A 72,089-nucleotide genomic window follows, 5' to 3' on the forward strand; every position below is an offset into this window, starting at 1 on the left:
ATAGATGGCGGGAGTACTTCGACAAGCTGTTCAATGGGGAGAATGAGAGTTCTACCATTGAACTGAATGACTCCTTTGATGAGACCAGCATGCGTTTTGTGCGGCGCATCCAGGAGTCTGAGGTGAAGGAGGCTTTAAAAAGGATGAAAGGAGGCAAGGCGATGGGCCCTGATTGTATCCCCATTGAGGTGTGGAAAGGTCTCGGGGACATAGCGATAGTATGGCTAACCAAGCTTTTCAACCTCATTTTTCGGGCAAACAAGATGCCAGAAGAATGGAGACGGAGTATATTAGTACCAATCTTCAAGAACAAGGGGGATGTTCAGAGTTGTACTAATTACCGTGGAATTAAGCTGATGAGCCATACAATGAAGCTATGGGAGAGAGTCATTGAGCACCGCTTAAGAAGAATGACAAGCGTGACCAAAAATCAGTTTGGTTTCATGCCTGGGAGGTCGACCATGGAAGCCATTTTCTTGGTACGACAACTTATGGAGAGATATAGGGAGCATAAGAAGGACTTGCATATGGTGTTCATTGACTTGGAGAAGGCCTATGATAAGATACCGCGGAATGTCATGTGGTGGGCCTTGGAGAAACACAAAGTCCCAGCAAAGTACATTACCCTCATCAAGGACATGTACAATAATGTTGTGACAAGTGTTCGAACAAGTGATGTCGACACCGATGACTTCCCGATTAAGATAGGACTGCATCAGGGGTCAGCTTTGAGCCCTTATCTTTTTGCATTGGTGATGGATGAGGTCACAAGGGGTATACAAGGAGATATCCCATGGTGTATGCTCTTTGCGAATGATGTGGTGCTAGTTGACGATAGTCGGACGGGGGTAAATAGGAAGTTAGAGTTATGGAGACAAACCTTGGAATCGAAAGGGTTTAGGCTTAGTAGAACTAAAATCGAGTACATGATGTGCGGTTTCAGTACTACTAGCTGTGAGGAGGAGGAGGTTAGCCTTGATGGCCAGGTGGTACCTCGGAAGGACACCTTTCGGTATTTGGGGTCAATGTTGCAGGAGGATGGGGGTATTGATGAAGATGTGAACCATCGAATCAAAGCCGGATGGATGAAGTGGCGCCAAGCTTCTGGCATTCTCTGTGACAAGAGAGTGCCACAAAAGCTAAAAGGCAAGTTCTACAGGATGGCGGTTCGACCCGCAATGTTGTATGGCACGGAGTGTTGGCCGACTAAAAGGCGACATGTTCAACAGTTAGGTGTGGCGGAGATGCGTATGTTGAGATGGATGTGTGGCCACACGAGGAAGGATCGAGTCCGGAATGATGATATACGAGATAGAGTTGGGGTAGCACCAATTGAGGAGAAGCTTGTCCAACATCGTTTGAGATGGTTTGGGCATATTCAGCGCAGGCCTCCAGAAGCTCCAGTGCATAGCGGACGGCTAAAGCGTGCGGAGAATGTCAAGAGAGGGCGGGGTCGACCGATTTTGACATGGGAGGAGTCCGTTAAGAGAGACCTGAAGGATTGGAGTATCGACAAAGAGCTAGCTATGGACAGGGGTGCGTGGAAGCTTGCTATCCATGTGCCAGAGCCATGAGTTGGTTGCTAGATCTTATGGGTTTCACCTCTAGCCTACCCCAACTTGTTTGGGACTAAAGGCTTTGTTGTTGTTATCGTGGTATCCTTTCATGATACATTCCTTGCCATTGCATTGATAACCACCATAGCCTTACTTTTGTGTTGCTTACCCATCAAGACTAGCCTTTGAGTATTGCCGGCAACGTTACTTGTGCACATTAGTGATCATACATCCCATAGCATACATACAATATCATCGTGGTGCATATCTTGGTATCATCTTTTGTGTCACAAAGTTGTCATCGCATACACAATTGCTATCTTGGTTCGTGAAGTTTTGAATGAGAAAAGAGCTCAAAAGAGAAAGAGCCAAACAAGCTTTTAAGCAAAAGGGAAAGATAAGCAAAGAGCTTATAAGCAAGAACCATAGCATCATACTACATTAAGATTGTCATACTCGATCATCTTGGATCATATCACCAGAACCATACACATAGCATACTTGGGGTAGAAGTCGTTGCATTTTTGCTTAGTAGGTTGTGCACAAGTTTCGTATCCGCCTATTGTGCAATCGTGCTGGCGTATCTCTAGTGTTGTGCAACAAGAGCATTTTCGTGGTCTCCACATTTTGGCTCATTCCTTGGTTGCACAGCCCCACTTATCTATTTGCGTGTGTGTTTCCGTGTACCATATCATGCTATTGGTCTACTTGTTGCATTTGCAAATTTGTGAATCTTTTCCAACTTTATGAGGCTCACTAACAATTGCATCAAATTGTGTGCCACCATCCTAACCGAGCTCCACCATAAGCTTTTACTTGTGTAGGTGTGAGAACCGACAAGAATTGGTACCAATTGTGATATTTCCTTGTTCCACATTTGAGTGATCATTGATCCATCTTCAACATCGGTCAAGGTACATTTGGTATAAGTTCTTATCTTTCTCCCACTTACATTTTTGCTTGAAATGATGGATAGGCCAAGTTCTTCTACCAACCCACTCTTCATCGAGCAAGACAAAGACATGTCATCCTTTGTCACCAAGAGCCACCTCTTCGATGCACAAAGAGCTTTTCACCAAGAACAACAAGCAATGAGCGACCGCATCGACAATCTCGCCACCGACTTGCGACTCTTCGAGCAACCAACAAGAGACTACTTCGACAACAAGCTCGACGCTCACAAACAAGAGAATGATGCAAGGATGGACGAGATTCGTGCCTTGTTGGTGAACCGCCATTCTACCACTTCGTCCTACTCAAGACAGAGCCGCTCGAGTCGACACTCCGACGACAGCTTCTCCGGCTCAAGTACACCGACATCAAACACTTTACGTCGAGCGGCACGCCAAGACCATTAAGCAACTCACAATCCTCTTCACGACACTCATCCACAAGAGCAATTCGACAAGCAACCACATCGTCATCGCCAACACCAAGCTCCTCTTGCACAAGCTCAAGAACGACAACGTCAACGTCACCAAGAGGAAGAGCGAGCTCGACAACATCAAGACGAACAAAACGCCAAGGCTCAACGTCTTCAACAACAACAACGTGAACCACAAGCACTTTAGGCGCAACGTGCCCTTCAAGAATCAAGTCGAGCCATTGCCAACCGCAACCGAGATAGGCACAATCAAGAGGAAGCACTACGTGAAGAACTTCAAGAGCGAAACTACCAAGCAAGAGTGCAGCGTCAAGTTCCTCAAGCTCCACCACAAGCTTGACAAGCTCCTCCACAACCTCAAGTTCAACAAGAGCAAAATGAGGTTGACAATCCTCCACGTCAAGGGCGTCATCATTACCCTCGACCCAATCACGATGAAGAGCAACGCTACGGCAAGCTCAAGTTCACCATGCCCAAGTTCCATGGAAGCAATGATCCCGAAGAGTACCTTTCATGGGCATTGAAGGTCGACAAGATCTTTCGTTTCCACAACTATGAGGAAGAGAAGAAGATCGCTATGGCATCCCTTGAGTTCCAAGACTATGTGCTCATATGGTGGGAACAAGTCATTGAGCGCCGAGAAGCAAGAGGTGAACCACCAATCCCCACATGGGAGGAAATGAAAGATGTCATGCGCGCATGCTTTGTGCCAACCTACTACAACCGCGACCTCTTCAAGAAACTCCAACTCCTCAAGCAAGGAACAAAGAGCGTTGAAGAATACTACAAGGAAATGGAGATTGCCATGATAAGAGCCAATGTCACGGAAGATGATGAGCAAACTATGACCCGTTTCTTGAATGGCCTCAATCATCCCATCAAGAAGATTGCCGACTTCCAACCATACTCAAACCTCACTGAGCTCGTGCATCAAGCTACCAAAGCGGAACGCCAAGTGCAAGATGACTTCAAGTACGCCAAGTACTCTTCGAAGAGCTACGGCTTCTCCAACACCCAAGCTTCAACGACTCCACCAACTTCTACCTCAACCAAGCCATCTACAAGCAACGGCGACAAGTCGAGTTACAAGAAAACTTCGACAACCTCAAGTCGTATTCCTACTACAAGCAACTTCAAGCCGCGAGCTTCATAATCTACTCCAACCGATGAGACCATCAAGACAAGTTCCATCAAGTGTTTCACATGCGGTGGTCGAGGCCACAAGTCATTTGAGTGTACCAACAAGCGCACCATGATCCTCAATGACAACGGAACCTATGACTCCATGAGTGAAGAGGAGACGGAATCCCTTGAGCAAGTGGCCATGCACCGGCGCGTGAACAAAGATGAAGATGATCAAGTCTTTTGTGATGAGGATTCGAGCCCCGCTCTCGTTGTCTCCAAGGTCTTGACTCTTCAACATCAAAAAACAAAGACCAAAGATGCCACATCTTCCACACCAAGGCCAGCATCAATGGAAGGTTCGTCAAGGTCATCATTGATGGAGGAACTTGTCACAACTTGGCAAGTGAAGAACTATGCTCCAAGCTCCAATTGGTCACTATGAAGCACCTGCACCCCTACAAGGTTCAATGGCTAAGCGATTCCGGTACTATACAAGTTGAGCATACGGTCAAAGTTTCCTTCAAAATTGGAGCATATGAAGACACTTTGGAGTGTGATGTCGTCCCGATGTCCGTTTGCCACCTCCTTCTTGGTCGACCATGGCAATTTGACCGAGGCGTCATCCACAATGGGCGTACCAATCACTATAGCTTCAAGATGAAAGGAAAGGAGTACGTGCTACGACCTATGTCCCCAAGTCAAGTGATCGTTGACAAGCAAGCAACCCATCATGGAGAAAAGAGTGAGAGAGTGACCCACCCAAAAGAGAGTGAGCACCACAAGCCAAAATCGAGTGCCTCCACGATGAGCGACAAGAAAAACTTAGTCCTATTTGCCACCAAAAGTGAGATGAGAGAAGTGTGTGAGAACCCATCAAGTGTTATGCACTATGTCCTTGTGTGCAAGGATGAGGCACCAAAAACTAACACATACGATCTACCTTTAGTGTTGTCTTCTATTTTGCAGGAATTCCAAGATGTTTTCCCCGACGAGCTACCTCCGGGTCTACCTCCACTACGAGGCATTGAACACTGAATCGACCTCATCCCTGGAGCACCTCTACCTAACAAGGCTCCCTACCGCGTCAACCCCTAGGAAACTAAGGAGATCCAACGGCAAGTACAACAACTCATCGATAACGGTCAAGTACGTGAAAGCTTGAGCCCTTGTGCCATTCTGGTCATACTTGTTCCAAAGAAAGACGGTACTTATCGCATGGTTTCTGATTGCCATCCCATCAATGTTATCACCGTTAGATATCGTTATCCTATTCCACGCTTAGATGATATGCTTGATGAGCTTAGCGGCGCCACCATTTTCTCTAAGATTGATCTTAAGAGTGGCTACTATCAAATACGCATCCAAGAAGGTGATGAATGGAAACCGCATTTAAGACCAAATTTGGCTTATATGAATGGCTAGTTATGCCAAAGGGTTTATCCGAAGCACCGAGTACTTTCATGCGAGTCTTGCACTTTGTTCTTCGTCCCTATATTGGTGTATTTGTTGTGGTCTATTTTGATGATATTCTTGTCTTTAGCAAATCTGTCAAAGATCATGTCACCCATCTTCGAACCGTGTTGCAAACCCTTAGGAAAGAGCGCCTTTATGCTAATATGGGCAAATGCCTTTTTGGTGTTGATAAGCTTGTTTTCTTGGGTTTTGTTGTGTCTTCTAAGGGTGTTCATGTAGATGAATCTAAGATCAATGCTATTAAAACTTGGCCCCAACCAACTAACTTGCAACAAGTGCGTAGTTTTCTTGGTTTAGCCGGTTTCTATCGTCGCTTTGTGAAGGATTTTAGCACCATTGATTCACCTTTTCAATCATTGAGTAAGAAAAATGCGCCATTTGTTTGGGGACCATCCCAAGATACCGCATTTAATGAGCTTAACAATTTACTTACTCATGCTCCCGTTCTTGCATTGCCCAACTTTGACAAACCCTTTGAGATTCATTGTGATGCTAGTGGTAATGGCATAGGAGGTGTGTTAACGCAAGAGAAGCGCCCCATGGCATACTTCCGTGAAAAACTTCCCAAAGCGCAACTCAATTACCCCATCTATGACAAAGAGCTATATGCTTTAGTGCGAGTTTTGCGTGAATGGGAACATTATCTTCGCCCTCACGAATTTATCGCCCATATCGATCATGAAACGCTTAAGTACTTAAAAGAACAAACTAAGTTGAACAAGTGTCATGCAAAATGGAGTGAGTTCAATGGCAGTGGCATCCGCGCGCTCCGCGTCGAGTTGAGCCTCCACCTCCCGGTTCTCCTTTAGGATTGCCAGGTTGAACCACTGGTCTGCCTGCACCATGGGGGACCTGGACGCCGGCACGAAGTCAACGTCCATCGTCTCATACGCATCGGGGGCCTTCTACGTTGCGACCTCCGCCATGAGCATTGGATCGGCTTCCTCCTCCTCAGAGCTTGGCTCTAGAGAACTCCGGGATTGGACGGCCGCAAAGCGAGCTTGGGAACAGATGTCTGTGGTGCCGACCGCCGCCGTGATTTTTGCGCGACGGTTTGGTGCCAGCATCTTGTAGTACGTGATCGTGCGGCGCACCATGATTTTCCGACGAACTAGGGGACGACTGTTGCGGGCTAGGGGATTGAAAGGTGGGAGAGTGGGCCGGAGAGGAGGCGTGGTTTTGGGGCAGTGGTGACCGGCCGGCAAGTAGCTGGCGTAGGCCGAGCAACGAAGGTTCCGGTGCAGGCGGCTGGAGCCTGGAGAGTTGTGGGATGGAATAGAACCAAAGTTTCAGAGTTTCACGTGGTAGACGTTCGGACCTCCCCACCATTCCCGTCGATGATGAGGCGGTGACTTCATAAATTTCAAGATTATATGCCGGCTCAATTTCTCGAAGGTGCTCATATGGGTAGTGTGTGTGTGCTCATAGGGGTAAGGTGAATCCCGTTATCGTTGTGACGGAAGAGGGACATGGGTTGTGAGTAGGCGAGCCAACCATGAGTTTGAAAATCGTAGCCCATTATCATCACCTGCCGCAAGCTGCGCGGAGCAGATGGCACCCTGGACGGGAGAGTGATCACGGAGGGGAGGGAGGTCAGATGAAGGTGTTTGTGGAATGGCTGGGTGCCATCGGAGGAGGAATGGCAGCGGGTGTGGGTGGTACGAGGGAAGGGAGGGGAGGGAGGGAAGGTGGAGGATCCATCAAGCTTCGCAAAAACCAACTTTGAACGGTGTTCTGCAGCCAATTTCCATCAGTTCAATACATCCACAAAAAGATGCACCCGCGGCATTGACAAGAGATTAAAAAAGAACTTATATAAAATTAAAGAAGACCAAGGCAAGAACAATAGCAGCAGTCCTGGTTGCTAAGGCGTCGTACAACATAACAAATGCAGACCAGTGCAAAGGGAAAAAATAGTATTAACCACAACAGTATAATTTCACAGACTGCAGCAGCTGTCGTTGCCAGGGTACGGAAAGATGCTTTCCAGAACAACCCGCAGGGTATGTAGAAGGGACAATTTGGACAAAAATGGAAACAAGGCCGGGGAACTAGTGAGAAGAAGAAAATGGCAATAATAATACAAACAATGACTATGAAGGCATCTCGGCTAGGCGAACTGAGCGTGGAAGTAAAAACTCAGCAAAGATGGGAAAATGTGATGATGGATAAACACCATCTATATTGTCATTTATGACTTCGCATAATGCAGGAACCAGTGGGCGCCCTCTAAACAGTATCCAGTCAATATGCAAGTCCTGGGTTTGTCTGTCCCAGCAGAGACAAAGAGCTCTGAATACTAATTTTAGGAATTCTACCGCACCTTGTTTTTCCCCTGCATCACAGCAATCTTCCGTGTAAGATATCTAGAAATAATACGGCTACTTGAGAAGTGAAAATATTGGCAGGTGTAAACTGCAACAGAAATCAACCAGGTTACTGTTTATAATAAATTGATCTCGGAATATTCACCCACTGAAAAATAGGTGATGCAGAAAACCCATCATTGCACAGATAAAATGCATGCATAGTAGTGAGAGATGTTGCTTTTGGAAATATAACTAAATGTTCTATCTACAATATAATGATACAAATATATAAACTTCAAACAGCACATCCATTACAGCCCCTCCCTTTTATCTTTTCAATTTCTTAATTATAAGATAAGGAAATGCCAATTTTCTCTTGAAATAATCAGTTGAGCTGTTTGGCTTAGAAAAACTTAAGAAAATGAGTAAGTTTGGTTATATTTACTTATATTGTAGCAAGATTGCCTTTCATACTGAAGGGGATCTTTTTTCCCTTTGTTTAGCAAGTAAACCAAGACAGTATGACAACAACTATATTTTCTTCCTAAATATGGGACTGGAAAAGGAGGCATCTGAGCGAAGTAAAAGGGGTACCTTTAAATCCATGATATGTGTGTATCAGTGAAACATTTTTGCGCACACGAGCATTTGGCCAAGCATCTCTCATATCACCCACAACACCATGTTCCCTGTAATTAAAATCATATGGAATTATGTCAACCAACGTAGCAAGGGAGTCATCTAAAAAATAGGAAGGGCTGGACTAAAACATAAAAGACACATACTCAAGGAACTATAATCTTATTCGTGATTGGGGCTCTGTCTATACAAATATCAATCATAATAAAGTGGTTAGGTCCAATTTTCAACAGTGGCAATTAAGCATTTCGAAATTACACTAAGGCCCAATCAAACCCAAATACCACTCATCCCTAACCTGATCTGCGATTAGTATTATCTTGCTCACTGTGGAACGACTATGGGGTGAACACATTCACCAGGCCATTATTCTCCATTTGCAAGAGCTGCCTTTGCATAGAAAAAACATGGACATATCACACATACGTTTAAGATTATGCATTTGATATGGGCTTGCAAAAAGAGATGGTTCTGCATATGTACTTTGTTAAAACGAATTTTAGCTAACGTCGCCAAACTTTGCCCCTGGTATGGTCAGTATATTTACTTTGTATCCTTCTTTTCGAGTAGAATACTGATGAACTTACTTAAGAGCAAAGTGTACTCACCATTCACAAGCAATTATTTCTTTGTGGAAAAACAGAGAAAATATGATATCTGTGACTTGGTAGTTGCAAGATTCAGGTCTACCATCAATTTTTGCCTCTTCGCTAACATGTTCATCGAAAGATTGAACACTGGGGACATCTCTTGACAATTTTGATGATCAGTGTTATGGGGTTTCCGAAATATATAATATGGTTATTTTTTATTCTCTCTACTTTAAAGTTGACTGTTTTCTTTAAGTCTAAGCTAATTATTGTGACTACTGGATTGTACGAATTATGTATTTTTATTAATTCTGTTGGAACATATGGGAACATGATTTTTAGAAGAAAAAAAAACACTTTCGGGATTTCTTAAATACTTGCGGATACTGAAATTTTGGAAATCAAACTTTTTAAAACGTGGCAACTTCATCATATATCAATAACCAAATGTATAGTAGTTTCTGACACCTAAACTCAAACTTTATTTCTGAAATTTGAATGCACAATATCTTTAACTACCTAGGTTACAAAAAAGGTTCAAATCCTTTAAAAATGTTGTTAATGGTACTTTTGCTATTTCTGAAAATATATCATAGATGATCATGCACAACATATACGTACAACAAACAGAATCGACACAAGATCCAATACAGCACAGCTATCCAATAAGATGTACTCGGCCTAATACATAATTTGAGATTTACTTTAACCATCGCTCAGACCAATAATATATACTGTGTGTCTTACAAAAAATATGCCGTCAAATGCGTATTTGGAAGGAGTTTCCAGTGATATAATTTCTATAGCATACATCTAATATATTATTGATCTTATTGATTGTCAAAGTAAATCTTGGAACACGTATTAGGCCTTATATATCCGGATGGAGGAAGTACTCCAAAAGAACATCATGCCTATCACATCAGCACAATATGTAAAGCCATATCAGCGGTTTTATTACACGGGAGATCAGGTATTTTGAACTTTTATCTTACCAAAATGCTAGAAAGACTCTTCTAAGGAAATTGTAAAGGTAGTTATCACATACTCCCTCCGTCCCATAATATAAGAACGTTTTTGACACTAGAGTGTAGTGTCAAAAACGTTCTTATATTATGGGACGGAGGGAGTATTATTTTATATTAACATAAAAGGTAGGTTTTTACCTGACAACAATAAAACTGGAATAAGGAGTCGACATTTGTACGAATAATATTTCTATGTGAACTAGCCATGTTAATCTCAACAAAATTATCATCCTCCAACAAGTTATACCTAGATCTGCCGAGCAAAAAACGTCCCGTCATAGATTCCTTTTGTGTGTTGAAGCCCCCACAATAGATCACAGGCAAGTTGGGTGGCAAAGAAGCTATATGCTGCCACGTAAGCAAAGCACTTCGTCTACGAGCACGAGGGCTATCTTCATCAAGATTTGTATTTACAATCTGGAAACTGAACCCAGGTGGTTCTACTCTTTTGAGTTGAAACGTGTGTACATCATGTCAGTTAAGGCACAAATTTCTTCATGTTCCAATAAATTCCAGTCAAGAGACTAGGAGATGATAGAATAATATAATGACAAAAGTATCATGCAAAAGGATATTGCCCATGTAGCAATGCATGGTGCAGTTGCTCCCCATGAAATGCTTCCTGGCACTGATGGAGATTCTGATAACCAGAAGGTGCCACCTTCTGTAAGCTCCACCTTCATCAAATTCATGGTAGTTCAACTCATATACGAAAAGACATTATTCATTTCTAGCAGAATAGTATCATGTCAAGGAAAGAAAAACCTTCTCCTTTTCGTAGAATATTGTGCAATATTCATCAGTGGTGTCCTGTGAACCTTTTCTTGAAATGCCAAATTGCTCATAACCTGGATCAGTGCAACAGCTTGGTAATTCGGCCTCATACATCCTACATTGCAGATAAACAGACAGCACAGCATTGTGCTTGAAAAAGAATAGGTAGCTCTCAGGCCTTTTAGTTAATAGCTAAATTTGGTTCATCTTGGTCAAAGAAAAATGTTTTTCCCTAAAGGCACAGGTAAAGTATATAAGCCCAACAGAAATGACAGACCACCCTTTAAATAATTTTGTCCATTCTATCCCATGGTGATCAATCAAATAAAGAATATAAATATATTTGATAATCAGTGCTTCTCAGTTGTTTCATTTTAGGCCAATTGTATCGACAAAATATACACAGAGAACCATATAAGTTTTAGAAAGTGCAATATATACTTCATAAACTCATAGTCATGTAACGGCCACATGTGGCCCTAGGCTCTAACATAAAGGAAATAACACCAGCATTTATTTTTCTGAATCAGAATATAATTGGACTATTCTCGCGTGCGGTTGTAGAAAGGAGATAGAGATACTATCTTTATACTTCTCATATGCAGATAACAAGGGCCTGTTATGTAGTACAACACAAATGAAAAGGGGAGTATACAGATTTGATCCAAGAATTGCTTGGAAGTATGCCTCAAGTAGTTTGACAGTGGCTAGCTTATACAAAGCAATCATTCGTAGACCATGAATCCTAGGGCTTAGGGGTGATTACGGCAAGATGAGGTGTCATGAAATTAATGATGACATTGCTAAGTTGTGTTGATAACAAAACACTGGCTACATCCCCTGTGGGTCTATAGCTTGAAGTTCCCCTGATGCCATAGCAGAATCAAGAGACCTACTGCGGATAAGTTCTCCATTCTGATATCCATCAATTTTACAATTGCAAAGGTTTTAGGAGGTACCTATCTACTTGTTGGTCAAGCAGACAGATTTATATATATGCTAGAATCCTGGGATATTTTTTTTTTCCAAACAAAAGAAGGTGCGCAGAAATTTTTACTATACCACACTGTAAAAGGACAAGTATACTCTCAATTTTCCCAATATATTTCCTTTTTATTTTTAGCAATCAGCACGCAACAGCCAATCAAATGCAGCAGTGTAACTGGCCACAAGCTGTGGTGGCAGGAGTAAAGTAACCCAGCAACAGGGACAACAGTACTAGTTAGGAAAAACAAATTAGTTCCTATTCAGTTCAATGAATCTGGTCTAACGCTCGTTCCTTGTCCAGTTGTCTCTAATATACTCCTGTGACTGATGGTATTTGGGCCAGGGTGGTGGCACCGATGACCTCAGAGATCTCCACAAGTGCTCGTCGTCGCTCGCATGACCGTTCGTGGCAGATGACTTTGGAGGACAATGCCGAGGTGTGTCATAGCTCCTTCTCTGCTCCACCTGCACCGGCCAAGGTGCCTGCCGGGACGGCCCTCGTACTTGACCCCCCGACGCACTCGCTGCCGCTTTGGTCAGAGTCTTCCTCATGGTCGTCGCCTCGGAGCCAGGTGCTTGCTGCACCCCTGACGCCCGTGCACTGTTCCACCGACTGCCATCATGGTTGCATCTGCGTCGCAGGCGGACAGGCGGTTGTCGAAGTTGCCTACAACTCCGCGGCCAGTGGCAGCGCCTGGGTGTGCTGCTGTACATTCGACGCCACCTTTCCCTGATCTGTTGGTGCCAAGTTCGCTGCAGGCCGTCGGTGCACGTAAAGCGTCGCCGCAGGTTCCTACGGTGACCACGCCAGCTGTGTCAGCCGGTGCGCTGGCAACGCTGCAAGGCGCTGCAGCGGCGTCGATGACTGCCAACGCCTGGTCGTCAAGACCATCACAGACGCATCGCGCCATCGCTGGGCGCGGCCTTGCTGGTTCCTCGGGGCACGAGCTCCCGAGGATTGTTCGGTGTCTTCAGCTGGGCGTGGCCTTGCCCATGGTGTCCGAGGTCACCCCTAATTGTGGGTGTGCACGTTGCACCACATACCACCTTCAGCCCACGGTGCTGCCGCGCTCAGCTGCCGCTACCAGGTCATCGTCACCTATGTTGGGACTGGGAGGACCGGCGATACTCCTGTTAGTAGCAGGAGTTGGCTGTTGGCCATCCTCTACTGCAGCTGTCTACGCCGAGGGGTACACTGCAGGTGGCAACTACCTCCTCACCGTCCAACGCGGAGGTTGCTGCGTTTGGTGGCATCCCCTACCTCACATCCATCCACCGTCACTTCAGTACTAGGATTCGAGAGAAGCCTGACCCCAACGACTTGCAGATGGGTCAAGCTATGCGCGCCGCCAAGCTTCGGGACATTGAGACTAATTCAGTTATGCTTTACAATAAGTTTTCGGTTCTTTACTTCTCAGAAGTTGAATTCAGAAAGCTTCGAGACTAGGGGTCTCCTTATGTAATAAGGCATGAGGTGGCTTCATCAATCAATGAGTTGTTGAACTCACAGATCGATAGGGCGCTGGTAATGTTACTGTTAGAGTACATAATGGGCCTAATGGGCCCGTTAGTCTTAGGGTTAATTAGAGATAAGGGATGCTTGCTTAGGGGTCAAGTAAGCTTTGCTTGGAAGTCAAGTAAACCTCTATATAAAGAGAGGAGATGTATCAATCTAATCAAGCAAGAATTAAGAAGGAAATCCCTTCCCTCTTGTCCGGCCGTGGGCAAAAAGGCCCCCGGCCGGCCCTCTCGCGCCCTCCTTCTAGCAGCGCCATAACAATTTGGTATCAGCTAGCTTCGGTTCGATCATGTCTTCACCGCCGCCAAGCCCGTCTCTTCCGCTACCGGTCACCTCGTCGCCTCCGGCGACCACCACGACCGTCGCCCCGCTCCTGCCCGCGCTGGGATCCTCCGTCACGCCCGCCCCCGCCTTCCTCACCCCGGAGGAGGTGCTCGGGGTGCTGCGGGACCTAACCCAGGCGGTCCAGGAGATCCACCTGTTATTGGCCGGGTCCTACGGGCCGCACCCAGCTGCACCACCCATCGCCGCCCCCGCGCCGCCGTGGCTGCCGTGGCAGCCGCCGCACCAGGCGGCGTTTGCCGCACTCGCCGGGCTGCTGCAGCTGCCATCCATCGCCACCACCGCCCAGCCCTGGCTGCAGTGGCAGCCGCCGCTCCTGGCGGCCTCCGCCGCGCCCGGCGCTCCGCCGCAGCAGCCGCTGTTGCTGCCCGGCGCGACACCACTGCAGCTGCAGCAGCCACCGCCGGTCAGCTCCGCCGCCCAGTATGGGATGCCCTACGACGGGACTGCGACGACCTCGTTCCCATCAGCGCCGCCGCCATCCCAGGGCGTCCACATCCAGCAGATCAAGTCCCCGCCGTCGCCGTCACCGCTTCCGTCTTGGATCGCTACCCGCCACGTGTCGGCGGCGGTGAGGCTGCAGGCTGCTGCGCGCAGCCTCCTAGCGCGTCGGCGTGTGCGGGAGATGTGTGGTCTGCAGCTGCCGCTCCTCCAAGTTGCCCTTCGCTGCGCAAAGGACCTCACTCTCGTCCGCTGCATCGGGGATCTCGGGCATGCTGTTTTCCCTGCGGGCAGCGACCTCAAAATCTGCGACATCGGCGGTTGGGGGGGCACACCCCTCCTCGTCATTCTCCATCGCAAGGCCTCCGCTCTTCTCTGTGCGGTGCAGACCAACAGCCGTCCGGCGGGAAGAAGGCAGGGTGTCACTGACAGGAGCGCACCGCGTAGCACCACTGCAATCCGCCACCGGCCGCCGCGAGGGTGCCTCTGCTAGTCACTCTTGCGAGCACTTCCAGGTGGCCATACACATGCACTCCTTTTGTTCAGGTGGTGTCCATGGGATCCGGGTGGCTGTACACGTGCATGTCCGACGTGCGGATGGTGTCCACTTTTTGTTAAGGGGTCCAAAATAAAGCGTCCCAGTCCATTCATGTTGATAATAATGGGCTTGTTTTTAGGTGTTAGGTTTGTGTTGCGTCGAATCATGGTTATAAGTTGGTTAGGCTGCAGCTCGAGGACAAGCTCCATGTCCAGGTGGGGTGTAGTGTTAGAGTACATAATGGGCCTAATGGGCCCGTTAGCCTTAGGGTTAATTAGAGATAAGGGTCGCTTGCTTAGGGGTCAAGTAAGCCTTGCTTGGAAGTCAAGTAAACCTCTATATAAAGAGAGGAGATGTATCAATCTAATCAAGCAAGAATTAAGAAGGAAATCCCTTCCCTCTTGTCCGGCCGTGGGCAAAAAGACCCCCGGCCGGCCCTCTCGCGCCCTCCTTCTAGCAGCGCCGGGAAGGGATTTCCTTCTTAATTCTTGCTTGATTAGATTGATACATCTCCTCTCTTTATATAGAGAGGTTTACTTGACTTCCAAGCAAGGCTTACTTGACCCCTAAGCAAGCGACCCTTATCTCTAATTAACCCTAAGACTAACAGGCCCATTAGGCCCATTATGTACTCTAACAGTTACAAAAAACGGCCGTTGATACTCCCGTCGAGGATGATGGTCCTCATGGGCTCTCAATATTGTATATTCAAGACATGTGTGAGGACCTGAATCCTGAAGAGGAAAGGGTACTGGAAAATTATATGGATATTCCTCGTATTCCGGTAAAGGCCACTTAAGGCGCACTAGAAAGCAAAATGATATTTCTTTTGTGCAACTAGCACGCAAAACAAATTCAAAAACAAGTTTCACCACCAACGAGGGGAATTTTCTAGAATAGCAGAGGTCTTCATGTAAAAGACAAATTCTAACTGAGATTCCTAGAGGATAAAACTAGGACTCCATCGTTCTCATGGAGACTTGAGATACGAACTTCTCGACACATTTTTTGAGCTGCATATGTGGTGGTCTTGGTTATGCATGGTATTGTTTGCCTCCGAGAGGAAGGTCAGGTGGTATTTTGCCAGGTGTGAATTGTTAAGCTTCATGCACTAGCCAATGCAACCAAAAGTCTGAATTGATGGAAAGGGCTAGGCAGTTCACATATACACTTCAACACCACCTCTCACGTGTGACGCGGGAAGTCAACACGTGAATAGACTTGGAGGTATAGCTCAAGAGGCTTATACGTGGACATAGAGCTAGGCAGCAACAATTTTTGAATAAATCGCAAAAGCCAGGACTTGAACTCAAGACCTTAGGCCCTGATACCATGGTAAGCTTCATGCACTGGTCAACACAACCAAAAGTCCAAAATGATGGGAACGGCAACGCAATCCACATGTACACTTCAACACCCCCTCTCACGTGTAACGCAGGAAGTCAACATGTTAATAGACTTAGAGGTATGGCTCAAGAGGCCTATATGTGGACATGGATGCAGCAGCATGAATTTTTGGATAAATTGCGAAAGCCAGGACTTGAACTCAAGACCTTAGGCTCTGATACCATGTTAAGCTTCATGCACTAGCCAATGCAACCAAAAGTCCAAATTGATGGAAAGGGCTAGGCAATCCACATATACACTTCAAAAATGAATTTGTTTTTGAGGTCTGTCATCGTCTTCTTTGGGCTCAGCAGTGCGACAAACACTATTATGATGAAAATCTTCGTGAGCTCTTGCTTTATGTTGGAGAGTGGGCCTTATTGCGCCTACATTGACGGCCATCGGCATCTGTTCCAGGATATACTCGTGGCATGCTACAAACACTATTATGATGAAAATCTTCGTGAGCTCTTGCTTTATGTTGGGGAGTGGGCCTTGTTGCGCCTACATTGACGCCAGCGGCATCTGTTCCAGGATATACTCGTGGCATGATTGCTCCTAGGTTCTATGGACCGTACTAAGTCCTCGAACGCATTGGATTTGTGGCCTACAAATTGGATCTTATGGACGGGGCTCGAATTCATGATGTCTACCATGTTAGCTGGTTGAAGAAATTCCATGGATGCCACCTAGTGCTGCTCCCCCTCTACCTTTTATAGAAAAGGGTAAGGTAGCTCTTCATAGTCTTAGACGAGGCATGAGCCATGTTCTGATTCAGGGCAGGTTCATCAGAGGAAGAGACTTCCTAAGGAACCTTTGGCAGAGTTTAAAGCCCACTTCCCTGGTTTTCTTCTCGAGGACGAGCTGCTTAACGAGGAGAGGAATGATGTTAGGGCATCCCAATGGTCTTCATCAAACAGACTTCCCCAAATGTCCACGGACAGATCCGGACATCCAACCAGACGAACGCCATCCAATGCTATCCCTAAAATATTGCATATTTTACTACCAAGCCATGAAACATTGCATATTTTCACATAGCAAAATACATTGATAGTTCATACAAATAAACCTAAATCTACTCATCCGCGTGTAAGGTGAGAATGATGACCCCTGCGTAGGACCGCTAACCTCGTCGATCGTTGGTGGATGGCGCGGGTCCACCTTTGCGGACACGTGTGCCGCTTTGGCATCGTCGTCGTGTTGCCGCTCCTTGCCTTCGAGGTCCACGGAGAGGTCTTCATTGTCACCGATGATGACCTCACCGTGATTGCGCTCGAACCCTACGGACGCTCTGCACTGACCCCATACCACGTGGTTCTCCGCAACAATCTCCAGGTCCACCATGGGCGCGGTCACGGCGACGACATCTGCAAGCTCTGCATCGAGTTGCTCCATGATGAGGGCCCAAACATGGGTGAACACTTCGTGTGTGATCCCCTCTGGTACTTCTGGTCTCGCACTGCACCCTATCAGGACTACTGCCAGTTTCTGGTATCGTCAATGCACTCCAGGGCTTTTCCTCCTCATCCTCGCCCGGGCTCGAAGGAAGGCTAGCCACAATGCGGGCTGCGGGTCAGGCCTTGGCGGCCCACATCTCTGCCGAGAACTCCACGAGGTGCTCTGGCATGAGTTGCGTATACCACATTATCTTCGTCAGCACCATGGCGACGATGGATGGCGGATGATGAACTAGGGTGCTCCTTGTGGAGGCGAAGGGTTGGGAAGAATGGGAAGAATGGGCTCGAGATAGGGTACGGGGGTTGCCATCCAGCCTTCAATAGCCGGGGTAGGCTCCTCAGGCAACTTGTCGGCTACCCGTCCATGAATGCGGTAGGCAGAGCGGTGAAGCTTCAATGTGGTAGGCAAAGCGGGTCAAAGACTGCGGGAGACAGCTCAGATTTTGGGTGGGACCAGGGTGTCGGAGTTTGACATGGAGGACGCACGGATTCCACATGCCCCCCCCCCCCCAATTTGGGGCCAGACTGGGGGATTTCGGACGCCCGAACTGGTCCGACCCAATTTTGGTCGGCTGCATTGGAGACCTAAAAGCGTTCGGAATGTCTGGTCCAGGCATATAGGGGAGGTTTGGGCTTCCGCGTTGGAGATGCCTTGCGTGGGGGCAGTCCTATTTACTTCCATGCATGATTGATTTGCTGATGGAAAGAAGTCAATTCGTAGTAGGATATGATTCCTTTAGGAAGAGAAATAGATGTAGGACTTTCCATAATGTAAGGAGAGGTGGTCTGTATGGGAAACTCGATCAATCAATTATGTCAAGTCCTTTCCCCCAAGCTCTTTTTTTTAGAAACACGAGACTGAGCCAGCAGATCTTAAGATTGACGAAGTCTCCACAGGCACCTCGTAGTCAACGGGCACACGTCATACCACTAAGAGAATAGCGTCGGAAAGCCTAAATAATTCTAGGAAATATGCAAGCACCCATGTCAAGTCTAGGACTTGAACCCGGGTGGGCTGGTTCCACCACAAGGAACCTAACCATCTAAGCTAGGCCTAGTTCGCCCCCAAGCTCTTCTCTTCCTCCACCGTTATCCCTCGACACAGGTAAGACGCCTACCCGGAGGACCTTCATCAACCCTCGGTCACCTCCAAGCCAAGGCTACGCCCTCCAATCCCAGGACTCTAACAAAAACTTTCTCCAATTACAAAATGACACGCATTTGGCTGCATGATTCGGGCAAAAAGATGTTGCTTTGGATAACTAGGATATTAGCAAATAGATGATAATACCAGGCAGCTTGAAAAATTCATTATTTATAATGAAGAATATTGATGAATTCAACAGAGCCGAAGAACATTTCCACTAGTTTGCAGCAAAGCCTAATGATATTTGAGACTACCCTCGATCGTACGCTCAAAGTACAACGGTCATCCATTATAAAGTAATAGCATGCAAGGACGATGAGAGCAAGCATTACCAGGCAGGCATTGCTGTAGGTAGTCCAGCTGGCACCTCAACCCTGCATATGAGACATGTTATTTCAAGCCTAGAACAAACTGAAGAAGAGGTTGAAACAAAATGGGGAAGGTAAGTCATGAAGTCAGAGAACAAACCAATGTGAGCAAGAAAATCATGACTCTGGAACTCTAAATACAGAGTGAAGATCCAACTATAGGAACCGAACTTTTTTTTTCGAGATTGAACCAAACAATTCATTAAAGCTCGTATAGGCTGTTGAAGCTAATCCAGACACTCTTTTTTCTCTTTTTGAAACAAGGAATCCAGACACTTTTATTTGCTACTAATAACAAACCTTCTCCGGACAGTAAGAGATCAAATTCCACGTGTAGTCCGTATGGATACTACTTAAATCTAACAACGGTATAAATCAAATGCACACCTCGATGAATGATTGAACCAACTCAATTACATGACACAAGAGAAGGGAACCATATTCTATAGCAGCCCCGCCCACCTTGCTGGGTGCAGAGGATGGTGGGGGAGTAACTGGTGATGACGCTGACGCAGATGTCGCGGCGCTTCTCCCAGCTGTTAGGGCTCTCGCCCGGTTGATTCCCCTCGTGCAGGTTCAGCGTCATCACCGTGATGGACAGGCTGGTCATCCCCTCTTCTCTCGCTTTCTCACTGTCGCCGCTACGGATTATTATGCAGCGGCTGCAGGTGCGCCACTGCAAGGAGGCCGGTGGTTGCTGGCGCCTGGCACACGCGCTCGTCGCAGGCAGCCTGCGAGAAGATCGCCCGCGATCTGGCGGGGTTGCTGAGGATTTGGGGAGAAACGGGGAGATCAGGGGAGTGCGTGTGACCTTTCCTGTCTTTGAGCCTAGTATTACTGCTTTTTGTCGGTATAAAAATCGAAATATATATAGTCGTTTGAGCTTCGATCAGTCAACCCGAGTCCGTAAAATTGCGCAGTATGTTCGTTTTAGAGAAAACTTTTGTTTTTGCCACTCTAGTTTTTGACTATTTTGCTTATGCCACTCTAAATTTTAACATTTCATTTTTGTCACTTTTAACTTTTGAAAATGTATCACAAATGCCATTCTGTTACACTTCCGTGAGTTGACCGTCTGTTCTACCCAGTTGACCAGAAAAAAACCTGTTAGTATTTGCAAAATTGACATAAGTTGCCCCTACTTACTTGTGGGGCCACTTTGGAAGTGACCCAGCCCCTAACACACACACTCGTCCTAGTTAACCGAACCGCACCACCGACCCGGATCCAACCACTCTGGCCACCGCACCGTGACCTCCAGTCGTCGTCCCCGCGCGTCACCGCAGCCAGCTACCTTCAGCCAGATGCACAGCGCTCCGACTGTGCCGCAACTGCCGCCTGGTCACGCGCGAGGCCTGGCCGCCGCCTATGCTCCTCGTGAAGGATCCCGCCCGTCGAGGCGTGCCTCCTCGCGCTCCTCCACTCTCCTCGTCGATCACCTATGCGGCAGGGGTGCCCCTTTGTGGTTCGGCATGGGGACGGTCGTGTTGCACAAAGAGCAGAAGCAACAGGGGACGGCGTGACGATGGACAACTCGTTTTTTACCCAGGTTCAGGCCGCTTTGCAGCGCAAAACCCTACTCCTGCTTTGGTGGATTGATCTGGAGGTGGATGAAGGCTCGACGTGCTCTAGCCCGAAAGGGTGCCTTGGGAAGAGCGACGTGAGCTTACAAGTGCAGGGGGTCGAAGTGTTCGAACCCTTTGCTAGGTTGCCTCGGGCCTCCTTTTATAGGTTAAGGGGTGACCACAGTGGCAAAACAGTCATTTGGGTGTGATTAGATAGCTAACAGTGTTGTCACACCTAACTCTGGCAATTAGGACAAAGTGCATTGAATGCACTGCTAGATGTTGTGTCGAGGGCGAATCCCGGCAAGCCTGTTGCGCCGCTTATCTGCCTCTTCTTATCAGCTTAACACGCCTTCTGGACGGGTGTCAATAAAGCTAATTGCTACGTCTTCAGCTTGCGTTGGTTTTCCTTGAAGAGGAAAGGGTGATGCAGCAAACTAGCGTAAGTATTTTCCTCAGTTTTTAAGAACCAAGGTATCAATCCAGTAGGAGGCTAATATGATAAGATAAATATGTTTGGTATTTTTATGATATAGATTGGAAAAGTAAAGATGCAAATAAAAGTATATGGTAAACTTATATGATAAAAGATAGACCCGGGGGCCACAGATTTCACTAGTGGCTTCTCTCAAGATAGCATAAGTATTACGGTGGGTGAACAAATTACTGTCGAGCAATTGATAGAAAAGCGAATAATTATGAGATTATCTAGGCATGATCATGTACATAGGCATCACGTCCGTGACAAGTAGACTGACTCCTGTCTGCATCTACTATTATTACTCCACACATCGACCGACACCTGCCTGCATCTAGAGTATTAAGTTCATAAAGAACAAAGTAACGCATTAAGAAAGATGACATGATGTAGAGGGATAAACTCGTGCAATATGATATAAACCCCATCTTTTTTATCCTCGATGGCAACAATACAATACATGCCTTGCTGCCCCTGCTGTCACTGGGAAAGGACACCGCAAGATTGAACCCAAAGCTAAGCACTTCTCCCATTGCAACAAAGATCAATCTAGTAGGCCAAACCAAACTGATAATTCGAAGATACTGACAAAGATAACTTAATAACACATAAAAGAATTCAGAGAAGATTCAAATATTTCTCTTAGATAAACTTGATCATAAACCCACAATTCATCGGATCTCGACAAACACACCGTAAAAAGAGTTACATCGAATAGATCTCCAAGAAGATCGAGGAGAACTTTGTATTGAGATTTAAAGAGAGAGAATAAGCCATCTAGCTAATAACTATGGACCCGAAGGTCTGTGATAAACTACTCCAACTCATCAGAAGGGCCTTGGAGATGATGTAGAGGCCCTCCGTGGTCGATTCCCCTCCGACGGAGCACCGACGAAGGCTCCAAGATGGGATCTCGCGGATACAGAAGATTGCGGCGGTGGAAATAGTTTTTCGTGGTGCTCCTCGATGGTTTCAGGGTACGTGGGGATATATAGGAGGAAGAAGTTGGTCAGTGGACGCTCGAGGGGCCCATGAGGGTGGGGGAGCACGCCCACCTCCAGGGGCGTGCCGGGCACCCTCGTGGCCGCCTCCTCTGTTGCTTGACGTCCACTCCAAGTCCCGTGGATCACGTTTGTTCCAAAAAGATCACTCTCGAAGGTTTCATTCCGTTTGATATTGCTTTCCTTCAAAACACCGAAATAGGCACAAAAAACAGCAACTCGGGCTGGGCCTCCGGTTACTAGGTTAGTCCCAAAAATGATATAAAAATGTAAAGTAAAGCCCATAAACATCCAAAACGGGTAATATAATAGCATGTAACAATTAAAAATTATAGATACGTTGGAGACGTATCAAGAATCCCCAAGCTTAATTCCTGCTCGTCCTCGAGTAGGTAAATGATAAAAACAGAATTTTTGATGTGAAATGCTACCTAGCATAATTCTCAATGTAATTTTCTTTATTGTGGCATGAATGTTCAGATCCAAATGATTCATAATAAAAGTTCATGACATAAGAAATAGTAATACTTCAAGCATACTTAATCAAGCAATCATGTCTTCTCAAAATAACATGGCTAAAGAAAGTTATCCCTACAAAATCATATAGTCTGGCTGTCGCTCTATCTTCATCACACAAAGTATTTAATCATGCACAACCCCGATGACAAGCCAAACAATTGTTTCATACTTTAGTAATCTCAAACTTTTTCAACTTTCACGCAATACATGAGCGTGAGCCATGGACATAGCACTATATGTAGAATAGAATGGTGGTTGTGGAGAAGACAAAAAAAGAGAAGATAGTCTCACATCAACTAGGCGTATCAATGCCCATTAATAGATATCAATGTGAATGAGTAGGGATTGCCATGCAACGAATGCACTAGAGCTATAAATGTATGAAAGCTCAACAAAAGAAACTAAGTGGGTGTGCATCCAACTCGCTTGCTCACGAAGACCTAGGGCATTTTGAGGAAGCCCATCATCAGAATATACAAGCCAAGTTCTATAATGAAAAATTCCCACTAGTATATAAAAGTGACAACATAGGAGACTCTCTATCATGAAGATCATGGTGCTACTTTGAAACACAAATGTGGTAAAAAGGATAGTAGCATTGTCCCTTCTCTCTTTTTCTCTCATTTTTTTTCTTTTTTTTCTTTTTTTCTTTTTTCTTTTTTTTTCTTTTGGGCCTTTTTTATTCTTTTTGGCCTTTCTCTTTTTTTTTCTTTTTTTTAGTCTGAAGTCTCATCCTGACTTGTGGGGGAATCATAATCTCCATCATCCTTTCCTCACTGGGACAATGCTATAATAATGAAGATCATCACACTTTTATTTACTTACAACTCAAGATTACAACTCAATACTTAGAACAAAATATGACTCTATATGAATGCCTCCGGCGGTGTACCGGGATATGCAATGAATCAAGAGTGATATATATGAAAATTATGAGGGTGGCCTTGCCATAAATACAATGCCAACTACATGATCATGCAAGGAGCAATATGACAATGATGATGCGTGTCATATAAATGGAACGGTGGAAAGTTGCATGGCAATATATCTCGGAATGGCTATGGAAACGCCGTAATAGGTAGGTATGATGGCTGTTTTGAGGAACGTATATGATGGGTGTATGGTACCGGCGAAAGTTGCGCGGTACAAGAGAGGCTATCAATGGTGGAAGGTGAGAGTGCGTATAATCCATGGACTCAACATTAGTCAAAAGAACTCCTATATTTATTGCAAAAATCTACAAGTCATCAAAAACAAAGTATTACGTGCATGCTCCTAGGGGGATAGATTGGTAGGAAAAGACCATCGCTCATCCCCAACCGCCACTCATAAGGAAAACAATCAATCAATAAAATTGTGCTCCAACTTCATCACAAAAGCGGTTCACCATACGTGCATGCTACGGGAATCACAAATTTCAACACAAGCATTCTTTAAATTCATAATCACCCAACTAGCATGACTTTAATATCACGACCTCCATATCTCAAAACAATTATCAAGTATCAAATTGATCATAGCATCCAATTCACTTTCTATGATAGTTTTTATTATACCCAACTTGGATGCCTACCATTCTAGGACCAATTTTATAACCATAGCAAATACCATGCTATTCTAAGAGACTCTCAAGATAATATAAGTGAAACATGAGAGATCAACAATTTCTTCAAGATTAAGCCACCGCCATGCTCTAAGAGATATAAGTGAAGCACTAGAGCACTATTAAGCTCAAAAGATATAAGTGAAGCACATAGAGTATTCTAATAAATTCTAATCAAGTGGGCTTCTCCCAAAAGGTGTGTACAGCAAGGATGATTGTGGTAAACTAAAAAGCAAAAACTAATATCATACACGACGCTCCAAGCAAAACACATATCATGTGGCGAATAAAAATATAGCTCCAAGTAAAGTTACGAATGAACGAAGACGGAAGAGGGGATGCCTTCCGGGGGCATCCCCAATCTTAGGCTTTTGGCTATTCTTGAATATCTTGGAGTGACATGGGCATCCCCAAGCTTAGTCTCTTGTCACTCCTTATTTCATAGTCCATCAAATCCTTATCCAAAACTTGAAAACTTCACAACACAAAACTCAACAGGAAATCTCATAAGCTCCATTAGTGAAAGAAAACAAAACCACCACATAAGGTACTGTAATGAACTCATTCTTTATTTATATTGGTGTTAAACCTACTGTATTCGAAGTTCTCTATGGCTCATACCACTTAATACTAGCCATAGATGCATCAAAATAAGCAAATAACACACGAAAAACAGAATCTGTCAAAAGCAGAACAGTCTGTAGCAATCTGTAACTAACGCAAACTTCCGGAACTCTAAATATCCTACCAAAATTGGAAGTCCTGGACAATTTGTCTATTGATCTACATCAAAAAGAATCAACGCAAAATCACATTTCTGTGATTTAACAAAACTAATTTCGTGCGCGCAAAGTTTCTGTTTTTCAGCAGAATCAAATTAACTATCATCATAGGTTATCCTATAGGTTCTACTTGGCACAAACACTAATTAAAACATAAAAACACATCTAAACAGAAGGTAAATGCAAAATTTATTACTAAACAGAAACAAAAACAAAAAACACAAATAAAATTGGGTTGCCTCCCAACTAGCGCTATCGTTTAACGCCCCTAGCTAGGCATAAAAGCGAGGATAGGTCTAAGTAGTGCCATCTTTTGTTGGGGAAGATTGCAGAAAATTAAAAAATTTCCTACGGTTTCACCAAGATCCATCTATGAGTTCATCTAAGCAACGAGTCAAGGAGTGAGTTTGCATCTACATACCACTTGTAGATCGAGTGCGGAAGCGTTCAAGGGGATGGTGATGATGGAGTCGTACTCACCGTGATTCAGATCACCGATGACCAAGTGCTGAACGGACAGCACCTCCGCGTTCAACACACGTACGGTACGAGCGACGTCTCCTCCGTGTTGATCCAGCAAGGAGGAAGGAGAGGTTGAGGAAGACAGCTCCAACGGCAGCACGATGGCGTGGTGTTGTTGGTGCAGCAGTACTCCGACAGGGCTTCGCCAAGCACGTACGGAGGAGGAGAGGTGTTGGGGAGGGGAGGAGCTGCGCCTTGGCTTGGGTAATCATCCCTCCCCTCACCCCTCTATTTATAGGGGAAGGGGCAAGGGGGGCCGGCTGTTGGGGAACGTTGTAGAAAATTAAAAAAATTCCTACGGTTTCACCAAGATCCATCTATGAGTTCATCTAAGCAACGAGTCAAGGGAGAGAGTTTGCATCTACATACCACTTGTAGATCGCGTGCGGAAGCTTGCAAGGTGATGATGTAGTCGTACTCGACGTGATTCGAATCACCGATGACCAAGTGCTGAACGGACAGCACCTCCGCGTTCAACACACGTACTGGACGGGAGACGTCTCCTCCTTCTTGATCCAGCAAGGGGAAGGAGAGGTTGAGGAAGACAGCTCCACCGGCAGCACGACGGCGTGGTGATGGTGGAGAGGCAGTACTCCGACAGGGCTTCGCAAGCACACAACGGAGGAGGAGAGGTGTTGGGGAGGGGAGGGCTGCGCCTTGGAGGGTGGTGCGGCTGCCCTCCCCTCACCCCTCTATTTATAGGGGGAAGGGAGAAGGGGGCCGGCCCCCTAGAACCCATCTAGGGGGGGTGCGGCGGCCTAGGGGAGAGGGGAGAGGGTGGCTTGCCCCCCAAGCCAAGGGGGGCGCCCCCTCTAGGGTTCCCCCTCAACCCTAGGCGCATGGGCCCAAGGGAGGGGGGTGCGGCCAGCCCACCAGGGGCTGGCTCCCTGCCCCACGCAGCCCATGTGGCCCCCCGGGAGGGGTGGCCCCTCCCGGTGGACCCCCGGAACCCTTCCGGTGGCCCCGGTACAATACCGGTATGACCCCGAAACTTCCCGGTGTCCGTTTGACAACTTCCCATATATAAATCTTTACCTCCGGACCCTTCCGGATCTCCTCGTGACGTCCAGGATCCCATCCGGGACTCCGAACAACATTCGGTAGTCACATACTAGTCTTCCTAATAACCCTAGCGTCACCGAACCTTAAGTGTGTAGACCCTACGGGTTCGGGAGACATGCAGACATGACCGAGACGCTCTCAGTCAATAACCAACAGCGGGATCTGGATACCCATGATGGCTCCCACATGCTCCTCGATGTTGTCATCGGATGAACCACGATGTCGAGGATTCGATCAAACCCTGTATGCAATTCCCTTTGTCAATCGGTACGTTACTTGCCCGAGACTCGATCGTCGGTATCCCAATACCTTGTTCAGTCTCGTTACCGGCAAGTCACTTTACTCGTACCGTAATGCATGATCCCGTGTCCAACACCTTGGTCACATTGAGCTCATTATGATGATGCATTACCGAGTGGGCCCAGAGATACCTCTCCGTCATACGGAGTGACAAATCCCAGTCTCGATCCGTGTCAACCCAACAGATACTTTCGGAGATACCTGTAATGCACCTTTATAGTCACCCAGTTACGTTGTGACGTTTGATACACCCAAGGCACTCTTACGGTATCCGGGAGTTACACGATCTCATGGTCGAAGGAAGAGATACTTGACACTGGCAAAGCTCTAGCAAAACGAACTACACGATCTTTTATGCTATGCTTAGGATTGGGTCTTGTCCATCACATCATTCTCCTAATGATGTGATCCCGTTATCAACGACATCCAATGTCCATAGTCAGGAAACCATGACTATCTGTTGATCACAACGAGCTGGTCAACTAGAGGCTCACCAGGGACATATTGTGGTCTAAGTATTCACACGTGTATTACGATTTCCGGATAATACAGTTATAGCATGAATAAAAGACATTTATCATGAACATTGAAATATAATAATACTTTTATTATTGCCTCTAGGGCATATTTCCAACAGTCTCCCACTTGCACTAGAGTCACCAATCTAGTTACATTGTGATGAATCGAACACCCATAGAGTTCTGGTGTTGATCATGTTTTGCACGCGAGAGAGGTTTAGTCAGCGGATCTGCGACATTCAGATCCGTGTGCACTTTGCAAATCTCTATGTCTCCATCTTGAACATTTTCACGGATGGAGTTGAAACGACGCTTGATGTGCCTGGTCTTCTTGTGAAACCTGGGCTCCTTGGCGAGGGCAATAGCTCCAGTGTTGTCACAGAAGAGTTTGATCGGCCCCGACGCATTGGGTATGACTCCTAGGTCGGTGATGAACTCCTTCACCCAAATCGCTTCATGCGCTGCCTCCGAGGCTGCCATGTACTCCGCTTCACACGTAGATCCCGCCACGACGCTCTGCTTGCAGCTGCACCAGCTTACTGCTCCACCATTCAACATATACACGTATCCGGTTTGTGACTTAGAGTCATCCAGATCTGAGTCGAAGCTAGCGTCGACGTAACCCTTTACGACGAGCTCTTCGTCTCCTCCATAAACGAGAAACATGTCCTTCGTCCTTTTCAGGTACTTCAGGATATTCTTGACCGCTGTCCAGTGTTCCTTGCCGGGATTACTTTGGTATCTTGCTACCAAACTTACGGCAAGGTTTACATCGGGTCTGGTACACAGCATGGCATACATAATAGATCCTATGGCTGAAGCATAGGGGATGACACTCATCTCTTCTTTATCTTTTGCCGTGGTCGGTGACTGAGCCGAGCTCAATCTCACACCTTGTAACATAGGCAAGAACCCCTTCTTGGACTGATCCATTTTGAACCTCTTCAAAATCTTATCAAGGTATGTGCTTTGTGAAAGACCTATGAGGCGTCTCGATCTATCTCTATAGATCTTGATGCCTAATATATAAGCAGCTTCTCCAAGGTCCTTCATTGAAAAACACTTATTCAAGTAGGCCTTAATGCTGTCCAGAAATTCTATATTATTTCCCATCAAGAGTATGTCATCTACATATAATATGAGAAATGCTACAGAGCTCCCACTCACTTTCTTGTAAACGCAGGCTTCTCCATAAGTCTGCATAAACCCAAACGCTTTGATCATCTCATCAAAGCGAATGTTCCAACTCCGAGATGCTTGCACCAGTCCATAAATGGATCGCTGGAGCTTGCATACTTTGTTAGCGTTCCGAGGATCGACAAAACCTTCCGGCTGCATCATATACAGTTCTTCCTTAAGATGCCCGTTAAGGAATGCCGTTTTGACGTCCATCTGCCATATCTCATAATCATAGTATGCGGCAATTGCTAACATGATTCGGACGGACTTCAGCTTCGCTACGGGAGAGAAAGTCTCGTCGTAGTCAATCCCTTGAACTTGTCGATAACCCTTAGCGACAAGTCGAGCCTTATAGATGGTAACATTACCATCCGCGTCCGTCTTCTTCTTAAAGATCCATTTGTTTTCTATCGCTCGCCGATCATCGGGCAAGTCTGTCAAAGTCCATACTTTGTTTTCATACATGGATTCTATCTCGGATTTCATGGCTTCAAGCCATTTGTTGGAATCCGGGCCCGCCATCGCTTCTTCATAGTTCGAAGGTTCATTGTTGTCTAACAACATGATTTCCAGGACAGGGTTGCCGTACCACTCTGGTGCGGAACGTGTCCTTGTGGACCTACGAAGTTCAGCAGTAACTTGATCCGAAGTACCTTGATCATCATCATTGTTTTCCTCTTCAGTTGGTGTGGGCATCACAGGAACGGTTTCCTGCGCTGCGCCACTTTCCCGCTCAAGAGGTAGTACTTCATCGAGTTCTACTTTCCTCCCACTTACTTCTTTCGAGAGAAACTCTTTTTCCAGAAAGCATCCGTTCTTGGCAACAAAGATCTTGCCTTCGGATCTTAAGTAGAAGGTATACCCGACAGTTTCCTTAGGGTATCCTATGAATACGCATTTTTCCGACTTGGGTTCGAGCTTTTCAGGTTGAAGTTTCTTGACATAAGCATCGCATCCCCAAACTTTTAGAAACGACAGCTTAGGTTTCTTTCCAAACCATAATTCATACGGTGTCGTCTCAACGGATTTAGACGGTGCCCTATTTAAAGTGAATGTAGCTGTCTCTAGAGCGTATCCCCAAAATGATAGCGGTAAATCGGTAAGAGACATCATAGACCGCACCATATCCAATAGGGTGCGATTACGACGTTCGGACACACCGTTTCGCTGAGGTGTTCCAGGCGGCGTGAGCTGTGAAACGATTCCACATTTCCTTAAGTGTGTACCAAATTCGTGACTTAAGTATTCTCCTCCACGATCTGATCGTAAGAATTTTATCTTTCGGTCACGTTGATTCTCTACCTCATTCTGAAATTCCTTGAACTTTTCAAAGGTCTCAGACTTGTGTTTCATTAAGTAGACATACCCATATCTACTCAAGTCATCTGTGAGAGTGAGAACATAACGATATCCTCCGCGAGCCTCAACGCTCATTGGACCGCACACATCGGTATGTATGATTTCCAACAAGTTGGTTGCTCGCTCCATTGTTCCGGAGAACGGAGTCTTGGTCATTTTGCCCAAGAGGCATGGTTCGCACGTGTCAAACGATTCATAATCAAGAGACTCTAAAAGTCCATCGGCATGGAGCTTCTTCATGCGCTTGACACCAATGTGACCAAGGCGGCAGTGCCACAAGTATGTGGGACTATCGTTATCAACTTTAAATCTTTTGGCATCTACACTATGAACATGTGTAATATTACGCTCGAGATTCATTAAGAATAAACCATTGACCATCGGAGCATGACCATAAAACATATCTCTCATATAAATCGAACAACCATTATTCTCAGACTTAAATGAGTAGCCATCTCGTATTAAACGAGATCCAGATACAATGTTCATGCTCAAACTTGGCACTAAATAACAATTATTAAGGTTCAAAACTAATCCCGTAGGTAAATGTAGAGGCAGCGTGCCGACGGCGATCACATCGACTCTGGAACCATTCCCGACGCGCATCGTCACCTCGTCCTTCGCCAGTCTCCGTTTATTCCGCAGCTCCTGCTGTGAGTTACAAATATGAGCAACGGCACCGGTATCAAATACCCAGGAGTTACTACGAGTACTGGTAAGGTACACATCAATCACATGTATATCAAATATACCTTTGGTGTTGCCGGCCTTCTTATCCGCTAAGTATTTGGGGCAGTTCCGCTTCCAGTGACCCTTCCCCTTGCAATAAAAGCACTCAGTCTCAGGCTTGGGTCCATTCTTTGACTTCTTCCCGGTAACTGGCTTACCAGGCGCGGCAACATCTTTGCCGTCCTTCTTGAAGTTCTTCTTACCCTTGCCCTTCTTGAACTTAGTGGTCTTATTGACCATCAACACTTGATGTTCTTTCTTGATTTCAGCCTCTGCTGACTTCAGCATCGAGAACACTTCAGGAATGGTCTTTTCCATCCCCTGCATGTTGTAGTTCATCACAAAGCTCTTGTAGCTTGGTGGGAGCGACTGGAGGATTCTGTCAATGACCGCCTCATCTGGGAGGTTAATGTTCAGCTGGGTCATACGGTTGTGCAACCCAGACATCTTCAGGATGTGCTCACTGACAGAACTGTTTTCCTCCATCTTACAACTGTAGAACTTGTCGGAGACATCATATCTCTCGACCCGGGCATGAGCTTGAAAAACTAGTTTCAGCTCTTCGAACATCTCATATGCTCCGTGGTGCTCAAAACGCTTTTGGAGCCCCGGTTCTAAGCTGTAAAGCATGCCGCACTGAACGAGGGAGTAATCATCAGCACGAGACTGCCAAGCATTCATAATGTCTTGGTTCTCTGGGACGGGAGCGTCACCTAGCGGTCCTTCTAGGACATATTGTTTCCTGGCAGCTATGAGGATGATCCTCAGGTTCCGGACCCAGTCCGTATAGTTGCTGCCATCATCTTTCAGCTTGGTTTTCTCTAGGAACGCGTTGAAGTTCATGTTGACATTAGCGTTGGCCATTGATCTACAAGACATATTTGCAAAGGTTTTAGACTAAGTTCATGATAATAAAGTTCTAATCAAATTATGAACTCCCACTTAGATTAGACATCCCTCTAGTCATCTAAGTGTTACACGATCCGAGTCGACTAGCCCGTGTCCGATCATCACGTGAGACGGACTAGTCATCGTCGGTGAACATTCTCATGTTGATCGTATCTTCCATACGATTCGTGTTCGACCTTTCGGTCTCCGTGTTCCGAGGCCATGTCTGCACATGCTAGGCTCGTCAAGTTAACCCTAAGTGTTTTCGCTGTGTAAAACTGTCTTACACCCGTTGTATGTGAACGTAAGAATCCATCACACCCGATCATCACGTGGTGCTTAGAAGCGACGAACTGTAGCAACGGTGCACAGTTAGGGGAGAACACTTCTTGAAATTTTATAAGGGATCATCTTATTTACTACCGTCGTCCTAAGTAAACAAGATGCATAAACATAATAAACATCACATGCAATTATATAGTTGTGACATGATATGGCCAATATCATATAGCTCCATTGATCTTCATCTTCGGGGCTCCATGATCATCTTGTCACCGGCTTGACACCATGATCTCCATCATCATGATCTCCATCATCGTGTCTTCATGAAGTTGTCACGCCAACGACTACTTCTACTTCTATGACTAACGTTTAGCAATAAAGTAAAGTAGTTTACATGGCGTTATTCAATGACACGCAGGTCATACAAAAAATAAAGACAACTCCTATGGCTCCTGCCGGTTGTCATACTCATCGACATGCAAGTCGTGAATCCTATTACAAAGAACATGATCTCATACATCACAATTCATCATTCATCACAACTTCTGGCCATATCACATCACATGATCAATCGCTGCAAAAACAAGTTAGACGTCCTCTAATTGTTGTTGCATCTTTTACGTGGCTGCAATTGGGTTCTAGCAAGAACGTTTTCTTACCTACGAATCACCACAACGTGATTTTGTCAACTTCTATTTACCCTTCATAAGGGCCCTGTTCATCGATTCCGCTCCAACTAAAGTGGGAGAGACAGACACCCGCCAGCCACCTTATGCAACTAGTGCATGTCAGTCGGTGGAACCGGTCTCACGTAAGCGTACGTGTAAGGTTGGTCCGGGCCGCTTCATCCCACAATACCGTTGAGCAAGAAAAGACTAGTAGAGGCAAGTAAGATGACAAAATCCACGCCCACAACAAAATTGTGTTCTACTCGTGCAAAGAGAACTACGCATAGACCTAGCTCATGATGCCACTGTTGGGGAACGTTGCAGAAAATTAAAATTTTTCCTACGGTTTCACCAAGATCCATCTATGAGTTCATCTAAGCAACGAGTCAAGGGAGAGAGTTTGCATCTACATACCACTTGTAGATCGCGTGCGGAAGCTTGCAAGGTGATGATGTAGTCGTACTCGACGTGATTCGAATCACCGATGACCAAGTGCTGAACGGACAGCACCTCCGCGTTCAACACACGTACGGGACGGGAGACGTCTCCTCCTTCTTGATCCAGCAAGGGGAAGGAGAGGTTGAGGAAGACAGCTCCACCGGCAGCACGACGGCGTGGTGATGGTGGAGAGGCAGTACTCCGACAGGGCTTCGCCAAGCACACAACGGAGGAGGAGAGGTGTTGGGGAGGGGAGGGCTGCGCCTTGGAGGGTGGTGCGGCTGCCCTCCCCTCACCCCTCTATTTATAGGGGGAAGGGAGAAGGGGGCCGGCCCCCTAGAACCCATCTAGGGGGGGGTGCGGCGGCCTAGGGGAGAGGGGAGAGGGTGGCTTGCCCCCCAAGCCAAGGGGGGCGCCCCCTCTAGGGTTCCCCCTCAACCCTAGGCGCATGGGCCCAAGGGAGGGGGGTGCGGCCAGCCCACCAGGGGCTGGCTCCCTGCCCCACGCAGCCCATGTGGCCCCCCGGGAGGGGTGGCCCCTCCCGGTGGACCCCCGGAACCCTTCCGGTGGCCCCGGTACAATACCGGTATGACCCCGAAACTTCCCGGTGTCCGTTTGACAACTTCCCATATATAAATCTTTACCTCCGGACCCTTCCGGATCTCCTCGTGACGTCCAGGATCCCATCCGGGACTCCGAACAACATTCGGTAGTCACATACTAGTCTTCCTAATAACCCTAGCGTCACCGAACCTTAAGTGTGTAGACCCTACGGGTTCGGGAGACATGCAGACATGACCGAGACGCTCTCAGTCAATAACCAACAGCGGGATCTGGATACCCATGATGGCTCCCACATGCTCCTCGATGTTGTCATCGGATGAACCACGATGTCGAGGATTCGATCAAACCCTGTATGCAATTCCCTTTGTCAATCGGTACGTTACTTGCCCGAGACTCGATCGTCGGTATCCCAATACCTTGTTCAGTCTCGTTACCGGCAAGTCACTTTACTCGTACCGTAATGCATGATCCCGTGTCCAACACCTTGGTCACATTGAGCTCATTATGATGATGCATTACCGAGTGGGCCCAGAGATACCTCTCCGTCATACGGAGTGACAAATCCCAGTCTCGATCCGTGTCAACCCAACAGATACTTTCGGAGATACCTGTAATGCACCTTTATAGTCACCCAGTTACGTTGTGACGTTTGATACACCCAAGGCACTCTTACGGTATCCGGGAGTTACACGATCTCATGGTCGAAGGAAGAGATACTTGACACTGGCAAAGCTCTAGCAAAACGAACTACACGATCTTTTATGCTATGCTTAGGATTGGGTCTTGTCCATCACATCATTCTCCTAATGATGTGATCCCGTTATCAACGACATCCAATGTCCATAGTCAGGAAACCATGACTATCTGTTGATCACAACGAGCTGGTCAACTAGAGGCTCACCAGGGACATATTGTGGTCTAAGTATTCACACGTGTATTACGATTTCCGGATAATACAGTTATAGCATGAATAAAAGACAATTATCATGAACAATGAAATATAATAATACTTTTATTATTGCCTCTAGGGCATATTTCCAACACCGGCCCCTCTAGATGGGATCTAGAGGGGGGCGGCGGCCAGGGAGGGGGGACTTGCCCCCCAAGCAAGGGGGGCGCCCCCTCTAGGGTTCCCCCCATACCCTAGGCGCATGGGCCCAAGGGGGGGCGCCCAGCCCTCCAGGGGCTGGCTCCTGCCCCACGCAGCCCATGTGCCCCCCCGGGAGGGGTGGCCCCTCCCGGTGGACCCCCGGAACCCTTCCGGTGGCCCCGGTACAATACCGATATGCACCCGAAACCTTCCGGTGTCCGTATGACAGCTTCCCATATATAAATCTTTACCTCCGGACCATTCCGGAACTCCTCGTGACGTCCGGGATCTCATCCGGGACTCCAAACAACATTCGGTAATCACATACAAGTCTTCCTAATAACCCTAGCGTCACCGAACCTTAAGTGTGTAGACCCTACGGGTTCGGGAGACACGCAGACATGACCGAGACGGCTCTCAGGTCAATAACCAACAATGGGATCTGGATACCCATGTTGGCTCCCACATGCTCCTCGATGATGTCATCGGATGAACCACGATGTCGAGGATTCAAGCAACCCCGTATACTATTCCCTTTGTCAAGCGGTACGTTACAAGCCCGAGACTCGATCGTCGGTATCCCAATACCTCGTTCAGTCTCGTTACCGGCAAGTCACTTTACTCGTACCGTAATGCATGATCCCGTGACCAAACACTTGGTCACTTTGAGCTCATTATGATGATGCATTACCGAGTGGGCCCAGAGATACCTCTCCGTTATACGGAGTGACAAATCCCAGTCTCGATCCGTGTCAACCCAACAGACACTTTTGGAGATACCTGTAGTGCACCTTTATAGTCACCTAGTTACGTTGTGACGTTTGGTACACCCAAAGCACTCCTACGGTATCCGGTAGTTACACGATCTCATGGTCTAAGGAAGAGATACTTAACATTGAAAAAGCTCTAGCAAAACGAACTACACGATCTTGTGCTATGCTTAGGATTGGGTCTTGTCCATCACATCATTCTCCTAATGATGTGATCCCGTTGTCAATGACATCTAATGTCCATAGTTAGGAAACCATGACTATCTGTTGACCAACGAGCTAGTCAACTAGAGGCTCACTAGGGACATGTTATGGTCTATGTATTCACATGTGTATTACGATTTCCGGATAATACAATTATAGCATGAATAAAAGACAATTATCATGAACAAGGAAATATAATAATAATGCTTTTATTATTGCCTCTAGGGCATATTTCCAACATCTTTGGCACTCAATTCCTCAATAGAGCACTTATAATCTTTAGGGGTTTCTCCCTTTTTAGCAATGATTAAACCCTTAGGCAAGAATTCAAGAAATTCATTTGTAGCAAAAGGTTCCTTAATGATAGAGAGACAATTGGGATGAACACTTATTGATTTGATATCCGCGTCTCCCTTACTAGAAGATTCACCCTTATTTTTAGGAACATAAATAAATTTGGCATTTTTCGTAGGAGGTTTTGGAGTGTTTTTCATGGAAGAAAATGCCGACCCTAAGTTGGTAATGGTATCCTCAAGTTTACCAATTCTTGCAGAATCTAGATCTATTTTTTCATTAACTATAGGTTCTTTCTCTTTAAAAAAATTCAAAGTAACTCCAAACCTAGATCCATATTGGGTAATGTGATTATGAATCTTTTTATCCAAATTTTCAATCAACTCAAAAGTGGCAACTTTATTTTCGATAATTTCAAGCCTTTGCATCACATGTTCCAAAGTTAAAACAGTTCCATTAACCAAAAGAGGCGGTGGGCCAAACAAATCTAACTTAGCATTATAAGAATCAAACGTATGGCTACTCAAGAAATCCCCTCTGGTAATGGTATCAAGAATGCATCTATTCCAAGGAGTAAGGCCTACATAAAAATTGCGAAGAAGGACGGAAGTAAAATGCTTCCTAGTTATTTTGAGCATTGCAAATTCTATGCCAAACATCTTTTAAATTTTCTCCCTCCCTTTGCTTAAAATTAAGAATTTCATGTTCGGGAGTAATAACAAGGATAGGAGGACTAGCCATTACGACAAGGCAAAAGATCTAACACACGACGAGCAAACAGAAAAAGGCAAGCGAAAGAGAGGAGAAGATTGGGAAAGATAGGGCAAATAGAACGACAAGGGTGAAGTGGGGGAGAGGAAAACGAGAGACAAATGGCAAATAATGTAAATGCGAGGGAGATGAGTTTGTGATAGGTACTTGGTATGTGTTGACTTGAGCGAAGACCTCCCTGGCAACAGCGCCAGAAATCCTTCTTGCTACGTCTTGAGCTTGCGTTGGTTTTCCTTGAAGAGGAAAGGGTGATGCAGCAATAGTAGCGTAAGTATTTCCCTTAGTTTTTGAGAACCAAGGTATCAATCCAGTAGGAGGCTCCTCAAAAGTCCCACGCACCTACAAAAAAAACAAAGAACTCGCAACCAACACAATAAAGGGGTTGTCAATCCCTTCACGGCCACTTGCAAAAGTGAGATTTGATAAAGATAGTATGATAAGATAAATATATTTTTGGTATTTTATAATATAGATGGGAAAAGTAAAGATGCAAATAAAAGTAGATTGAAAGTTTATATGATAAAGGATAGACCCGGGGGCCATAGGTTTCACTAGTGGCTTCTCTCAAGATAGCATAAGTGTTACGGTGGGTGAACAAATTACTGTCAAGCAATTGATAGAAAAGCGAATAATTATGAGATTATCTAGGCATGATCATGTATATAGGCATCACGTCCGTGACAAGTAGACCGACTCCTGCCTGCATCTACTACTATTACTCCACACATCGACCGCTATCCAGCATGCATCTAGAGTATTAAGTTCATAACTATGGACCCGAAGGTCTGTGGTAAGAAGATCGAGGAGAACATGGTATTGAAATCCAAAAAGAGAGAAGAAGCCATCTAGCTAATAACTATGGACCCGAAGGTCTGTGGTAAACTACTCACAACTCATCGGAGGGGCTATTGTGTTGATGTAGAAGCCCTCCATGGTCGATTCCCCCTCCGGCGGAGCATCGGCGAAGGCTCCAAGATGGGATCTCGCGGATACAGAAGGTTACGGCGGTGGAACTAGGTTTTTGTGGCTTGTTCTAATGTTCTCGGGGTACGTGGGTATATATAGGAGGAAGAAGTAGGTCGGTGGCCGCCCGAGGGGCTCACGAGATAGGGGGCGCGCCCTATAGGGGTGGGCGCGCCCTCCACCCTCGTGGCCGCCTCGGCTGCTTCTTGACTTGCACTCCAAGTCCTCTGGATCACGTTCGTTCCAAAAATCACGCTCACGAAGGTTTGGTTGCATTTGGACTCCGTTTGATATTCCTTTTCTGCAAAATACTGAAATAGGCAAAAAAAAACAGCAATACGGGCTGGGCCTCCGGTTAGTAGGTTAGTCCCAAAAATGATATAAATATGTAAAGTAAAGCCCATAAACATCCAAAACGGGTAATATAATAGCATGGAACAATAAAAAATTATAGATACGTTGGAGACGTATCAGTGTGCATCTAACTTTCTTGCTCACGAAGACCTAGGGCATTTTGAGGAAGCCCATCGTAGGAATATACAAGCCAAATTCTATAATGAAAAAATCCCACTAGTATATGAAAGTGACAACATAAGAGACTTTCTATATGAAGAACATGGTGCTACTTTGAAGCACAAGTGTGGAAAAGGATAGTAACATTGCCCCCTTATTTTATTTTATTTTATTTTTTATTTTTCTTCTTCTTTTTTTTCTTTTTTGGGTCTTTCGTTTTTTTCTTTGGCCTTTCTTTTTTTCTTTGGCCTTTCTTTTTTTTCATTTTTTTATTTGGGGAGAATGCTCTAATAATGATGATGATCACACTTCTATTTATTTACAACTCATGAATTACAACTCAAAACTAGAACAAGATATGACTCTATATGCATGCCTCCGGCGGTGTACCGGGATGGGCAATGAATCAAGAGTGACATGTATAAAAAATTATGCATGGTGGCTTTGCCACAAATACGATGTCAACTACATGATCATGCAAGGCAATATGACAATGATGATGCGTGTCATGATGATGAATGGAACGGTGGAAAGTTGCATGGCAATATATCTCGGAATGGCTATGGAAATGTCATAATAGGTAGGTATGGTGGCTGTTTTGAGGAAGATATAAGGAGGTTTATGTGTGATAGAGCGTATCATATCACGGGGTTTGGATGCACCGGCGAAGTTTGCACCAACTCTCAAAGTGAGAAAGGGAAATGCACGGTACCGAAGAGGCTAGCAATGATGGAAGGGTAAGAATGCGTATAATCCATGGACTCAATACTAGTCATAAAGAACTCATATACTTATTGCAAAAATCTACAGGTCATCAAAAACCAAGCACTACGTGCATGCTCCTAGGGGGATAGATTGGTAGGAAAAGACCATCGCTCGTCCCCGACCGCCACTCATAAGGATGACAATCTAAGAACACCTCATATTTCAAATTTGTTACACAACGGTTACCATACGTGCATGCTACGGGACTTTCCAACTTCAACACAAACATTCTTTAAATTCACAATTACCCAACTAGCATGACTCTAATATCACCACCTCCATATCTTAAAACAATTATCAAGTATCAAATTAGTCCTAGCATCCAATTCACTTCATATGATAGTTTTTATTATACCCAACTTGGATGCCCATCATTCTAGGACCAATTTTATAACTATAGCAAATACCATGTTGTTCTAAAAGTCTCTCAAAATAATATAAGTGAAGCATGAGAGATCAACAATTTCTACAAAATTAAGCCACCGCCATGCTCTAAAAGATATAAGTGAAGCACTAGAGCAAAACTATCTAGCTCAAAAGATATAAGTGAAGCACATAGAGTATTCTAATAAATTCCAAATCATGTGGGTTTCTCCCAAAAGGTTTGTACATCAAACTAAAAAGCAAAGACTAATATCATACAAGATGCTCCAAGCAAAACACATATCATGTGACAAATAAAAATATAGCTCCAAGTAAAGTTACCGATAGACGAAGACGAAAGAGGGGATGCCTTCCGGGGCATCCCCAAGCTTAGGATTTTGGTTATCCTTGAATATCTTGCGGTGCTATGGGCATCCCCAAGCTTAGGCTCTTGCATTCCTTATTCCATAGTCCATCAAATCCTTATCCAAAACTTGAAAACTTCACAACACAAAACTCAACAGGAAATCTCATAAGCTTTGTTAGTGCAAGAAAGAAAAACCACCACATAAGGTACTGTAATGAACTCATTCTTTATTTATATTGGTGTTAAGCCTATTGTATTCCAACTTCTCTATGGTTCATACCCACCAATACTAGCCATAGATGCATCAAAATAAGCAAACAACACACGAAAAAACAGAATCTGTCAAAAACAGAACAGTCTGTAGAAATCTGTAACTCTCGAATACTTCTGGACCTCTAAAACTCCTACCAAAATAGGAAGTCCTGGGAAATTTGTCTATTTATCTACAGCAAAAAGAATCGATGCAAAATCACGTTTCTGAGAATTACGAAAATTATTTTCGTGCGTGCAAAGTTTTTGTTTTTCAGCAGAATCAAATTAACTATCACCGTAGGTTATCCTATAGGTTCTACTTGGCACAAACACTAATTAAAACATGAAAACACATCTAAACAGAATCTAGATGAAATATTTATTACTAAACAGAAGCAAAAACAAAAAACAAAAAATAAGATTTGGTTGCCTCCCAACTAGCGCTATCGTTTAACGCCCCTAGCTAGGCATAAAAGCGAGGATAGATCTAAGTAGTGCCATCTTTGATTTTCAGTTTTTTAGTGGAGTCATGCTCGAATCCGGGAGGTTCTTTAGGTTTCCCTTCATACTCGGAAATTTTTACATCTAAAGAGTCGAACCGCTTATTGCAAAGAGTAATCAACATATTCATGCGGTGAAGATTTCCGCTAACACTCTTAAGAGGTTCAAGAGACTTTTGTAAGATTTTTGTTACTTCGCAAAAAAATTCAAACACTTGTGTTTCTTCTTGGGTAGGATGTGGTCCCCCTTTTTGAGGTAGTGTTCCCACTATTTCCTATATAATTTCATGCACAATACTGGGATCAATTTCAATAAATTTTCCTTTGGCAATGCAATCCAAGAGTTGTCTATGGGACATATTTAGCCCAACATAAAAATTGTGAAATAAATTTCTAAACTTCACCTCTAGGGTGCAATTACGATAAGATTCCATCATCCTATACCAAGCATCTTTTAAGTTTTCTCCTTGCCTTTGCTTGAAGTGAAGAACTTCAAACTCAGGAGACATAGGATCGGATAAGGGACTAGCCATGATGACGAGCAAACAAAAGACAAGCGAAAAAGAGAGGAGATTGGGAAAGAGAGGGCGAATAAAATGGCAAGGGTGAAGTGGGGGAGAAGAAAATGAGAGGCAAATGGCAAATAATGTAATGCGAGGGAGATGAGTTTGTGATGGGTACTTGGTATGTCTTGACTTGAGTGAAGATCTCCCCAGCAACGGCGCCAGAAATCCTTCTTGCTACTTCTTGAGCTTGCGTTGGTTTTCCTTGAAGAGGAAAGGGTGATGCAACAAAGTAGCGTAAGTATTTCCCTCAGTTTTTGAGAACCAAGGTATCAATCCAGTAGGAGGCTCCTCAGAATTCCCATGCACCTACACAAACAAACAAGAACCTCGCAACCAATGCAATAAAGGGGTTGTCAATCCCTTCATGGCCACTTGCGAAAGTGAGATCTGATAGAGATAATATGATAAGATAAATATTTTTGGTATTTTTATGATATAGATTGGAAAAGTAAAGATGCAAATAAAAGTAGATGGTAAACTTATATGATAGAAGATAGACCCGGGGGCCATAGGTTTCACTAGTGGCTTCTCCCAAGATAGCATAAGTATTACGGTGGGTGAACAAATTACTGTCGAGCAATTGATAGAAAAGCGAATAATTATGAGATTATCTAGGCATGATTATGTATATAGGCATCACATCCGTGACAAGTAGACCGACTCCTGCCCGCATCTACTACTATTACTCCACACATCGACCGACTCATGCCTGCATCTAGAGTATTAAGTTCATAAAGAACAGAGTAACGCATTAAGAAAGATGACATGATGTAGAGGGATAAACTCATGCAATATGATATAAACCCCATCTTTTTATCCTCGATGGCAACAATACAATACATGCCTTGCTGCCCCTACTGTCACTGGGAAAGGACACCGCAAGATTGAACCCAAAGCTAAGCACGTCTCCCATTGCAAGAAAGATCAATCTAGTAGGCCAAACCAAACTGATAATTCGAAGAGACTTGCAAAGATAACTTAATCACACATAAAAGAATTCAGAGGAGATTCAAATATTTCTCTTAGATAAACTTGATCATAAATCCACAATTCATCGGATCTCGACAAACACACCGCAAAAAGAGTTACATCGAATAGATCTCCAAGAAGATCGAGGAGAACTTTGTATTGAGATTCAAAGAGAGAGAAGAAGCCATCTAGCTAATAACTATGGACCCGAAGGTCTGTGGTAAACTACTCACAACTCATCGGAAGTGCCTTGGAGATGATGTAGAGGCCCTCCATGGTCGATTCCCCCTCCGGCGGAGCGCCGGCGAAGGCTCCAAGATGGGATCTCGCGGATACAGAAGGTTGCGGCAGTGGAAATAGTTTTTCGTGGTGCTCCTTGATGGTTTCAGGGTACGTGGGTATATATAGGAGGAAGAAGTAGGTCGGTGGACCCTCGAGGGGCCCATGAGGGTGGGGGGCACGCCCACCTCCAGGGGACGCGCCGGGCACCCTCGTGGCTGCCTCCTCTGTTGCTTGACATCCACTCCAAGTTCCTTGGATCAGGTTTGTTCCAAAAAGATCGCTCTCGAAGGTTTCATTCCATTTGGACTCCGTCTGATATTCCTTTCCTTCGAAACACTGAAATAGGCAAAAAAAACAGCAATTCGGGCTGGGCCTCCGGCTAGTAGGTTAGTCCTAAAAATGATATAAAAGTGCAAAGTAAAGCCCATAAACATCCAAAATGGGTAATATAATAGCATGGAACAATCAAAAATTATAGATACGTTGGAGACGTATCACTAATCTCTTCTCTTTGATGCCACCACGTGCCTGCTATGATCCACCTGGTTGCTTAGCACCTTCACACCGCACTGGTAAGTGAATTGGGTCGATGGGGTGGAGCGGTGGCTTCTTGGTGATGATCCCTTGAAGGAGCTTTGCGGGGTTTGATCTTGGCGACCCCGGCAAGCCTGGCGGGGTTAGTATGGGCTTATCTTTGGGTGCGGCTTCGACCTGACCAAGCCCTCCTACCCGGCAAGGGAGTCCTTCCCATGGTGATATCATGTCGACTTGTATTCTTGGTATGCCTGGCAAGAGGTGGTTCACCTAGAAAGCCCTGTCGGGCTGTGCATAAGTCAGGGGGAGACAAACACCCCTATTTGTGTACACCGACAGTAGCCCCCATGCCTAAGCCAAACGTGTTACGAGTGCATTGGGTTAGGGCCCCAAGCAGCGCACAGACACGCGGCAAAAACCTCCTGCCCACATGGAATGATTTTACCATCTTGTCAATCACACGTCCATTCCACGGAATTACCGCGGGTTGTGCGGTCGTGGTTCTGCAGCGGTTACTGGGGGAGCATGCCTAAAAAGGCGGTTTTGCAGGGGCAATAGTGTCAAGCCAGCCCCTTTGCATGGTACCAATAAAACAGAGAAGACACGAAGGTGTGTGGTTCATTCACATCTCTCGCCCCTTTCGCTTCATCTTCTTCCTCAAGTCAAGAAAGAAACTGCCTCCGCTGTCACCACTTCCTTCCTCCATCATACCGGACCTCACCCCCCTCATCGCCCGAGGAATTGGGGCACAAGAAGAGCGCCATGAAGGGGAAACAGGCGGCCAATCTTGATGATAAGAAGGTGGAGGAGAAGAAGAAAAAAGCGGAGGAGTTGGTCCTGCGGCGGCAGAGAAACGTGGTTTCTCACCGTCGAACCTAGACGGCAAGGCCCTTGCCCAGAGGTATGCCTTCATGTGGGGGATAAGAACCAAACGGCATGGGGAGCCAGTCGTCCTCCCTGAAGGATCCAAGGTTCCGAAGGATTCATACCCGTTCTTCTGCGCTTATTTCTACTACAGGCTTTCTCCTCCCTTCTCCAACTTTTCCAGCACAATGATGCATTCTTTTGGATTCCATTTGCTGGATTTCACGCCAAATGCAATGACTTGCATGGCGGTGTTTGCCCATTTCTACAAGAACTTCATTGGAGTCGCCCCCAATGTGGATTTGTTCCGCCACTTCTATAACCCCCGCACTAAAGATAAATCCCTTTCGTGAAATATATCATGGATTCCGCGGGGGAGAAGAGAGGACTGGGATTAGCTTGGAGGACAGCTGCACGGCAAGTGGGAGGAGTGGAGAGGGGATTGGTGCTGGATTCAGGATCCGAGAGCCCCTCCATTCTGCCAGCCGCGGACCCAGTGCGTGGTGCTTGACATGTCCATGTTGCTTCATGCTTTTATATCGATATTTATTGCATTACGGGCTCTTATTACACGTTATATCACAATACTTATGCCTTTTCTCTCTTATTTTATAAGGTTTACATGAAGAGGGAGAATGCCGGCAGCTGGAATTCTGGATTGGAAAAGGAGCAAATATTAGAGACCTATTCTGCACAACTCCAAAAGTCCTGAAACTTCATGAAAAATATTTTTGGAAAGTATAAAAAATATTGGGTGAAGAAAGCACCAGAGGGGGGCCATCTACCATCCACAAGGATGGAGGGTGCGCCCTACCCCCTGGGCGCGCCCCTCAGTCCTTGTGGGCCCCCTGGCAGGCTCCCGACGCCCATCTTATGCTATATGGTGTGTTTTGACCTGGTAAAAATAAGGTGGAAGCTTTCGGGATGAAGCGCCTCCATCTCGAGGCGGAACTTGGCCAGAACCAATCTACTGCTCCGACGGAGCTGTTTTGTCGGGGAAACATCCCTCCGCGAGGGGGAAATCACCGCCGTCGTCATCACCATCGATCCTCTCATCGAGAGGGGGTCAATCTCCATCAACATCTTCACCAACACCATCTCCTCTCAAACCCTAGTTCATCTCTTGTATTCGATCTTTGTCTCAAAACCTCAGATTGGTACCTGTGGGTGGCTAGTAGTGTTGATTACTCCTGTAGTTGATGCTAGTTGGTTTATTTGGTGGAAGATCACATGTTCAGATCATTTATTATAATTAATACTCCTCTGATTATGAAAATGAATATGGTTTGTGAGTAGTTACGTTTGTTCCTGAGGACATGGGACAAGTCTTGTTATAAGTAATCATGTGAATTTGGTATTCGTTTGATATTTTGATTAGATGTATGTTGTCTTTCCTCTAGTGGTGTTATGTGAACATCGACTACATGACACTTTGCCATGATTTGGGCCTAGGGGAAGGCATTGGGAAGTAATAAGTAAATGATGGGTTTCTAGAGTGACAAAAACTTAAACCCTAGTTTACGCGTTGCTTCGTAAGGGGCTGATTTGGATAAGTAAATGATGGGTATACGTTTCATGCTATGGTTAGGTTTACCTTAATTCTTCTTTCGTAGTTGCGGATGTTTGCGAGAGGGGTTAATCATAAGTGGGAGGCTTGTCCAAGGAAGGGCAGCACCCAAGCACCGGTCCACCCACATATAAAATTATCAAAGTAACGAACGTGAATCATATGAGCATGATGAAAACTAACTTGACAATAATTCCCATGTGTCCTCGGGAGCGCTTTGCTTTATATAAGAGTTTGTCCAGGCTTGTCCTTTGCTACAAAAAGGATTGGGCCACCTTTCTGCACCTTAGTTACTTTTGTTACTTGTTACCCGTTACGAATTATCTTATCACAAAACTATTTGTCACCGATAATTTCAGTGCTTGCAGAGAATACCTTGCTGAAAATTGCTTGTCATTTCCTTCTGCTCCTCGCTGGGTTTGACACTCTTACTTATCGAAAGGACTACGATAGATCCCCTATACTTGTGGGTCATCAAGACTCTTTTCTGGCGCCATTTCCGGGGAGTGAAGCACCTTTGGTAAGTGTAATTTGGTAAGGAAACATTTATATAGTGTGCTGAAATTTACTGTCACTTGTTACTATGGAAAATAATCCTTTGAGGGGCTTGTTCGGGGTATCTTCACCTTGACCGGAAGGGCAAAAAGTTGCTCCTCAACCTACTACACCTACTGAAAATATTTATTATGAAATTCCTTCAGGCATGATAGAGAAACTGCTAGCTAATCCTTATGCAGGAGATGGAACATTACATCGTGATATGCACCTAATCTATGTGGATAAAGTTTGTGGATTATTTAAGCTTGCAGGTATGCCCGGGATGTTGTCAAGAAGAAAGTGTTCGCTTTATCTTTGAAGGGAAAGGCATTGACATGGTATAGGCTATGTGATGATATTGGATCATGGAACTACAACCGGTCGAAATTGGAATTTCATCAGAAGTTTTATCCTATGCATCTGGTTCATCGTGATCAGAAAACTATATATAATTATTGCCTCGTGAAGGAGAAAGTATCGCTCAAGCTTGGGGGAGGCTTAAGTCAATGTTATATTCATGCCCCAATCATGAGCTCCCAAGAGAAATTATTATTCGGAATTTTTATGCTCGGCTTTCTCATAAGGATCGATCCATGCTCGATACTTCTTGTACTGGTTCTTTTATGATGAAGACTATTGAATTCAAATGGGATTTATTGGAAGAATTAAACGCAAATCTGAAGATTGGGAACTCGAGGAAGGTAAGGAGTCAGGTATAAACCTTAAGTTTGATTATGTTAAATCTAAATCTTTTATGGATACCGGTGCCTTTCGTGATTTTAGCACTAAATATGGACTTGACTTTGAGATAGTAGCTTCTTTCTATGAATCATTTTCTACTCATGTTGATCTCCGTAACGATAAGTGGTTTAAATATCACCCTCCCATTGAAGTTAAAGTAGTAGAACCTAGTAAAGTTGAAGAAGAAACTATTACTTATAATATTGATCCTATTGTTCCTACTGCTTATATTGAGAAACCACATTTTCCTATTAGAATTAAGGATCATGCTAAAGCTTCAATTGTGGTTTGTAAGAGTTATACTAGAACACCTACACCCCCTGAACAAATTAAAGTTGAACCTAGTGTTTCTATGGTTAAAGATCCCTTGGTTGATAATATTGATGGGCATGTTATTTATTTCTGTGATGAAGTTGTTAGGATTGCTAAACCCGATACTAAAGATAAACATCGACCTGTTATAGGCATGCATGTTGTTTCTGTTAAAATAGGAGATCATTGTTATCATGGCTTATGTGATGTGGGTGCTAGTGTGACCTTATACCTTATACCACGAAATTATGAATGATATTGCACCTGGTGAGATAGAAGATATTGATGTTACTATTAAGCTTGCCAATAGAGATATTATATCACCAATTAGGATTGTTAGAGATGTGGAAGTCTTGTGTGGGAAAATAAAATACCCTACTGATTTTCTTGTTCTTGCTTCCCCACAAGATGATTTTTGTCCCATTATATTTGGTAGACCTTTCTTGAATACTGTTAATGCTAAGATAGATTGTGAGAAAGATATTGTTAGTGTTGGTTTAGGGGATATGTCTCATAATTTTAATTTCTCTAAATTTCTTAGACAACCCCATGATAAAGAATTGCCTAGTAAGGATGAAATTATTGGTCTTGCTTCTATTGTCGTGCCTCCTAGTGAGCCTTTAGAACAATATTTGCTAGACCATGAAAATGATATGTTTATGAATGAGAGAAGGGAAATAGATGAAATATTCTTTAATCAATGATAGAGGCAAAGGTGTCCTGTCTTTTGATGAGATGGTGATTATCATTTCGGAGGAGTATACTTTGACGATTCGACTACGTACGTGCGAGGACGTCATGCCTTAGCAATCACTAAACCAACTCCGAGAGGTTATTGACCACGTCGGAGCATGATCAACTGACCACAAGGGTCTATTTCCTGCAAGCAAACAAAGAACAAGCAAGAAACTGAGATTGCAATCTGGATATTGCGAATATAAGAGGAAAGCTTTATTGATCAAGATGGGGTTCTGTGACGTCTTGGTCTGGTCGTTGAACACAAACGAAGTACGTGAAGTTGCAGCTATGGTGAACTTTTAATCTAAACAAAACCCAAAGTCTAGCCCTAAGGGCTGTATATATGGAGGAGGAGGGTGGAACTTCGTGTCCCTTGGTGTAGGGGGTCCAAAACCAACCCTATCTCTTGTTTCCCCACACATACGGACTCTAAAAATAGCCTATACTCATGTATTTAGAAATTACATGGGCCTAGCCCAATAATAAGGTGACGCGACACCTAGGATAGCCTCTGGACGAAATTTATGAAGTGGCATCTTGTATATTTCGTCCAAGACTTCATGCACTCATTATGGTGGTTTCAAAGTCCTGAAATCATCACATGTAACTCCGTTCTTGTTTCTGTTGCGCATGCCATCATCTCCATGCTTGTTCTTGCTCCAATGTTCATCCTTCTCCAAGCTAGGCCCTTCATTTGTAAGCAAAACAAATATATGCAATTTAGGCAACATCATATTCTCATGAACATTAGAATCACTACAAAGGAACGAAAGTACCTGGTAATTCAATTGGCGTGCGCGAGCTCTAGTAATTGGTCCACTATGTATCGTAGCAGGGATTGTGGGTGTAACAACGGTATTGATGTCCTCATCATCATCCCCTTCTTGAAATGAAGTCGTCCTCGACGGAAGCTCATCTTCGTCACCAAAATAAGGCTTCAAATCTGCAATGTTAAAAGTGTGACTTACCCCAAAATCTGTAGGCAGCTCAAGTTTATATGCATTATCATTTATTTCCTCCAACACCTTAAAAGGACCATCAGCACGTGGCATTAACTTTGATTTGCGCAAATTAGGAAATCTATCCTTATGGAAATGTAACCAAACAAGATCTCCAGGTGCAAACACAACATGTTTTCTACCCTTATCTCCAGCAAGTTTATATTTAGCATTCATACGTTCAATGTTTTCCTTAGTTAACTCATGCATTTCTAAGATGATTCAGCACGTTGTTTAGCATCAAAATTAACCTTCTCCGAAGATGGAAGAGGCAACAAATCAATAGGTGCACGAGGTAGGAAACCATACACAATTTCAAAAGGGCACGTCTTAGTAGTAGAATGCAATGAACGATTATAAGCAAATTCAATATGAAGCAAGCATTCCTCCCACATTTTCTTATTATTCTTCAAAACATCCCTAAGCATAGTAGACAATGTCTATTGACTACTTCAGTTTGTCCATCGGTTTTGGGGTGTCAAGTAGTACTAAAAGGCAGTTTAGTCCCCAACTTAGCCCATAAACATCTCCAAAAGTGGCTAAGAAATTTAGTATCACGATCTGAAACAATAGTATTTGGCACACCATGCAATCGAGTAATTTCACGAAAGAACAAATCAGCAACATTAATATCATCATCGCTTTTATGACATGGTATAAAGTGTGCCATTTTAGAGAACCTATCCACGACAACAAATATGCTATCCCTCCCCTTCTTTGTTCGAGGTAAACCTAGAACAAAGTCCATATATATATCCTCCCAAGGAACACTAGGTACATGCAAAGGCATATATAAACAATGAGGACTGAGTCGTGACTTAGCTTTTTGACATGTAGTGCAGCGAGCAATAAAACACTCACACCCGTCTCATCTTTGGCCAAAAGAAATGTGTAGCAAGTACGTCCTCCGTCTTCTTCACGTCAAAGTGTCCCATTAATCCTCCTCCATGCGCCTCCTGCAACAACAAAAGGCGAACGGAGCTAGATGGAATGCATAGCTTGTTAGCACGGAACACAAATCCACCATTAACAACGAACTTGTTCCATGTTCTTCACCCGAGGTGCTTGCTTGAGGCCATAGAGGGCCTTGTTGAGTCTGTAGACGTGATCTAGAAATTTTGGATCCTCAAAACCTGGTGGTTGAGCAACATATACTTCTTCCTCAAGCTTACCACTGAGAAATGCACTTTTCACATCCATTTGATGTAAGATGATATTATGATGGTTAGCGTAAGCAAGCAATATGCGAATAGCCTCAAGTCTAGCAACAGGTGCAAAAAGTTTCATCGAAATCAATTCCTTCAACCTGTGTGTAGCCGTGAGCTACAAGACGAGCCTTATTCCTCACCACGAGGCCATTTTCGTCTTGTTTGCTGCGGTAGATCCATTTGGTACTGATGATGTTGTGCTTGCACGGGTCTGGTCGCTTGACAAGCTCCCACACATTGTTGAGCTCGAATTGATGCAATTCATCTTGCATGGCTTGAATCCACTCAGATTCCATGAATGCTTCATCAACTTTAGTGGGCTTTGTGATAGAGACAAATGCAAAATGCCCACAAAAGGTAGATAAATGTGAAGCTTTTGAGCGCTTGAGGGGACCTGGTGCGTTGATGTCATTGATAATCTTCTCGATCTGCACTTCGTTTGCAACGTGAGGATGTGCAAGTTGATGACTTTGCTTAGGCCAAACAGTTTCTTCAGGACCAGTTTCTTCAGCAGCACCAGCGGGATTTTCCCCACGATCCGGAATGACTTCTTCAGGAGATTCTTTGGTAGGGATGATGTCCTCAGTAGCTTTGAACTTGATGGATTCCTCAGGTGACATTTCATCTAGCACATGAGGTAGGTGCTGTTTTTGCAAGCCATTAGTTTCATCGAACTGCACATCTACAGTTTGAACAATCTTGTGATGATTGATGTTGAAGACTCTATAGGTGTGCGAGTCCTTTCCATAACCAAACATAAAACCCTCATGTGCTTTCGGTGCAAATTTAGAGTGATGGTGAGGATCTCTAATCCAGCATTTAGCACCGAAGACTTTGAAATAACTTACATTGGGTTTCTTGTCAGTGAGGAGTTCATATGAGGTCTTTTTGAAGAATTTGTGAAGATATACACTATTGATGATGTGGCACGCATTATCAATTGCTTCAGGCCAGAAGCACTCAGGTGTCTTGTATTCATCAAGCATGATGCGAGCCATCTCAACAAGGGTCCTGTTCTTGCGCTCCATGACGCCATTTTGCTGAGGAGTATAAGGAGCAGATAATTCGTGAGTAATACCAAGCATGTCAAGATATTCATCGAGACCAGTGTTCTTGAACTCGGTTTCATTATCACTCCTGATATGCTTGATCTTTACACCGAAGTTAGTGGAAGCCCTTGAGGAAAATCGTCTGAAGACTTCCTGCACTTCATTTTTGTAAGTGATGATATGCACCCATGTGTAACGAGAATAGTCATCAACTACGGCAAAGCCATATAATGATGCAGAACTAGAGAACGTGGCATAATGAGTAGGGCCAAAGAGATCCATATGAAGTAATTCAAAGGGGCGAGAAGTGGTCATGATAGTCTTTGAGGGATGCTTAGCTCTGGTGATCTTTCCAGCCTCACAAGCCCCACAAAGATGATCTTTGAGGAATTTGACACCCTCGATGCCAATGACATGCTTCTTGTTCGCGAGTGTATGCAAGTTCATCATCCCAGCATGACCAAGTGATATGTCTCCAACGTATCTATAATTTTTTATTGCTCCATGCTACTTTATCTATTGTTTTGGACTATATTGGGCTTTATTTTCCACTTTTATATTATTTTTGGGACTAACCTATTAACCGGAGGCCCATCCCAGAATTGCTGTTCTTTGCCTATTTCAGTGTTTCGAAGAAACAGAATATCAAACGGACTCCAAACGGAATGAAACCTTCGGGAACGTGATTTTCTCACCGAACGTGATCTAGGAGACTTGGAACCTACTCCAAGAAGTAACAGAGGCGGTCATGAGGGTGGGGGGCGCCCCCCTAGGGCGTGCCCCTACCTCGTGGCCCCCCTGTTGCTCCACCGACGTACTCCTTCCTCCTATATATACCTACGTATCCCCAAACGATCAGAACAGGAGCCAAAAAACCTAATTCCACCGCCGCAACCTTCTGTATCCACGAGATCCCATCTTGGGGCCTGTTCCGGAGCTCCGCCGGAGGGGGCATCCACCATGGAGGGCTTCTACATCAACACCATAGCCCCTTCGATGAAGTGTGAGCATTTACTTCAGACCTTCGGGTCCATAGCTAGTAGCTAGATGGATTCTTCTCTCTTTTTGGATCTCAATACAATGTTCTCCCCCTCTCTCATGGAGATCTATTCGATGTAATCTTCTTTTTGCGGTGTGTTTGTTGAGACCGATGAATTGTGGGTTTATGATCCAGCTTATCTATGAATAATATTTGAATCTTCTCTGAATTCTTTTATGTATGATTGAGTTATCTTTGCAAGTCTCTTCGAATTATCCTTTTGGTTTGGCCAACTAGATTGGTAGTTCTTGCAATGGGAGAAGTGCTTAGCTTTGGGTTCAATCTTGCGGTGTCCTTTCCCAATGACAGAAGGGGCAGCAAGGCACGTATTGTATTGTTGCCATCAAGGATAAGAAGATAGGGTTTTCATCATATTGCATGAATTTATTCCTCTACATCATGTCATCTCGCTTAAGGCGTTACTCTGTTTTTAACTTAATACTCTAGATGCATGCTGGATAGCGGTCGATGAGTGGAGTAATAGTAGTAGATGTAGAATCGTTTCGATATACTTGTCTCGGACGTGATGCCTATATACATGATCATACCTAGATATACTCATAACTATGCTCAATTCTGTCAATTGCTGAACAGTAATTTGTTCACCCACCGTAGAATATCTATGCTCTTGAGAGAAGACACTAGTGAAACCTATGGCCCCCGGGTCTATTCTCATCATATCAATCTCCATTACTTTATTACTTGCTTTGTTTTTACTTTGCCTTTTACTTTTCACTTTGCATCTATATACCAAAAATACCAAAAATATTATTTATCATCTCTACAGATCTCACTCTTGTAAGTGATCGTGAAGGGATTGATAACCCCTAATCGCATTGGTTGCGAGGAGCTATCATTTTGTGTAGGTACGAGGGACTTGTGCGTGGTCTCCTACTGGATTGATACCTTGGTTCTCAAAAACTGAGGGAAATACTTACGCTACTTTGCTGCATCATCCTCTCCTCTTCGGGGAAATCCAACGCAGTGCTCAAGAGGTAGCAAGAAGAATTTCTGGCGCCATTGCCGAGGAGGCTCACGCAAGAGCAAGTCAACCATACCAAGTACCCATCGCAATCCCTATCTCTCGCATTACATTATTTACCATTTGCCTCTCATTTTCCTCTCCCCCACTTCACCCTCGCCGTTTTATTCGCCCTCTCTTTCCCAATCTCCTCCTCTCTTTCCCGTTTACCTTTTTTCCGTTGCCTTTCTGTTTGCTTGTGTGTTGGATTACTTGTTGCCATGGCGCAAGATAATACCAAATTGTGTGATTTCTCGAATGCCAATAATAATGATTTCCTTAGTACTCCGATTGCTCCTCTTAATAATGATGAGTCTTGTGAAATCAATACCACTTTGCTGAATCTTGTTATGAAAGATCAATTCCCCGGCCTTCCTAGTGAAGATGCCGCTACTCATCTAAACAATTTTGTTGATTTGTGTGATATGCAAAAGAAGAAAGATACGGATAACAATATTGTCAAATTGAAGTTATTTCCGTTTTCACTTAGAGATCGTGCTAAAGTTTGGTTTTCGTCTTTGCCTAAAAATAGTATTGATTCTTGGAACAAGTGCAAAGATGCTTTTATCTCTAAGTATTTTCCTCCCGCTAAGATCATCACTCTTAGGAACGATATTATGAATTTTAAACAACTTGATTATGAGCATGTTGCCCAATCTTGGGAAAGAATGAAATTGATGCTTCATAATTGCCCTACTCATGGTTTGAATTTATGGATGATCATACAAATTTTTTATTCCGGATTGAATTTTGCTTCTAGAAATCTTTTAGATTCGGCCGCGGGAGGCACGTTTATGGAAATTACGTTAGGAGATGCTACAAAGTTGCTTGATAATATTATGGCTAATTATTCTCAATGGCACACCGAAAGATCTTCTAGTAAAAAGGTGCATGCTATAGAAATCAATGTTTTGAGTGAAAAGATGGATGAACTTATGAAGATGTTTGCTACTAAAAATACTTCTCTTGATCCCAATGATATGCCTTTGTCTACTTTGATTGAGAACAATAATGAATCTATGGATGTGAATTTTGTTGGTTGGAATAGTTTTGGAAACAACGCGTATAGAGGGAATTTTAATCCTAGGCCTTATCCTAGTAATACTTCTAATAATTATGGAAATTCCTACAACAACTCTTATGGAAACTTTAATAAGATGCCCTCTGAATTTGAGGGTAGTGTTAAAGAGTTTATGAATTCACAAAAGAATTTTAATGCTTTGCTTGAAGAGAAATTGCTTAAAGTTGATGATTTGGCTAGGAAAGTTGATATAATTTCTCTTGAAATTGATTCTTTAAAGCTTAGATCCATTCCTCCTAAGCGTGATATCAATGAGTCTCTCAAAGCCATGAGAATTTCCATTGATGAGTGCAAAGAAAGAACCGCTAGGATGCGTGCTTCCAAAGATGCCTTTATTAAAGCGTGTTCTTCTAATTCCTATGAAAATCAAGATGAAGATCTAAAAGTTATTGATGTGTCCCCCATTAAATCTTTGTTTTTCAATATGAATCTTGATGAAACTGAATATGATCTTCCTTTACCTAGAAGGCGTTCTGAGAATTCGGAGTTTCGAGATCTTGATGATGAAATTGATGAAAGTGGGATTGAAAGAAATAAAAACCTAGATGTTGCTAAACCCACTATTTTGGATCTCAAGGAATTTAATTATGAAAATTGCTCTTTAATTGGTTGTATTTCCTTGTTGCAATCCGTGCTAGATTCTCCTCATGCTTATAGTCAAAATAAGGCCTTTACCGAACACATTGTTGATGCCTTGATGCAATCTTATGAAGAAAAACTTGAGTTGAAAGTTTCTATCCCTAGAAAACTCTATGATCAGTGGGAACCTACTATTAAAATTTAAATTAAAAATTATGAGTTTCATGCTTTGTGTGACTTGGGTGCTAGTGTCTCTACTATTCCCAAAACTTTGTGTGATTTGCTAGATTTCTGTGACTTTGATGATTGCTCTCTAAACTTGCATCTTGCGGATTCCACTATTAAAAAGCCTATGGGAAGAATTAATGATGTTCTTATTGTTGCAAATAGGAATTATGTGCCCGTAGATTTTATCGTTCTTGATATAGATTGCAATCCTTCATGTCCTATTATTCTTGGTAGACCTTTCCTTAGAACGATTGGTGCAATTATTGATATGAAGGAAGGTAATATTAGATTCCAATTTCCCTTAAAGAAGGGCATGGAACACTTCCATAGAAAGAAAATAAAATTACCATATGAATCTATCATGAGAGCCACTTATGGATTGCCTACCAAAGATGGCAATACCTAGATCTATCCTTGCTTTTATGCGTAGCTAGGGGCGTTAAACGATAGCGCTTGTTGGGAGGCAACCCAATTTTTTTTTGTTTTTGCTTCTGTTTAGGAATAAATAATCCATCTAGCCTCTATTTCGATGTGGTTTTATCTTTTAATTAGTGTTTGTGCCAAGTAGAACCTATAGGATAACCTACGATGATAGTTGATTTGATTCTGCTGAAAAACAGAAACTTTGCACGCACGAATATAATTTTGTTAAATCACAGGAACGTGATTTTGCGTTGATTATTTTTTCTTCTGTTCAATAAACAAATTGTTCAGGACTTCCTATTTTTGTAGAATTTTTAGAGTTCCAGAAGTTTGCGTTAGTTACAAATTGCTACAGACTATTCTGTTTTTGACAGATTCTGTTTTGCGTGTGTTGTTTGCTTATTTTGATGAATCTATGGCTAGTAAAATAGTTTATAATCCATAGAGAAGTTGGAATACAGTAGGTTTAACACCAATATAAATAAAGAATGAGTTCATTACAGTACTTTGAAGTAGTCTTTTGTTTTCTTTCTCTAACGGAGCTCACGAGATTTCTATTGAGTTTTGTGTTGTGAAGTTTTCAAGTTTTGGGTGAATTCTTTTGATGGATTATGGAACAAGGAGTGGCAAGAGCCTAAGCTTGGGGATGCCCATGGAACCCCCAAGATAATCCAAGGACACCAAAAAGTCAAAGCTTGGGGATGCCCCGGAAGGCATCGCCTCTTTCGTCCACCTCCATCAGTAATTTACTTGGAGCTATATTTTTATTCACCACATGATATGTGTTTTGCTTGGAGCGTCTTGTATTATTTGCGGCTTTGCTTGTTAGTCTACCACAATCATCCTTGATGTACACACCTTTTGAGAGAGCCATACATGAATTGGAATTTGTTAGAATACTCTATGTGCTTCACTTATATCTTTTGAGCTTGATAGTTTTGCTCATAGTGCTTCACTTATATCTTTTGAGCGTGATAATTTTTGCTCTAGTGCTTCACTTAGATCTTTTAGAGCACGGTGGTGGATTTGTTTTAAAGAAACTATTGATCTCTCATGCTTCACTTAGATTATTTTGAGAGTCGTTAATAGCATGGTAATTTGCTTAATGTTAATATACTTGGTATTCAAGATATGTGAAACTTTCTTTTGAGTGCGTTGAATACTAAGATAAGTTTGATGCTTGATACTTGTTTTGAGATATGAAGATGGTAATATTAGAGTCATGCTAGTTGAGTAGTTGTGAATTTAAAAAATACTTGTGTTGAAGTTTGTGATTCCCGTAGCATGCACGTATGGTGAACCGTTATGTGATGAACTCAGAGCATGATTTATTTATTGATTGTCTTCCTTATGAGTGGCGGTCGGGGACGAGCAATGGTCTTTTCCTACCAATCTATCCCCCTAGGAGCATGCGCATAATACTTTGCTTTGATAACTTCTAGATTTTTGCAACAAGTATATGAGTTCTTTATGACTAATGTTGAGTCCATGGATTATACGCACTTTTTCCCATCCTTCCACCATTGCTAGCCTCTCTAATACCGCACACTTTCGCCGGTATCATACACCCACCATATATCTTCCTCAAAACAGCCACCATACCTACCTATCATGGCATTTCCATAGCCATTCCAAGATATATTGCCATGCAACTTTCCACCGTTGCATTTATTATGACACGCTCCATCATTGTCATATTGCTAGCATGATCATGTAGTTGACATCGTATTTGTGGCAAAGCCACCGTTCATAATTCTTTCATACATGTCACTCATGATTCATTGCATATCCCAGTACACCGCCGGAGGTATTCGTATAGAGTCATACTTTGTTCTAAGTATTGAGTTGTAATTGTTGAGTTGTAAGAAAAATAAAAGTGTGATGATCATCATTATTAGAGCATTGTCCGAAATGAGGAAAGGATGATGGAGACCATGATTCCCCCACAAGTCGGGATGAGACTCCGGACAAAAAAAAGAGGCCATAAAAAAGAAGAAATAGAAAAGGCCCAAATAAAAAAATGAGAGAAAAAGAGAGAAGGGACAATGTTACTATACTTTTACCACACTTGTGCTTCAAAGTAGCACCAAGATCTTCATGATAGAGAGTCTCTCATTTTGTCACTTTCATATACTAGTGGGAATTTTTCATTATAGAACTTGGCTTGTATATTCCAATGATGGGCTTCCTCAAATGCCCTAGGTCTTCGTGAGCAAGCGAGTTGGATGCACACCTGCTTAGTTTCTTTTGTTGAGCTTTCATATACTTATAGCTCTAGTGCATCCGTTGCATGGCAATCCCTACTCACTCACATTGATATCTATTGATGGGCATCTCCATAGCCTGTTGATTCGCCTAGTTGATGTGAGACTATCTTCCCTCTTTTTGTCTTCTCCACAACCACCATTCTATTCCACATATAGTGCTATATCCATGGCTCACGCTCATGTATTGCGTGAAGATTGAAAAAGTTTTGAGAATGTCATAAGTATGAAACAATTGCTTGGCTTGTCATCGGGGTTGTGCATGATTTAAATATTTTGTGTGGGGAAGATGGAGCATAGCCAGACTATATGATTTTGTAGGGATAACTTTCTTTGGCCATGTTATTTTGAGAAGACATAATTGCTTAGTTAGTATGCTTGAAGTATTATTATTTTTGTGTCAATATGAACTTTTGTCTTGAATCTTTCGGATCTGAATATTCATACCACAATTAAGAAGATTTACATTAAAATTATGCCAAAGTATCACTCTGCATCAAAAAATTTCTTTTTATCATTTACCTACTCGAGGACGAGCAAGAATTAAGCTTGGGGATGCCTGATACGTCTCCAACGTATCTATAATTTTTGATTGCTCCATGCTACTTTATCTACTGTTTTGGACTATATTGGGCTTTATTTTCCACTTTTATATTATTTTTGGGACTAACCTATTAACCGTAGGCCCAGCCCAGAATTGCTGTTTTTTGCCTATTTCAGTGTTTCGAAGAAACGGAATATCAAACGGAGTCCAAACGGAATGAAACCTTCGAGAACGTGATTTTCTCACCGAACGTGATCCAGGAGACTTGGACCCTACTCCAAGAAGTAACAGAGGCGGTCACGAGGGTGGGGGGTGCCCCCCTAGGGCGCGCCCCCTGCCTCGTGGCCCCCCTGTTGCTCCACCGACGTACTCCTTCCTCCTATATATACCTACGTATCCCCAAACAATCAGAACCGGAGCCAGAAAACCTAATTCCACCCCCGCAACCTTATGTATCCATGAGATCCCATCTTGGGGCCTGTTATGGAGCTCCGCCGGAGGGGGCATCCACCACGGAGGGCTTCTACATCAACACCATAGCCCCTTCGATGAAGTGTGAGTAGTTTACTTCAGACCTTCGGGTCCATAGCTAGTAGCTAGATGGCTTCTTCTCTCTTTTTGGATCTCAATACAATGTTCTCCCCCTCTCTCATGGAGATCTATTCGATGTAATCTTCTTTTTGCGGTGTGTTTGTTGAGACCGATGAATTGTGGGTTTATGATCCAGCTTATCTATGAATAATATTTGAATCTTCTCTGAATTCTTTTATGTATGATTGAGTTATCTTTGCAAGTCTCTTCGAATTATCCTTTTGGTTTGGCCAACTAGATTGGTAGTTCTTGCAATGGGAGAAGTGCTTAGCTTTGGGTTCAATCTTGCGGTGTCCTTTCCCAGTGACAGCAGGGGCAGCAAGGCACATATTGTATTGTTGCCATCGAGGATAACAAGATGTTTTTTTACCATATTGCATGAATTTATCCCTCTACATCATGTCATCTTGCTTAAGGCATTACTCTGTTTTTAACTTAATACTCTAGATGCATGCTTGATAGCGGTCGATGAGTGGAGTAATAGTAGTAGATGCAGAATCGTTTCGATCTACTTGTCTCGGACGTGATGCCTATATACATGATCATACCTAGATATACTCATAACTATGCTCAATTCTGTCAATTGCTGAACAGTAATTTGTTCACCCACCGTAGAATATCTATGCTCTTGAGAGAAGCCACTAGTGAAACCTATGGCCCTCGGGTTTATTCTCATCATATCAATCTCCATTACTTTATTACTTGCTTTGTTTTTACTTTGCCTTTTACTTTTCACGTTGCATCTATATACCCAAAATACCAAAAATATTATTTATCATCTCTATCAGATCTCACTCTCGTAAGTGACCGTGAAGGGATTGACAACCCCTGATCGCATTGGTTGCGAGGCGCTATCGTTTTGTGTAGGTACAAGGGACTTGTGCGTGGTCTCCAACTGGATTGATACCTTGGTTCTCAAAAACTGAGGGAAATACTTACGCTACTTTGCTGCATCATCCTCTCCTCTTCGGGGAAATCCAACGCAGTGCTCAAGAGGTAGCACCAAGTCGTCGATGCCATAGCCAGCATTCTGAAGCTTTTGCAAGTAGACATGTGGTAGGCTGTGGTCCTGCAGAGAAATCAACAATATACGAGTCTCCTTTCCTAAAGCCTTCGAAGACTTTGGAGTTGTCAGATTCCATTAGCACAAGGCAATGATATTTGCAGAAGACAACAACCATATCAAGATCACAAAGCATTGAGGCAGACATGAGGTTGAATCCTAAGGACTCGACGAGCATGACTTTGTCCATGTGTCTATCCTTTGAGATTGCAACCTTACCTAGACCCAATACCTTGCTTTTGCCTTTGTCGGCGTAGGTGATATGCTTCAGGTGAGATGGTGACAAATCAGTGTCCATCAACAAGTTCCTGTCACCAGTCATGTGATTTGTACATCCACTGTCGAGGACCCACTCAGTAGCTTTGGGTTGTTCATCCAGCACATGAATTAGTGCAACTTACGAACCCATATACTTCATAAGTGAAGAATATGATATCAATTTCATCAACAATAACATATATAGCAGTATGAGGACGTGAGAAATGAATGATTCATTTCTTCATGATTATCTTGCGTCCTTTCAAGCACATTCGGGTCTCCAGCAGATTCTTCAGACGATTAAGTTCGTCTGGAGACCTGACCCTGCATAAGAGATTAGTTGTTTTTCTTCACCACCCACATCTGGAGGGGTGGCAAAGAGTTCATCATTCTGCGAGCTCCATAAGAAAAAGATGGCATAGAAGCCAGTGCACTTCGTTTCACAGAAGAGTGGTTAGGATAAGCATATGAATAAGCAGAGAAATTCTTCGAGGACTTATGAAGATAATGGTTAGAAGAATAATGCACATATTCATAGCCTTTAGACTTTCCCTGCGAAATAGAAGTGTTAGCACGTTGATGTGCATACGAGGATTTTGATCCATTTGAGGAATTTGATCCATATGAAGACTTGGATCCATAAGAAGAATTTGGTCCATATGAAGAATTTGGTCCATATGAAGAATTTGATCTGGGGTTCCTATTCTTCATTTGTGGTGTCATGATGACATTCACCTGAAGATTTTCAAGGCATCTTTTAGGAACCCAGATTTTCTTCATAGGGGGACCGTTCCTGCAGTTAGTTCCAACATATCGAGCAAATACTTCACCATTCTGATTCTTAAACAGTTTATGGTTGGAGTCAAATGACTCATCAGAGGAATATGAAGAATCACAGGTAAAGCTAGATAAAGTGCATGGATCTACAGGAGGTCCTTTCGCAGCAACCCATGAGGTTTTGGGATACTGCTCAGGTTTTCAGTAGGTCCCATCAGCATTGAGTTTCCTCTCAAAGGCAATACCCTCTTTCCTAAGGTTCCTGTTCAAGATCTGCTTTTTGAGCACATCACATAGAGTCTGATGCCCTTTGAGGCTTTTGTAAATGCATGTCACATACAATTCCTTCAGCCCTGCATTATCGTCTGTGATACATGTGGTATCCTCAGATGAGGAATTTGTGACCATAATGACAGTTGGAGAATTTGCAGCAATAGAAGCATTGAACATTCATGTGATGAATTAGCAGATTCACGCTTAATGCATTTCAGACATGGGGGAATAAATTCTTCCTGAGCGGAACTGATCTGTTGAGCAAGCAATGAATCGTTTTCCTTCTGAAGATCTTCATAAATCACTTTTAACTTCTCAAGATCTTGCTTTCTCTGAAGAAATTCATAAGAAAGCTTCTCATGATCAGTTAAGAGAGTGTTATGATGATTTTGAAGGTTGTCAAACTTAGACCAAAGTTTTTGCAAACTATCGGTCAAAGCCTTAGTTCCTCGCTTCTATCTAGTTGATTTTGAATCTTTTCTAAAGCCTTCTATTGTTTAACAGCAATTTTAGCAAGTTTCGAGTAGCTAGGCTTGAGATTGTCATCAGATTCATCCTCACTAGAGTAAGAGGGGGAATGTTTGAGGACCTTGGAACCTTTTGCCATAAAGCATGGTGTGGTGGATGATGATTCAGGTGCGAAAGTCATCTCCTCGAGTGATTCCTTGAAATACTCAAACCAAGGATCATGACGAGTAAGATGACCTTCATATACTTCAGAGAGTCGGTCCCAGATAAGCTTCGCATGATTGAGATGCATGATGTTCCTGAACTGATTTTGAGACAAATAGGAGCAGATGACATCCTTCGCCGTGTGGTTGAGTAGAGTGTACTTGCGAATATCATCAGCCTCCGCCATCTTGCAGAGATCGGTGAGACCAATCTCAGTGACGGTCCACAGTTCGCTGTTCATCACCATGAGTCGCTTCTTCATCATGGCCTTCCACTTGGGATACTCATGACCGTCAAAGATGGGGCATGTCACTTTCTTCATTCCTGCAGTTGACATAACTAAAACTCCACACGGTTAAACCAAAATCACATAGAACAAGGGAGTACCTTGCTCTGATACCAATCGAAAGTGCGTTACATTGGCTAGAGGGGGGAGGGTGAATAGGCGATTTTTATAAATTCTTCACTAAGGAATTTCAGGGTGAGGAAATTCCTAAGCGAAGAACTACTTGCAGTGGAATAAACTCAGGTATAAGCATAACAGAGCAACATCATAGTCATCATGATGAAATGAAAGACAAACACAAAGTACAGAAAGCGTAAACACAGGATAAGCAGGATGAAGACAAAACAGACTGAAGAAATAGGATTGAGGAATTAGAGAAAGTCTTCAGTCAAAGTCTTCAAACAGTAATGATCAGGTACATCAACACATAACTAAGGAAATGAAAGGGTTGAGGAAATAGAACCAGTAGACTTGGTGAAGACAATGATTTGGTAGACCAGTTCCAGCAGTTGTGACAGTTGTACGTCTGGTTGGAGCGGCTGAGTATTTAAACTCGAGGACACACAGTCCTAGACACACGGTCCTCACCGTATTCTCCTTGAGCTAAGATCACAAAGACCTCGCCCAACAGTAGTGGTAAGTCTTCATAGGTGACTTCCAAACCTTCACAGTCTTGGTCACTTGGCAATCCACAATTCCTCTTGGATGCTCAGACCATGACGCCTAACCGTTTGGAGGATACACAGTCCTCAAAGGTAACAAGCGTCGGTTCCACACATGAACAATCTCTTCAGTGATGCTCAATCACTTTGGGGTTTGTAGGTTTGGGTTTGGGATTTGGGTTTTCCTCACTTGATGATTTTTGCTCAAAGTCCTCGGAGGATGGGATGCTCTCAAATGACAAGTGTCAGTTTCTCTCGGAGCAGCCAACCAGCTAGTGGTTGTAGGAGGCGGCTATTTATAGCCTAGGGAGCAGCCCGACATGATAAGACATAAATGCCCTTGGCTGATATGACTGTTAGGTGGTAGGATATTTTGGGACAGCTGGCGCGCGGCACAACAATGGTCGGATTTGAGGTTCGAATCCCTCAGGGCTATCATGTTCCTTACTGTGTAGGCAATTCACACTGGCGAATTTCTAACTCCTCAGTTAGGACAAATTCCTCAGAGACTAGAAGATCTTTGTCTCTATCACTGAAGAAATTGACTGAACTGATATGAGATTTCCAATGGCTTCACTCGAAGGATTGGGTAGGTGTAGGATTTTGAGATGAGCATCACTTGGAAATCTGTTTTCTTAGTATTACCTCAACACCCTTTAATAGTACGGTGTTTCCTATGACTCAAGAAAGAGAAAATGAAACTAGGAAAACAAAAGTCTTCACGCTTCCTATTCCTCGCATGAATATCCAAGTCTTCAAGGTCACGCCAATTTCTTCACTTTCAAAGTCTTCACTCGAAGATATTCATTTTTAGGGGTCGACTTTCCCTGTAAATATCAAACTGCTCATTGACTTATAGAGCCTGTGTACACTCACAAACACATTAGTCCCTTAACCTATAAGTCTTCAATACACCAAAATCACTAAGGGGCACTAGATGCACTTACAGTAAGGATGTGGATGTAGTCTTGTGATGAGAGATAACTTCTCCACCATCTCCATGCTAGTCAAGTTGTTGCAGCTTCCTCCATCAATGATGACGCGAACAGAACGTTCCTTCACAACTCCCTTTGTATGGAACAAATTATGCCTCTGATTTTGCTCAGCTTGTGCGACATGCACACTCCAAACACCTTGAGCAAATAAACATTCATACCTGTCAGCATCTTCAGGAGCCATGTATTGCATCTCATGTTCAGAATCATCTCCACCATGTTCTTCACGTGTAATAAGAGCCAAAGTCTCCTCATCATAGTCACTAGCGGACTCATACCCACCATCCTCAGTAGCAATAATCACACGCTCAAATTTGCATTCTCTCGCATAATGACCTCTTCCCTTACAACGACGACAAATAATATCACTTGTGTGCCCTGTTGATGCCAGAAGAGCTCTGTGCAGGCCCGACAGGTGCACTCTTGGCAGATAGTGGTGGTTGTGCCTGCTTTCTTGTATCAAGGCTGGAAGTGGCACCTGATGGAGGTGCTGGTGCAGTGGAAGTAGAAGATGCACACGGTGTCCATGATTAAGGTCGACCTGCAGAAAAGTTAGTTCACGCCAATGCTTGTCGATCCTGCACTTCACGTTCAACTTTACAAGCAAGATGGAATAAAGGAGTGATATTATTATGCTCCTTATACTCTAGAAAGTATGGATCTCTCTATTTAATCCACCCATAAAATGTGCAAGCATAGTTTCATTCTCCTCAACAATACCACATCTAATCATGCTAGTTTGTAATTCCTGATAATATTCTTCTACATAATTTTTTCCTTGTCTCAAACGCTGCAGTTTCTGAAGTAATTGACGTTGATAATATGGTGGAACCCAACGAGTACGCATAGCAGTATTCAAAGTAGCCCAAGTAGCTGGAATAGGATATAATCTACAATGTTTAGACCACCATACACATGAAAAACTAGTGAAAGCACAAACAGCAGCAACAACCCATCTCTCCTCGGGATATTGTAAACATGTAAAACGTTGTTCAGTTTCTAACTCCCAAGTAAGATATATATCAGGAACATATCTACCTTCAAATGGTGGAATGTTCAAGTTCAATTTAGGAATATGGTCATGATCTCGTACATGAGGTGGTGGTGCAGGCCTACCATTGCGATTATTTGCATGTGGACGACCTGGTGCTGGTGCTGGTGGTTGCACGTAGTTCTGATTTTGATCAACCTCATCCTCATAATCGCCCGCATAATCATCATCCTCCTCGGTACCAGCAACAGTAGTAGCAGGAGCCAAAGAAGCATCAACAATAGGTACAATAGCACCAGAAGTTTGGCCATCCTCAAGAGGAACTCGCTTCGCTTGTCCAAATTGATTCGGAAGGGGGCGTTGTTGTTGTCGTTGCAGAGGTGCGATAGGTGCAGCAGACGGTGGCTGTGGAAGACATACGAGCAATTCATTAAACTTGTTATCGAGCTTTGTTTGAACGTCTTCTCAATGCCATCTATCTTCTCCATGGCCTCTTCAAATCTGTTTAGCACATCTTGCACCTGTCCACTCATCATTTGCTGAAATTTATCATGTAGCTATTTGTTCGTCATGTTCTCCCAATCAGTCTCATCGGCTTGTGATCCTGCCATGGTTAGTAGCAATAGAAACACACAAGAATATGATCCTACAGACTACTAGGAAGTGGTGGTGGTGTGTCACAAACCCGTCAAGCGAATCTCAAATTCTTACCAGTTCTTACCCAGCAGCAGGTGGTGTTCGACAACCGTTGTAGTCAAAACTCTCGAAGCTTGGATAGAGCGATGGCCAGGGAGAATCAAAAGCACGACATAGATATATGTGGACCTGGGAAGGCTTATGATATGGTAGCAAAAAGGGTCAACAATAATCAATTCAGAGATGCAAAGTTGAATAAATGCTCAACGACGGTACTGTGCTGGTCCTAGGCTAGAACATGCTAGAGACGCGAGCCTAGAATACTAACAAAATCATGGCGTGGCACGTAATCAATGGAGGACCATAGTCTGAATTTCTTTTTTTTCACCTTTTTCCTCTTTTTTTGGCTCCGCAACAATTTTTTTCGAAAAAGTCTACAAATGGTCTAAAAACTTCCTAGCTAAAATTTTCCAGACTTAGTTTTTTTAAACTGGAACTATTTTTCTGCTGCGGCTAGCACGGAAGTTGGGGAGTTCGACTTGGTCACGACTCATAGTATCGCGTGATCTAGAACTTGAATATAAAGGAAGAAATACTGGACTCGGACTAGGACTGGTGGCGGAGATGAATCTGGTGGAACTCGGACTGGTGATGATGGTATATGATGGGCGGTGGAGCACGGACTGGTGGTGAATCTGTGATGGAGGTGGAATCGGATTATCGTGATGGCGGTGAATATGTGGTATATGGCTGCGGTGATGACAATGGTGGTATATGGCAGTGGTGATGACAATGGTGGTATATGGCAGTGGTGACGACGATGGTGGTATATGGCAGCGGTGACGATGATGGTGGTATATGGCAGCGGTGATGACGATGGAACGGCGGCAGTGTGAAAACTTGTGAACAAAACTCGAAACTCTAAAGGACTAGACACTAAGACTAGCAACTCGACACGACGATGCAACCGCAAAATCAACAAAGCAAAAACTCTAAAAAGATTATGCAAAGGCTCAGATTGGTTCGGCTAGGATGAACTAACCCTAAATTTTTTTTGGCTTTTTTGTGGACTATAGGTATGAAGAACAGACTCGACTAAACTACGAAAAACTATAAAATCTCACCGAGCAACTTGGAAATCTGATACCACTTGATAGAGGCAAAGGTGTCCCGTCTTTTGATAAGATGGTGATTAGAGTTTCGGAGGAGTAGACTTTGACGATCCGACTACGTACGTGCGAGGACGTCGCGCCTTAGCAATCACTAAACCAACTCCGAGAGGTTATTGACCACGCCGGAGCATGATCAACCTGACCACGAGGGTCTGTTTCCTGCAACCAAACAAAGAACAAGCAAGAAACTGAGATTGCAATCTAGATATTGCGAATATAAGAGGAAAGCTTTATTGATCAAGATGGGGTTCTGTGACGTCTTGGTCTGGTTGTTGAACACAAACGAAGTACGTGAACTTGCAGCTATGGTGAACTTTTAATCTAAACGAAACCCAAAGTCTAAACGGTGCCCTAAGGGCTATATATATGGAGGAAGAGGGGGGAATTTCGTGGCCCTTGGGGTAGGGGTTCGAAACTAACCCTATCTATTGTTTCCCCACACATACAGAATCTAAAAATAGCCTATACTTATGTATTTCGAAATTACATGGGCCTGGCCCAATAATAAGGTGACGCAGCACCTAGAATAGCCTCTAGACAAAATTTATGAAGTGACATCTTGTATATTTCGTCCAAGGCTTCATGCACTCATTATGGTGGCTTCAAAGTCCTGAAATCATCACTTGTAACTCCGTTCTTGTTTCCCTTGCGCATGCTATCATCTCCATGCTTGTTCTTGCTCCAATGTTCATCCTTCTCCAAGCTAGGTCCTTCATTTGTAAGCAAAACAGATGTATCCAATTTAGCAGCATCATATTCTCATGAACATTAGAATCACTACCAAGGAACAAAAGTACCTGGTAATTCAATTGGCGTGCGCGAGCTCTAGCAATTGGTCCACTATGTATCATAGTAGGGACTGTGGGTGTAACAACGGTATTGATGTCCTCATCAATCAAGGACCTATTTTGAAACACAATTTGCTTGTAGAAATCCTTGGGGATCCACCTCCACTGAAGGGTGATCCTGTGTTTGAGCTTAAACAATTACCTAACACTTTGAAATATGCTTATCTTGATGAAAAGAAGATATATCCCGTTATTATTAGTGCTAACCTTTCAGAGCATGAAGGAAAGAAATTATTGAAAACTCTGAAGAAGCACCGTGCCTCTATTGGATATACTCTTGATGATCTTAAGGGCATTAGTCCCACTCTATGTCAGCACGAAATTAATTTGGAGGCCGATGCCAAACCAGTTGTTTATCATCAACGATGGTTAAATCCTAAGATGAAAGAAGTGGTAAGAAATGAAATACTAAAGCTTCAGGAGGCAGGTATAATTTATCCTATTGCTGATAGTAAGTGGGTAAGTCTCGTTCATTGTATCTCTAAGAAGGGAGGTATTACTGTTGTTCCTAATGATAAGAATGAACTGATTCCACAAAGAATTGTTACAGGTTATAGAATGGTAATTGATTTTCGCAAATTGAACAAAGCTACTAGAAAAGATCATTACCCTCTACCTTTTATTGATCAAATGCTAGGAAGACTATCCAAACATACACATTTTTGCTTTCTAGATGGTTATCTGTTTTTTCTCAAATACCCGTGTCAAAATATGACCAGGAAAAGACCAATTTTACTTGCCCTTTTGATACTTTTGCTTATAGACGCATGTATTATGGTTTATGCAATGCACCTGCTACCTTTCAACGATGTATGACTGCTATATTCTCTGACTTTTGTGAAAAGATTAATTGTTGAGGTTTTCATGGATGATTTCTCCGTTTACGGAACTTCTTTTGGTGATTGCTTGAGCAACCTTGATCGAGTTTCGTAGAGATGTGAAGAAACCAATCTTGTCTTGAATTGGGAGAGGTGCCACTTTATGGTTAATGAAGGTATTATCTTGGGGCATAAAATTTCTGAAAGAGGTATTGAAGTTGACAAAGCTAAAGTAGATGCTATTAAAAAGATGCCGTGTCCTAAAGACATAAAAGGTATAAGAAGTTTCCTTGGTCATGCTGGTTTCTATATGAGGTTTATTAAAGACTTCTCTAAAATTTCTAGGCCTCTTGCAAAAGATGTTCCTTTTGTTTTTGATGATGATTGTGCGAAGCATTTAAAATACTTAAGAAAGCCTTGATTTCCACACCTATTGTTCAGCCACCTGACTGGAATTTATCCTTTGAAATTATGTACGATGCTAGTGATTATGCTGTTGGTGTTGTTCTCGGGCAAAGACTTGATAAGAAATTGACTGTCAGAGAAATTATCCTACTACTAAAAAAGAATTTTTAGCAGTTTTTTTTTGTGATAAGTTTAGATCTTATGTATTGTTGATTCTAAAGTAACTGTTCACACTAATCATGCTACTATTAAATATCTTATGGAAAAGAAAGATGCTAAACCTAGACTTATTAGATGGGTTCTCTTGTGACAAGAATTTGATTTGCATATTATTGATAGAAAGGGAGGTGAGAACCCTTTTGTAGACAACTTTTCTAGGTTAGAAAATGTTCTTGATGACCCACTGCCTATTGATGATAGCTTTCCTGATGAACAATTAGTTGTCATAAATGCTTCTTGTAATACTCATGGTATGCTGATTATGCTAATTACATTGTTGTTAAATTTATACCACCTAGTTTCACATACCAGCAAAAGAAAGAGTTTTTCTATGATTTAAGACATTACTTTTGGGATGACCCACACCTTTATAAAGAAGGAGTAGATGGTGTTATTAGACGTTGTGTACCTGAGCATGAATAGAAACATATCCTATGCAAGTGTCACTCCGAGGCCTACGGAGTACACCATGCTGGAGATAGAAGTGCACATAAGTTATTGCAATCCAGTTTTTATTGGCCCACTCTCTTTAAGGATGCTCGTAAGTTTTTCTTGTCTTGTGATGAATGCCAAAGAATTGGTAATATTAGTAGACGTCAGGAAATGCCTATGAATTATTCACTTGTTATTGAACCATTTGATGTTTGGGGCTTTGATTATATGGGACCTTTTCCTTCCTCTAATGGATATACACATATTCTAGTTGATGTTGATTATGTTACTAAGTGGGTAGAAGCTATTCCAACTAGTAGTGCTGATCATAACACTTCTATTAAGATGCTTAAAGAAGTTATTTTTCCGAGGTTCAGAGTCCCTAGATATTTAATAATTGATGGTGGTTCACATTTTATTTCATGGTGCTTTTCGTAAAATGCTTGCTAAATATGATGTCAACCATAGAATTGCATCTCCATATCATCCTCAATCTAGTGTTCAAGTAGAATTGAGTAATAGAGAGATTAAATTGATTCTGCAAAAGACTGTTAATAGATCGAGAAAGAATTGGTCCAAGAAACTTGATGATGCATTATGGGCTTACAGAATTGCTTATAAAAATCCTATGAGTGTGTCTCCGTATAAAATGGTTTATAGAAAGGATTGTCACTTACCTCTCGAACTAGAACATAAGGCATATTGGGCTATTAAAGAGCTCAATTATGATTTCAAACTTGCCGGTGAGAAGAGGTTATTTGACATTAGCTCACTTGATGAATGGAGAACCCAAGCCTATGAGAATGCCAGGTTGTTTAAAATTTTTTTACAAGATGGCATGACAAGAGGATACAAAAGCGTGAGTTTAATGTAGGAGATCAAGTTTTGTTATACAACTCTCTAAATGGGAAGGTCCTTACATTATCGAGGAGGTCTATCGTTCCAGTGCCATAAAAATCAACAACGCCGAAGGCACAAATCTGAAGGTGGTAAATGGTCAAAGAATCAAACATTATATCTCAGGTAATCCCATAAATATTGAAACCAATATAATTAACACCGTGACACCGGAGGAGTACATAAGGGACACTTTCTAGAACATTTCAGACTCCGAAAAGGAATAGGTATGTGGTACAGTAAGTAAACCAACTCCAAAACTGTTCTAATAGCAATTTTTCTCTATTTTGGAATATTTACAAAATTATGAAAATTAAAAGTAGTCAGGGCGCGTCCCCCCTGCCTTGTGGCCTCCTCATGTGCACTTCGGACTCTGTTTTCGTGCACAATACTTCTTTTGGTCGGTAAAAATTCATTATATAATCTCCTAAAGGTTTTGACCACCGCACCACGACAAAATCCTCGATTTTTGTTTTGAGTTGTTTCTATAGTAGATTTAGAGCAATATGTCGTCCCGGGATTCAGAGGGAGAAAGCTATGTGGCTAATTACATTGCAGACCCCAAAGTCTACGGGGATTTAGAGCATTGTGGTTGGACCACGAAGGAAGAAGAAGACTCTGATCCTAAGGGAAGGAGGAGACATGCTCGGATGAAGATGAAGTCCCACTATCTCAATCTGGGAACATGCATGTGGAGTTCAAAAAGTCAAGTCTCTCTAACTAAGCAAAGAAACATAAGATCGAGTCCATCCCTTTTCATCTCTTGCAGGAAAACAAACAGGAACTATGTAAAAAGATACCAAGTCTTGAGCAGGAGATCGATGACTTAAGAGAGAAAAATTCTATCCTCAAGCGCAAGCTAAGGAAGAGGCCTACTACATCAATAACTCCATCATCACCACCCCCGAAGGAAGATACATAAATACATGGGTATGGGCACCCCCCTTGGCAACTACCAAGCTTGAGGGAGGTGCCCCGGTATCGTATCACCATCACATCTTTATCTTTATCATTTTTCTTAATTCGATCCTTTTGGTTATATCTTGATCTAGTAGAATAAAGTTTTACTATGACCTAGCTTTGAGTTTTGTTTTGATGTCTATCTATGTAATCGAGTCCATGAGTCATATAAAATAAAGAGTAGTTTTGAGTTGAGGGCTTTGCTATCTTGCTATGATCTTGAGGGAATTAAAGAAAGAATAAAAAGAAATAAAAATATCATATATTGATCTTATGGAGAGTAATGACTTCACATATGAAGAGTATGATGAATAAAAGTTGTTGAGAGTTGACAAACATAGTTTTGGTCATTGCTGCAATTAATAGGAATTAATAAAGAAAGAGAGGTTTTACATATAAATATACTATATTGGACATCTTTTGTAATTGTGAGCACTCATTAAAATATGACACGCTAAAAAGTTGATGTTGGACAAGGAAGACAACATAATGGGTTATGTCTTCTTATATCCGAATAGAAGTTATATTGTCATGGATCCTCCAACATGTTGAGCTTGCTTTTCCCTCTCATGCTAGCCAAATTCTCTGCACCAAGTAGAGATACTACTTGTGCTTCCGAACATCCTTAACCCAGTTTTGCCATGAGAGTCCACCATAGCAACCTATGGATTGAGTAAGATCCTTCAAGTAAGTTGTCATCGGTGCAAGCAATAAAAATTGCTCTCTAAAGATGTATGATCTATTAGTGTGAAGAAAATAAGCTTTATATGAACTTGTGATATGGAAGAAATAAAAGCGACGGACTGCATAATAAAGTTCTTTATCACAAGCAGCAATATAAAGTGACATTCTTTTGCATGAAGATTTTGTGCATCCAACCAAAAAAGTGCATGACAACCTCTGCTTCCCTCCGGGAAGGGCCTATATATTATTTTTACTTGCTACCCTTATACAAGAGTCATGGTGATCTTCACCTTTCCTTTTTACACTTTTTCCTTCAGCAAGCACTATGTGTTGTAGAGATCCGGACACACACACACACACACACATACACACACACACACACACTCAACTTTTAGCAGAATAGTGATTCTGATAACACTTTCGCACTGCACGCTCAACGCGAGGGCACTGCATCCCTATCAAACGAGCACTGCAATGTCACTAGAAAAAGCTGCATGCATTTTTTCGGCATTGTTTTCACTCCAGTTTCTA

The 72,089-nt window shown here is 43.4% G+C and overlaps 1 protein-coding gene across 1 annotated transcript; it reads right to left on the minus strand.

Annotated features, from left to right (window-relative positions):
- Positions 1 to 7,437: 7,437 nt before the first annotated feature.
- On the minus strand, positions 7,438 to 19,912 carry LOC123118207 (uncharacterized). The gene is made up of 7 exons (XM_044538590.1): positions 19,529 to 19,912; positions 19,031 to 19,072; positions 10,870 to 10,952; positions 10,680 to 10,781; positions 10,352 to 10,566; positions 8,442 to 8,536; positions 7,438 to 7,873 (listed from the first exon to the last, which is right to left on the minus strand). Exons 1-7 carry the CDS (start codon positions 19,674 to 19,676, stop codon positions 7,632 to 7,634), a joined length of 927 nt encoding a protein of 308 aa, XP_044394525.1. The 5' UTR covers positions 19,677 to 19,912; the 3' UTR covers positions 7,438 to 7,631.
- Between the last annotated feature and the right edge of the window lie 52,177 nt (positions 19,913 to 72,089).

Source organism: Triticum aestivum, chromosome 1B (assembly GCF_018294505.1).
Source record: "Triticum aestivum cultivar Chinese Spring chromosome 1B, IWGSC CS RefSeq v2.1, whole genome shotgun sequence".
In the NCBI taxonomy this organism is placed as follows: Eukaryota; Viridiplantae; Streptophyta; class Magnoliopsida; order Poales; family Poaceae; genus Triticum; species Triticum aestivum.

Bases quoted from the DNA above. Each gene is read 5' to 3' on its own strand.
- LOC123118207 (XM_044538590.1), bottom strand. From the start codon at position 19,676: ATGACCAGCCTGTCCATCACGGTGATGACGCTGAACCTGCACGAGGGG. The intron at 10,953-19,030 runs GTAATGCTTGCT...GCACTGATCCAG, and splicing joins CCTACAGCAATGCCTGCCTG to GTTATGAGCAATTTGGCATT. The intron at 10,567-10,679 runs ATATCCTTTTGC...CATGATGTACAC, and splicing joins CATGCATTGCTACATGGGCA to ACGTTTCAACTCAAAAGAGT.